Source organism: Electrophorus electricus, chromosome 26 (assembly GCF_041902795.1).
Source record: "Electrophorus electricus isolate QZ-2024a chromosome 26, ASM4190279v1, whole genome shotgun sequence".
In the NCBI taxonomy this organism is placed as follows: Eukaryota; Metazoa; Chordata; class Actinopteri; order Gymnotiformes; family Gymnotidae; genus Electrophorus; species Electrophorus electricus.
The window spans coordinates 4,235,150-4,307,238 of NC_137522.1; positions in this window are offsets into that span (position 1 = coordinate 4,235,150).

The window sequence follows — 72,089 nt, forward strand, 5'->3', positions numbered from 1 at the left end:
TTTAGAAGGAGGAGGTCCCAGACTCTACTGGACACAAAACCAAGGAGATTGAGGGAAGAGAGGAAGTCAAAAGAAGCAAGAGATGAAGACCCTATTTACTTTTGGTAATTGGCTCCACTTGAGCAAACAGCTCCTCCTGCCCATTGGACACTCTGATTCAGTTTGATGTCAACAATAAAAAGAAAAAACCCATATCCCTTGTTGGTCAATGCAGTGAAGGAAAGGAAAATTAATATAGCACCATTTGAAGACAACCTCCCTTTCCTGCTCCTCTCCTTGTGCACTCTGCTCATGTTAATAAGATTAGATATCATATTACAGCCTAGACCATGTTTCTGAAATTGCACTCACATTATAAAAATATTTCTAGGGAAATAATCTCACATTTTGCATAGCAGGATGTATCCCAAATGTCCAAAATGATGTCTGTATCCTTCACTAAACAGTGAAACAAATATCAAGCATGGTGTTCAGGAATCAACAGCATCTTCATTATATATATTCCCGGCATCATAGGTCTATGACTCCAATAGTCTACACAAAGATTTAAGCAAATAAACACATCAGGACAAATTATTGTTAAGGCCATACTTTTTTAAATGGGAGAAAACATATTGGGAAAGAGGGTCTTTCTTGCAGCATGTGGTCTTACAGTGGGGAGTTGCGATTCCTACTCTGACCCTCCAGCTCATAGCTCTTCATCATCCAATCAGTCTGACTGTCAAAGAGAAAAGAGAAACAGGAAAGAGAAAGCCATCTGAAACAATAGGGAGCAGCAGAGCTCAAAGACATGGTGATAACTGCAGAGGGTGCCTCAGAGCTGTCACACTATGCAGTTAGAGGGGGCACAATGCAGTCCCTGAAGGGGTGTTACTATCGGGTCAGAACACAGGCTTCTGGGTCAATACATGCTGATACTCAAAGAGTTTATAGGGAGTGGGGGTGCTGGTTGAGGCTCCTTTGGACATTCTGGGCAGTTAACAGTTCTGTTGCATTGGAATGTGTTGACAGAAGTATCAGAGACAGGTCATCAGCTGGTAGTTGGATGTTAGTTGGTGTCTTTCTGTGGGTCCTTCAGGATCAAGACTGTCCAGCATTCAGTTAAACATTCAGGGTGGGTTTCATCCATTAGCAGCTGGATCATTTGTGCTGCCATGAGGGCAGTTAACTTCTTCAGCCAGTATGCGTGGACCATGTTATGGCCTAGAGCTCATCAGCTCCAGGCCCTTTCTTGGACATCTGCTAGCATGATGGTGTTATGACCCTATTACCTACACCTTTAGGACCAAAAAAAATGGTGCAAAATCAAAACAAAACAAAACATGGAGACACACTCTGTATGGGGTTTTCAGTAATGTATTGTTTGTTTTCTTGTTATATACGGGAACAAAACACATACAAAATATATACACAACATAAACTGTCTAAACAGGAGTATTTCTTCAGGGTGGGCTTTATACCAACACAACAAATAAAAAGTCTACTAAAGTGAATCCAATCACTCTTACCTCAACTCCTTATCACAAAAACAGAAATACAACAATAAAGCAAAAAGAACATGTCACCCACCCCTACAACTCCAAACAATAAGAAAATAATCAAATATGACTCCCACTGGTCCTTTTGAAACTGGCTACTAATGAAGAAGCATTGCATGTAACTACTCGAGGCCCTGTGCATAAAGTATCTAAAGATCAAGTACACTCCTAAGGCTCTATCTAAGAATCTAGCTAGGCAGCAAGTATTAACTCATAAGGCCCTATTCAAAGAACCTGGAACAGAAAAAAAGGACAGTCAACCTCAACACCCCAATCTCAAAAAGAGTCTACCACAGGCAGTGATTGTGTCAAATCAGAGCCCTGCAGAGCAGCGTCTACCATGGCACACGTGGTGTCTACTGAGCAAGACACCAGGGGGCACTTACACATTCATGACACAGATATTTAACAGGGGGTTAATTATCCCTTTAACCAATCAGGTTGTCTGTTGTGGGACAATGTCATCTTGACAGCTCACTGGTTCTTTATGTGGGTAACCTGAAAAACAAATTCTAACATCACAGCACAAAGAAAGAACTCAAAAGGTCCTAAGGATGTGACAATGATTACTAAATCGGGTTCAGGAAGAGGTCTGCTCTTAGGTTCACTAACCACTGGGCATTGTTCTTGAGTGATGCCCCCCAGATGCCTCCCATATTCCATTCCAGTATTTTTCCATTTCCAGCTTTGGTGGGTCTGTTGGTGTGGGTAAGCTGACAAACAAATTCTAACACCACAGCACAATGAAACAACTAAAAAAGTCCCAAGGATGTAACAATGGTTATTAAATAGAGGTCCATCATCAGCTGTGCATGTAAAGTGCTTTCTGAATTTGTATTTGCTCCTACAAATTCACTAGCATTTTGTTTGCACATCTGATGAAGGACCTCCTGTCTCCCTGGAAGCTTTGTGTACTTCACTACAATTTTGAATATCTACATCTCTTATAACCATACATTGTGGTTACACACCTGGAGTCTTTTTCTGATTTTAATTGCTCAGTTTTTGCTTACTGTAAATGAAAACAGATTAATACATTACTGGCATATACAAATATGCGAACAGCAAGCATGTATCAAAATGCTGTTCTGCATTCCACTACAATAATTTGAGGATATCTCTTTTTGTTGTTGTAGCGATATTTTCAGCTACTTTATTTGTTGTCTTCCTTACTGATATTGATTTTGTGCAGCTTGCTGTTTTTTCTCTTTTATATTTTCATTTTTATTTTTTATGTAGTAAACTTAACAATAAACTAATTAGTAGTTTATTTGTTAAAGGTGCCATAGAATGGAAAACTGTATTTACTCTGGCATAATGAGTAAGGAGAGTTCTGTACATACCACGAACTTCAAACACCTGTCACCTTGTTCAAATGTAAATTCCACATAAGCAAAACTACAGGGGTAGTTTTTCAAATGGTATACAACATCACCTTGTTCTGTGTTTGACACTGAAAAGACATCACAACTCCAACCACAACCTGTAAGTAGCTAGCTATCTATACTATGTATCCATGTAGGTTGAAGCCAGATCATCTAACTAGCATGATAGCTTAGCTTATTTACATAGTTCATTTTATTTTCCTGCCTGTGTTCAAATGAATCACTTACTTTGTTAAAAATATTAATAAATCCATTCCATGACACTTTTTTATCAGTTTCTTGTTTGGTCACCTGTTCCCTTTGCTGTTTAGTATTTTCTGCATGTTCAATATGGACTACAATAAAAGCCACTCACACTTGTATCCTGTTTTTGTGTCTCACACTACCCACCTTGGGCTACTTAAGTGAATTTTTAGTGGGGTTTTTGTTTTAGAATTTTGGCTTTGTGCTTACCTGATCACTTGCATATTGTATTTCATATTTTTATTTATTTCATTAGCGTTTTTATCCTTACTACCCAAAACAGAAATTGGAGTGGTACAAAGTAACCTTGTGACAACCTTTTACATTCATTGATGCTGTTGGCTGTTATTGTTCGGTACAGAATTAAAACGTATCCAAAATTTCAATCATTAAATGCAGGCTGTTTTATGTTAACATCATAATGTAAAAGATGTATTGTTTATGTATGTGTTGGATCTAAAACTGCCTTTGAATTATTTTGGCAAAACCTTGTAGTTAGAATCAGTCATTGCATGAAATATAGTTTTAGCTGAAGCCAATATTTTTGTCTTCACCAGATGTGTGGTGCAATAGTAAGGCACTGGAGCTGCATGTACTCATCAGTATTTCATTACCTGCTAGATCTCTCTCTCTCTCTCTCTCTCTCTCTCTCTCTCTCTCTCTCTCTCTTTGAGTGCAGTATCAGCATGACTGTTTCATGGTCCTCAGTATCTTGTGTGAGTTAAATAGGTCCTCTGTGGTATTGCTCTACAGCAAAATAGGACAGAGCAATGTGGAACTCTGTGTTTGTGTTGGAGATGAAGTACACAGTCACATTAATTTCTTTATTGTTCTGCACAGTATTCACAACAGGCAGGAATATTCTGAGTACCTGTATGGCGGGGGGCGGCATAATCCATTCATCAAATATAATCAGACAGAAATATATTTGGAAATGGGTTACCGGTTTACCTAAGACAGGAAAGAACATTAGGGAGACTAGCGGCATAGTGAGAGATACTGAATTGTATTTATTTTTGTTTCAATAATTCATGTAGTTTTCAATTAAACACATCTTAAAGTCACAGAAACTAGTACCACTAACTGTATGTGCTAGTGAAAGAAATGGATCTGCTGGCTGTGTATTTATCACATCTTTCTGTCATGTTTCTGAACATTGACACACCAATTTATTTTTAAGCAACTGGTGTCTAAAAGGGGGACAGTGCACAATAGTGGCTGGTTTATATTCCGATCATAAAATAATGCAACTTGACCCATACACCCTCCATGCATGTTTGGTTATGATGGATAGCATTTATCCCCCTGGGATCTATAGCTTTCTAGTCCACTGATATCTGCACATCCTGGGGCTGGGCTCCAGGGCTGAATGTTGATGTGGGATGGCCTCCAGGTCACTGCCAGACACAGGGGCTCCTGCCTCCTGTCTCCAGCACCATTTTCTTTGGCAAGAAGATGAAGCATAGTGATGTCATTCCACTAATCTGAGAAGCAGCAAATTGAACTCCCACCTTCATTACACTGATCAGCCATAATCTAGAAGAAACCAAATCCATGAGACAAATATTTAGGGTGTCTTTTCCAAGACCCCTGAGTTGGCTTTTATGTAGTGACAGGATTAAGCTGCACAGTGGCTCATGCAGGGTTTTGCCTGGTAAGATCTCATGTTCTTAGTAAACAGCTGGTTGTTTAAGTGTTGGGCTCAGATTGACAGGGCTTTCATGCATTAAATGCATAGCACAGAACAGCTGCAAGTGATACACACTGCCTCTAAAACATCAACACACAGAGTAGTAAGTACTAAGTGTGGATAACCCTGCCTAGGGCTTACCTTACATACAACACTTCCAGTGACAGGTTGATTGCTTTTAGTAAAGCAATTAGCTGAAATGTTACAAGTTGTTTCATCCTGGATAGTGGCTCTGATGCTCACTAGTCCTCAGCCTCCTTCATGCATAGTCTCAGAGTGCACTGTGAGAAGTTTCCTTGTCTTGATGTCACTAGCTTCTATCTCCTCCTTTGGTGAGCTGATTATACCAGCATAAATTCTCATATATATATATATATATATATATATATATATATATATATATATATAGAGAGAGAGAGAGAGAGAGAGAGAGAGAGAGAGAGAGAGAGAGTATGCTGGTATAATGGGTGTGTGTGTGTATAATAGTTGTTTAAGCCAATGTGATTTAAAAAAACAATTAATTTTGTTTGATTTCTGACGGTAGGGTATTCCATATATGTATGGCTTTAACGGACACTCTACAATTTCCATTTACTCCTTCCTCGAGTTCTAACTCCATATGTGGTTCTCAACACTTTTTACCATTCATTCTCATTTCCTTTCCTTGCCTCATTTTCTCGTGTTGTAGCTTCTTCGTCAAGGAAATGATGCGCGGACGTAGGAATCGGTGCTAAACGGATTTACAAGTCGAGATGTCCTTGTTCACTCCATGCGACATCACTTGACGTTGCACGGCTGTATCATCTGTCACTGCTGATCTTCTGATACCCAAAAAGCGCTAATGTAATTACACCTATCAGAACAACAAAGTTTAAACACATTTACATAAATATTATATATACATATATCTACAGTATGCTTTTGATAAAATTGTGCATACACTTTTTTTGATGCAGCCATGTGGAAGCTAGCTTTAAATGTAAATGTTCTCTATGTAAATTGTTTACATGCTTTAAAATGAGACTACATAATAAATAAGATATGCATAACACTTCCGGTGTTAATGTTCTTGCTCTCAGTCCATGTTCCAACTCAGCAGTTGTGGGGAGAGCAGTTCCCCCTAAGTAATCCAGTGTATAGTGAAGCCACTTTTTTATACCGCATCAGCAAAGGTGTATTCTGAGACATTTCTCTCACCCATTTGCTGTTTCAAGATATCTAAAACAGAACAGCTTAAAACTGGTTAAGGTCATTGTAACACAATGAATATGTTTACATGGACTGCTTCAAGCCAATTACCATAAAAATATCTGAATGCAATTTGATAGTAATCTTTAATGCTGTATAATTTGGCTTAGTAATTCACTAAAAATATATGATAACACTGAAAATATAGACTATACATATTACATTTTTCATGGCATTATGTAACTTGTTCTTTGGTCTGCAAGAGTTAAAGGTTTACATTGGGGCACGGCAAAAAGTTTACATATATATAAAATTATCTTACTATCAACATGGCTATACAGTGCAAAAGTTTTGGTGGCGGTTGCGATTAAATGTGGTATTGCAGAGTTTTGCTAAATCATTGAGAAGAACAAAAAGTCACCAATACTCATCAGAACATTTCAAGAAAAGGCAATACAGTATCTCACACAGGGGTCACCAACCTTTTTTTGTACAGTGTGCTGATTTAAAAAAAAAAAACAAAAGAAGAGAAGATATTCTCACACAGATACACCGACCCAAAGATTGCATTGACAATGCAACAGGGCTTTCATGCATTAAATGCGTAGCACAGAACAGCTGCAAGTGATGCACACTGCCTCTAAAACATCAACACACAGAGTAGTAAGTACTAAGTGTGGATAACCCTGCCTAGGGCTTACCTTACATACAACACTTCCAGTGACAGGTTGATTGCTTTGACAATGCTGTCTTCTTCAAGCAGTTAAAATTCTCAGGAAGCGATGTCCAACACATGAAAAAACACTGATGTGTGCAGCTCACAAAACATTTTCCACAAAGATGAGCTCTGGAAATCAACCAGTGGCATTTCAAAATAATCATTGCCCAACCATTCAAAAACTGACCAGGCCTTTCATATTTAGCTGATGCTTTTATCCAAAGCAACTTATAATTGTGTCTGAATACAATATGAGAGTTAAGGGCCTTGCTCAGGAGCCCAACAGTGGTAGGGCTTGAACTGACAACCCTCTGAGTACTAGTCAAGTACCTTATCCACTAAGCTACCACTGGCCTAGCTGAGTTGTCACATTAGTCTTATCTGGATCTATGAGAAAAGAAAATATATATATATGGTCCATATCTCTAAAACATCTTGGAAACTCTAGGAAAATTCTCTCTCAAGCTCTCTCATGTAAATGGAAGTGTTAGCTGAGCTGAACAAATGAGTGGAAATTTCTCTCAACTGTGTGAAATACTAAAATTCCTCCTTTTCTATATCCTCTGCATAAACTTTACAGTTGTACATAAATGACTTCCATGTCTCAAACAGCCCCATGACTGTTTGTCAAGGTCCCTGTGTGCAGACACTGAGTTCATTCAAGTGTACTGTAATGTCCTTTTCAGCAAGAAAGGCTTTGATTGCATCAATGCAGTTCACAAAACTCTTAAGCACTTTTCCCCTACTCGGCTACCTGATACTGGAGTGGGATTGTTAAATGTTGTAAAGTGGAGCGATTGGGAGGCAGACACACATGCTGAGAAGAGTGAGATTTATCAAGGGCAAATCTATAAGAGTCATAGTCACAGTCCAGGGTCAATTTACCAACATGGAGAGTCTGGGAATACATCTTCACAAACAAACAAAAGCACACAAAGACAAACAGGGGATGTAGGCTATAACAAAAGAGGTTAGGAATCACACACAGAAGCGAGGATAAACAAATGGCTAGGAATCACAGAACACAGTGCAGTATTTCAGTCCAGGTACTTGCTGCTCCCTGATATTATTTACCATATCAGTGATACGGCACTTAACAATTCTTGCTGAAATGGGCATGTCTTTAATCCTAGTGATGATACTGTCCTTGTTTGGTAAACCCGTCATACAAATCACATGCTGGACAAAATGCATCTTTAATATATTCTTTGTGAATGGCTTTCCATGTTTAGCAATACACTGAGCTATCTTGCAACTTGCAAGTGTGGCATAACTTTTACCATGGCTTAAATTTTGAAGAACATGTACTTTGAAACTGCTCATTTGTTTCTGTTTTGTCAGCATCATCTTTAAATGAGCTTTGATACCTTGTCTCAAAATGGCGGCATACACACCTTGATTAGCTTGCCCATTTAACTAGCATAAATAACGTTAACCTAACCTAACTGGCTGGACATTACAAGGAAGGATCCAACAAAAAAGGGCTGCCCTGAAATTAAAATACCTTTATCTTTTTACTCACCAATCAGTGTGCTGACCCCGGTTATAATGTAAGGCCCGTTTAAACTTCTGTGAAGATCTACATCTGTGCGAACATGTGCGGGCCTTATACACAGACATTCGCAGAGATGTCAGCCAACAAACTTTAACGAAGCATCAAATTGTGTAGGTACTAGTGGTCAGCAAACCAGAATGTATAAACAAGTATCCAAGAAGAAAGTCTCGCACTCAGCAGCTAGTATCTTTCTCCAAGCTTTGTCCTCTCCAAGAATGAATGCTGATTTGTAATATTTTGAAGACGGGTCATAAAATTATGCTTAATGCCATACGTCATCTGACAGCCATTTCTCAAACTACCTCATTTGTCTTTTGTGCTAGTTCGTGTAGAGTATTGTATGGATCTCATGACCAGCATTCAACACTACCAAATAGCCAAGTGCATAGATATACAATGCATCTGCAAAGTATTCACAGTGCTTCGCTATTTCCACATTGTTATGTTACAGCCTTATTCCAAGATGGATTCAATTCATTTTTCTCTCAAAATTCTACACACACACAATACCGCATAATGACAAAGTGGAAAAAATTTGTTTGGAATTGTTGCAAATTTATAACAAAAAAAAAAAAAAAAATCACATGTACAAGTATTCACAGCGTTTGCTCAATACTTTGTTGAAGCACCCTTTTCAGCTTTTACAGCCTCAAGTCTTTTTGAGTATGATGCTACAAGTTTGGCACACAATTTAGGGATGTTTCTCCCATTCTTCTTTGCAGAACCTCTCAAGCGCCATCAGGTTGGATGGGGAGCGTCGGGACACAGCCATTTTTAGATCTCTGCAGAGTTGTTCAATTGGGTTCAAGTCTGGGCTCTGGCTGGGCCACTCAAGAACATTCACAGAGTTGTCCTGAAGCCACTCCTTTGTTATCTTAGCTGTGTGCTTAGGCTCGTTGTCCTGTTGGAAGATGAACCTTTGCCCCAGTCTGAGGTCTAGAGTGCTCGGGACCAGGTTTTCTTCAAGGATGTCTCTGTACATTGTTGCATTCATCTTTCCCTCGACCCTGACTAGTGTCCAAGTTCCTTGGTTTGTGCTCTGACATGTACTGTCAATTATGGGACCTTATATAGACAGGTGTGTGCCTTTCCAAATCATGTCCAATCAACTGGATTTACCACAGGTGGACTCCAATCAAGTTGTCAAAACAACTGAAGGATGATCAGTGGAAACAAGATGCACCTGAGCTCAATTTTGAGTGTCATGGCAAAGGCTGTGAATACTTATGTATATGTGATTTTTTTGGTTTTTTATTTTTAATAAATTTGCAACAATTCCAAACAAACCTTTTTCAATTTGTCATTATGGGGTATTGTGTGTAGAATTTTGAGGGAAAAAATGAATTTAATCAATTTTGGAATAAGGCTGTAAACCTAACAAAATTTTGAAAAAGTGAAGCGCTGTGAATACTTTCTGGATGCCCTTTATACACATAGGTACCAAACCGGTCACTGCTGTTCATTGGAATGATGCGTCTTCCCAGGCTCATATTGGTAAGGGAAGCTGCGCCTTTTAATATATGTACATCTATTGAGACATGGTGTATTCACAATTAATTCCATCATACTTCGCTGAAATTGTAAACAATTTTAAAATGGTTTGGTTTGTTAAAAAATGCAAGATGTATTTGTTATATGGGATACTTGATTAAATTAAAAATGTTCAGTTTCATACAGTGCATATTTATTGTTAGGCTAGGGCATTTTTTAAATTTTGTATTTTTTTTTAATTGTTAGCGCATTACACATGTATTGGTGAAAGATAAGGATTTTTATGACAAATTGTGATTATTTATATAGAAACAGTTTTCAATGACTATCTTTTTTTGGGAATGTACAAACTAGTCAAGTCAATCTGATCGACGCTATGCAGTTCTGAATGCTTTTGTAGCTACAATTAATTTTTAAATCTTTTTTATTCACCCAATATGAGTTAGCATTAGCTTAATTTAGCATCAGGACAGTCACTTTCATCATGTTTGTAACAGTAATGTATATTAAAACAACTTCTTACTTATAAAAAATTATTCCCTGTTGCTTAGTTTTGGCATTTCTTCCTTTGGAACTTCCAAAAGTTGCACAAATGTCTGGTATTTTCTACAGGTGTTGGTCACCCATTCTATGTCTAAACACCTAAGTAAGATTGTGGTGGCAGACATGTTTCTCACAAGGCCAGATGCAGTATTGTACCGGTGAGCGGTACGGTGGTGAACGCATGTGCAGAGAAGAGCGAGATTTATTAGGGGCAAACCCAGAGTCATAGTCGTTATAATGGTCCAGGGTCTTTGAGAGTACAAGGATACACGATGAACCAAAAACAAAAGTACACGAAGGCAAACAGGGGAAGCAGACTATAATGAAGAAGCTAGGAAAAAAACACACAGAGGTAAGGAAAAACAAACTATTAGAATCACAAAACAGGCTATCAAACGAAGGCTTTGAAATACAGACAAGCTTTCAAAAACTTTCAGACATACATCTAAACAACCAAACATTCAATCAGCCAGACAATGAACAGCAAAGACACAGACAACAAGACAGGGTCTAAATACAACTTAACAAGAGTAGAAACAAGGAACAGGTGAAAGCTATGATGGGCGTGGAAAACCAAACAAGGGTAGAGAAAACGAAACCAAAATATCACACGTGACAGGGAAACCATCAAAGCGAGGAGGGACAGTACAGCCCCCCCGCCCCAGCCCCGGCTCCACCAAGCATGCAACTCTGGGGCACGCAAAAACAAGAACCACCAAAACCAGAAAAAAAGGACTAGGACAAGACATGCCGGGAATGGGAACTGGATCAGGATGGGCGGCATCTCTTATGCCAGGAACTGTACCTGTGGCTATCCCGCAAGCCACCCAGTCTGTTCCTGTTCCTGGCATGACAGACACCATCCAGTCTGATCCAGTTCCTGTTTCTGGCCTGAGAGACGCCATCCAACCTGATTCAATTCACGTTCCCGGCTTGATATATGCCGGCCGTCCTGATTCAGTTCCTGGTATGAGAGATCCCACCCGTCCTGATCCAGTTCCCGGTGTAACACTGAAGTGGGTCTTTGGGTTGGTGGGCCTTTGAGGGTTTATGTCAGCTCCTCCAGCTTGCTCCTACAGCTGGCCCTTTCCTGTAAGTGTGCCCCATGTGCCACACATATAACAATGTCACTAAACACTTGGAAACCTGTGTAGTTTGCACCCACAAAGAAGAAAGCAGTGTTATGAGTCTTTTACTTGATAAAATCAGAAATCGTGTGCTTCCTCTCTAACACAGTATTTTATACTTTTCTATAAACAAACCTGAAGTGTGAAACATGCATCATTAGAGTCTGAGATCTGTTGTCTGTGCTTTGTGGCCTTTTGCTCCTGTGCCCATGGTCATCAAAAATGACTACTGTTTTCATACTTCAGAAGCAGCATTCCAAGATGAGTATCACATAGAGTCAGCCTTGTACTCACACCACGCATCTAGCTTCTTTTCAAACAAGTAAACTTGCAGCCTATGCTGATTTGGAATTTCCACATCCGTGTGTGATTGTGTCAAAGTTTTTCTTCTGGATGTGAGAAGGTCGAGTGGGACTGATGCCTCTCCTGAGGCTCCATGCTGATCAGGTCTGGCTTTCCTGCTGCCCCTCTCAGTCAGAATCTCAGCTTCTTCTCAGAGCTGCCTTTAAACACTTCCTGTGTGTAGATCAAAGCATTCTGCCACACTTGCCTTTTCCCAGGACCCTGGGACTTGTTGTTGGAGCCCTGTACCTTCCCTGCAGTGATCTAATCAGTGTGATTTGGGCATGAGGTTCTGGTGAGGTCTTTACCATTTCCTCTGAAGAATGCGGTGCCCCACAAATCTGCAATTCAACACTGCAAGCATGAGGGCTCAAACAAGGTGCTTGTGGGGAGTGGGAGGGAAAATCATGGAAATATCAGTAGCATTTTCTTTCAGGTGCCTACCCTGAAACACAAGAATGGGCTATCAAAGAAAGTGCAGTAGTTTAAAGTGGGTGAAGGAGGGTGAGCAATCTCCCTCAGCCTCAAAAGTAGAAGCTACACAAAGATGAAAAGACAACTTTAAGGTTAGAGTCTGACGCCAATGCTTCAGAACTGGAAAAAAAGGAATTTCCATGTATCTTTCTACAGGTTTGAATAATCTAGTTACCACAGCATTTTCACTCACAAATCAAATTTGCAAAGGTCATTCAATGCCAGAATGTGCTTGGGAAATGGAAAATTTTACCACATATTTTTAAGATTATGAAAGTTAAAAAAAAAAACTTTTTAAAACAGTACAAATGAGTTAAAAATTGTTGTTGTTGTTATTATTATTATTACTTCTGTAGTATAAACATATGTCGTGCAAGTTACTTATTAAGGTGGCTCCAATAAGGTGGAGCCACCTTAATCTTACTGTTGCTAACTCAAGATGAGTGTTACTTTTGCTGAAGTCTGGATCTGATCTGGAGCACTTTGCTCTTTTACAGACCTCTGGTCATTAGGGAGGATGGCCATCTGCACTGATGCTCCTTAATTTTCCTCAGATCAATGGATGAAGATCGAAGAGAAATGCTAGCAGCTTTTTTTCTTTTTTACATTTATTTGTACAATTTTACAAGTTGCTGACACACTTCAAAGGCGGAACCTGCAGGAGAGAGAGAGAGGACTGTTTTGTTTTGATATCTCCCAATAAACTGGTAATGATATGCTCTCACATCTGGTTCCTGTTGTCAGCTTACACTGAAGTTACAAAGTTCAAAGTTCAAAGAGGTTTTACTGTCATTTCAGCTATATACAAGTACACAACAAAAACGAGACAATGTTCCTCCAGGACCATGGTGCAACACAAAACAACAGTGCAACAGACAACATGCTACACAAGTGCAAACAGTCCAATATGGTGCAAACGTGTTACATATATATAGTACAAGTGTTCATTATTATTTTGGCCTAGTGATATTTTGTCCTGGGAAGATTAGAGGGGCTCAATTTTGTTTTAAATTCCCTCTCTGGTATGTCTGGCCCCTTGCAATACATTAACAACATTTAACACAGAACAGTTACATAATTCATCATTGATGCTGTCCTTTTTTAACCATTTTTAGAACATTCTTTAGTCATTGTTAATTGTTTTGTATTTTGTTGTGCCCAGAAACACTGGGAATGAATGACAAATAAATGATATAAAGCAAAATCCCAGCAGAATAAACAGATCAGCAAGACATTATCCTTACAGAAATGGAAAGGCTAGCATTCAGGCCAGTACATTGTGTCAGCTCTACAACCTGCTGATTGTTTCTAGATTTTACCCTCTCTTCAGCAGCTTTCTGTTGCTCTGAAGTATTTATGATTTACATTTTGGCAGATGCTGCCAAGAACTGCGTCACTCTAATAATTCTGTCTGACGGGGTGGAGAATGCTTTACTGTAGTGAGGGGACCTTGCAGTAATGACCACAAAATAATGTCTGATCAGCTGTAATTTTTAGAGGAGCAGGTCAAAAGCAGAGACAGACATTGTGTTTGTAAACACATATGAGGAGTCTCTTCACTGAATAGTCTAAATTCATTAGAAAGCATTTTAGGAAATTCGTATTTCAGCACAGTGCTGATGTCACAAAGAATTATAGAAGTTATGAGTGAGAATGAGTTCATATTTTTTTTTGTACATGAACGAGGCTGTAAGAAAAAATACAATCTGCCACTATCACTAAGCTCAACCATTCATGATTTTTCTAGAGAGCTGGATCATGTGAATTCCTTTGCAATCTTTAGATGTAGATAATGATCTGTACAACCTTTATTAAATGGTACATTGTAACATAAGTACTTCTACAGATCAAATGGATAAACTGTTTATTTAGGGGCTAGGGTGACACTGAGGGGGGGCTTTGGATTGGTGGGCTGGTCTCTGAGGGTTTATGTCAGCCCCTCCAGCTTGCTTGCCCCTCCCTGTTGTTTTTGTCTAGAGGTGTCAGTGTCTGGATGGTTGTTGGTTCAAATCCAATGACCAGAGCCCAATTACCATCTTGTTTTAAATTAAACTAAAACTATGGGCATCCTGTGAATTCCTACATACCTCCTAGAGCTACAGAGAGTGTACTGAGCCTAACTTCAGGTTCTCCCACTTCATCCAGTAGATCTCTGCATAAACTGTATAAAAATGAGTTTGAGACTGCAATGCTGACAGAGGGCTCTGTTTCCTGTATAGAGCACTTTACTGGAAACTTTGTGATGCATGTTAATTTTTTATGTTCTATGAATTGAACAAAATCTACAATTCTCCCTTTAAACATGAGCAAATTTTATGATGCAAATAAAATATTACCCATCCCCCTGACCACCAATCACATTACTTATCTGGGTATTAAAGTCTCTCCCCAGTTGTCAGAGTTATTCAAACTTAATATCAATCCAATTATTAAAACAATAAGTGACGAACCTCATCAATTGACAAATTTACCCCATACACTCTTTGTAAGAATAGCTACAATTAAAATGATAATATTACCTAAAATTATTAAAATTCAACCCACACCAACCTGGTTTAAATCTGAATGCATTGTAGGTTATTATTGCTGGTCATGTGGTAATCATTACTCACTTTAATCCAAAACATAGGGGGCTAGTAATAAATCTTCCTCCCATTGTCTCAATGGGAATGTAATTGTGCAGTTTGATTAAGCTATTATTTGGTTTTATTTTATATTATATCTTAGATACACACACACAAATTATGTTAAAGTGCCAATGGTTTTTGTTTTATTGCAGACCAAAGTAATATGAATTCATAGTAATCAGGGGGTAGGATTTCAGGAGTTCACTATTGCAAACAGCTGCGTTCTGCAGAGGTAAGGGCTTCATGGCTTGCTACTGTGCATCAGGTTTACAAGTTGTTCCTTTGATTGTGTTTTCATGGTCAGGAAGGCAGACAGAAACTGAGAAAAGAGAAATTTATACACAGTGCATCTAGAAAGTATTCACAGCGCTTCATTTTTTCCATATTTTGTTATGTTACAGCCTTATTCCAAAATGGATTCATCTCATTTTTCTCTCAAAATTCTACACACACACACACACACACACACACACAGCCCCATAATGACAAAGTGGAAAAAGTTTGTTTGGAATTGTTGCAAATGTATTAAAAATAAAAACAAACAAACAAACAAACAAACAAAAATCAAATGTACATAAGTATTCAAAACCTTTGCTCAATACTTTGTTGAAGCACCTTTTTCAGCTATTACAGCCTCAAGCCTTTTGAGTATGATGCTACAAGCTTGGCACACAATTTAGGGACGTTTCTCCCATTCTTTTTTGCAGAACCTCTCAAGCGCCAACAGGTTGGATGGGGAGCGTTGAGGCACAGCCATTTTCAGATCTCTGCAGAGATGATCAATTGGGTTCAAGTCTGAACTCTGGCTGGGCCACTCAAGAACATTCACAGAGTTGTCCTGAAGCCACTCCTTTGTTATCTTAGCTGTGTGCTTAGGCTCGTTGTCCTGTTAGAAGATAAACCTTTGCCCCAGTCTAAGGTCTAGAGTGCTCCGGACCAGGTTTTCTTTAAAGATGTTTCTGTACATTGCTGAATTCATCTTTCCCTCGACCCTGACTAGTGTCCAAGTTCCTGCTGCTGAAAAACAGCCCCACAGCATGATGCTGCCACTACTATGCTTCACTGTAGAGATGGTATTGGCCAGGTGATGAGCAGTGCCTGGTTTCCTCCAGACATGACACTTGGCATTCAGGTCAAAGAATTCAATCTATAATCAGACCAGAGAATTTTGTTTCTCATGGTCTGAGAGTCCTTCAGGTGCCTTTTGACAAACTCCAAGCAGGCTGTCTTGTGCCTTTTACTGAGGAGTGGCTCCTGTCTGGTCACTCTACCATGCAGGCCTGATTGGTAGAGTGCTGCAGAAATGGTTCTCCTTCTGGAAGGTTCTCCTCTCTCCACAGAGCAATGCTGAAGCTCAGTCAGAGTGACCCTTGGGTTCTTGGTCACCTCCCTGAGTAAGGCTGTTTTACCCAGATCACTCAGATTGGCTGGGCAGCCAGCTCTAGGAAGAGTCCTGGTGGTTCCAAAATTGCTTTTATCAAGTAAGTTACTGATCTTCTGAAGCATGTTTGGTGTATAACAGATAGCAGATAGGTACCTGCACATAAAGTTAAAGAAAAAAATGCTATTGTGAGGTTACATGTTCTATGAATGATTACATGTTCTTTAAATATATTTCATTGTCAGCACGATTATGAACATTTTTGATCTGCCATTGACAAATAACAGGTATATCGTGTAACAATAATGTCTTGTTAGGATATTTTAGTTCTGCTATCTTGTCTCTCAAATTGCCTTTCATTAAGCCAATGGAGGGCATATTAAATGTTTAAATGTCTTTTTCAATTTTCTGCTTTTATGTTTCTTTTCTTTGTGCTGGTCTTGCTCTGTTACAGTGGAGGACATGAGTGAAGGGAGCTGTTATTCTTCTTTCGGATGCAGATCAATGGGTTTCACTCATGCAGTGGTGCAAATCCAAATCTCACACATTCCACCACTGATGTCAAGCAGTTTGATCCCAGGTGCCACATGCTTGCATGGAGAGCTGGATTTGCGCTTTGCTCTTAAACACTTTAACTGAATCACCTTAAGTCATATGTTTCATATTCTCATGGTACGAATTTCAGTCGTTTTATTGCATCTTCAGCTTTCATTGGGGATTTGACTGTTTCTTATTTGAAAACAGTGTACTATCAAGCATTTAAAAATGGACCTGTGGATGAATCAATATGTGATTTGAGGAAGTGTAATGTTGATGTATGTCTCACAGTCAAGTACTTATATCCTCAGATGTGAAAACTTCATTCTATTCTATAAGTTTCAGTTTGACAACCCTACTACAGTAATCCTCATAAAGATTTTTTCTCTTGGCCACTTCATGCTCTCCGATGAACTATGGCAACATCTGTAGCACAGGACATGTGGAGAAGGAAGTCTCACTCAGAGGAGAGCTCATCGCAGTGTTGCAAGGTGCAAGGCAGTCAACTTCGTGGGCTTCAGGTATGCCTGCCACTCGCTCAGTGCCCACACCTGGAGTACAAAAGGGAGTTAGTGGTTAGCAGGGCATATCTGATCACCCAAGTGGTCCAACGGGAACTGGTCAGTCCCCTGTGGGCCCAGCCCTAGAGCATGCCTTTTCTTTCTGGTGGGGCTGACAGGGCATGCCAAGGTCTTTTACCAGGGACCCCGCAACCAGGGCGTCAGCAGGGGGAGGAAGGCATATGTCTGATTCTCCCTTCACCGGCTGGAGAATGTCCTCCAGAAGCTGACCTGCCTCGTATGTACCCAAGAGCACTGCCAAGTCCTCAGACAGCCAGGCCAAATATCTGCAGCCAGTGGAGTCCGTCCATGGGCTAGATGCGAAGTCAGTGGGATGTTACATGTTGTTTAATGCATCTAAGAAAATGTCCTGATCCTGCATGTAAATGAGCCAATGCTGCCAATAGATGACCCGATGCTGCCAGTAGATAAACTGAAGCTGCCATATGCCAGAACGTCCCACCCTAGATTCAGTGGAGTAACTGAGACTCCACCCTTGTCCCATTGGAGTAAATGAGTCTTCTGCATCTACACTGAAGTGGCTACTCCCAATTTTTGTCCTCCCATGCTTCTTCCTCATTTTAGCCTAGGGAGTTTTCCTTGCCACTGTTGCCTCTGGCTTGCTCATTAGTAAAGCCACACATTTGTAAAGCTTCTTTGATGACGGTTGTTGTAAAAACTGCTATATAAATACATTTAAAAAATGTTTTGAGCAACAGCAACAACAATAATAATTTTATATGTAGAGGTTTTCAGCTATATCAGATTCCAGCAAGTAACTACAGTGAGCTGTAGTTAAAGATGTAGCAGTAGTAAAGAAACTGGACATTTCGTACAGAGGTCTTTCATCTTTTTATATCACATAAAACATTGGGCAAATGAGAATATGCTATTTGAAAAGGGTTGTGAGCTCAGAAAGGTCTGTAATGAATAAGTGTCAGGGTGCTCTAGGCACCCAGTCCACGGGACACGCCCACACCACACCCTCTCATTCCCAATCTGTCCCTTGTTTGCCTTTTTGTTCCTCCCTTATTTAAGCCCATAGGAATGTTTGCCCGGAGCTGTGCATTGTTCCTTTCCACTGTGTTCGGAAGATGAGTACTACTGCCACTCTGCTGTATCTTAAATGCTCAGTACTGTTTCTTTCAGCTGGCTCACCACTGTGCTCCTTCATTTATCTAACCAATGGAGCATAAAAACGCTTAAAACTTGCACGTGTCTCTTTCCCTGCACTCATTACATTAAGAAAAATCTGAAATTTTGAAACAGGAGACATGCAGTGTTATGTGAGAAAAGGCTAAACATATTTTGGATTTTAGCCATGGTCTTCACTCATAAACAAAATTTAAATATTAGACTCATGAAACATATTGCATTGAAAAATTCTGGTATTATTATTATAATGGCATTTATCAGATATTATGTAAAACTCAATGGAAGACATCGTAGGAATCCCAGAGCATGATAGATTTTTCTAGGTCCATAAAGTCATCTCAATGATTTGAGATATTTGTAAAATCATATTCATGATTTGTAAAATCATATTCATATTTCCTAGGAAGGGCTTTGTGTATTTAATGCCCAACAACAGCATGTAACGTGATAAAGGTAATAAGTAGGTTTTGCCCAGGTTCATTAAGCTGATGACAGAGACTGATGGACAGGGCTGTACTGGGCCTCAGTGCATTGAGTTGCAATGGATACAAGGGGTAATCAAAACATCCAGAGAAAGCTAATCACTGCCATGTGAGAGAATTTTCATCCAGCACTGACCTCTGTGGTGACTATTTTACAGTCTTTCACCATATTGTTGTGCAGGAAACATGTGCGCAGCCTCTGATGAGCACACACAAGATGCTTTACAGTGCTCCAGTGATGTAACTATACATTCATGAGTCTTTTCCATGGAAAGGTCTTCACTTGCGCTTTACATTTTTTTTTGTGATATTCTTTATTATATCCTTAATAAAAATTTTCTGTTAATTTTTTTAGGAATTCAGAGGTAATACAGTCTCTGCTTGTTATCATACTACATCTGCTTTTTTATACCAAATGATTGTCTCTTCTTCCCTTGATGAAAAAACATGAAAACACACATGTCCTCAAACGCTTGCAGAAGAGGGGACATGATTCCAGTAGGAATTATATATGACAGCACTTGTTGAAAAGAGAGACATTTTGAAGCAGAAGACACCATAATATACCAATAATGATCACCAACAGTGGTGTGGTGAGCCCAGTATTATTCAGAAAGATTTCAGAGATGACCTCATTCCTTCAATTATGGTTGTTCTGGTCCTGGTTATTCAATAAGTTCCTTCAATAAGTTCCTTCTTCCAGATCACCCAACCATCATAAAACACACAGCCAGCAGGACAAGCCACTATCAGGACACACCACTACCGTGACACTCAACCATCAAGACATACAGAATTCAGCAGTACACACCATTAGAAATACATACCACCATCAAGGCACACAGGGTGCAAAAAAAAACAAAAAAACAGCCATCATGAAACCAAGCCAGCACAACACACATCCATCAGGACACATAATCATCAGCACACAGAGTCAGCAGGACACCCAGCCAACAGTACACACAGGTCACAAATCCATCAGGACACATGTGGAAGTGCCTGGCTCCAAAGCAGTATGAGGAAATCAATGAAACGAAAATAGCTTATCACAGAGAACATGTTCCTGAGAGGAAACGAGAGGCAAGAGAAAGGGAACAGCACAATTCCACAGCTTTCTCTCTCTCTCTCTCTCTCTCTCTCTCTCTCTCTCTCTCTCTCTGACACACACACACACACACACACACACACACACACACACACACACACACACACACACACACACACACACACACACACACACACACACACACACAGGATAGACAGCTCAGCATCCGATAAGTGATTCCCTCACTGAGACATCTTGTTTTGCATCTTGTCCTATTGTCTTGTGTCCCATGTGCTTTCTGTGTGAGAGTGATAAACTCCTTCAAGATTTAATAAATCAAATATGAGAGAAAAAAGGAGAGAAATGTGAATAACAACACAGGAGCACTAATAAACACTACAGGTGTGGCGCCGATAACCTTAATATATTTTCATATTCAAAATAAGATGATAAAAATTAAACAAACAAGTAATTTAACTCAAATCTCAGAACCTGAGGAGAGGTGGGCAACCTGCACAAATATGAACCTATAATGTGGTTTTCTTCTTCAGTGAAACTGCTTTTACCGAATCTGTGTAGGAATATATTCACACAAAGAGCGCTCGTGAAGGCATAAGTGAATTCTTTCAGCCAGGAATGGCTTATGTGTAAAAAGAAATATTAGTCATGCTCTGAGAGAAAAAAAATATTTCCCATTTAGAAACTATGCAAACATTTACAGACTATTTATTTTAAATGCTCCTGCTTTCCTGAAGGCCAGGTTGGGTATATTCTCTGATGTATGTCTCTGCTGGCAGACATCCTATACTGAGTAAGTCTTCCTCCATCTGCTGGAGCAGAGCAGTATGTGATAGGCTTACTTCTATCACTCCCCAGTCCACCCAGCGACACACCAAAGAACACTGAAATAATTCTACTTGTTCCTGTTAAAGTTATGTATGAACACTGGCTAAGAGCCGGAGGCATTTCTTAGGACGGATATAGGGGTGGGATTTGTCTCTGTAAGGGCTCAGCGAGGACAGGGAGGAAAACAGCTAGATGCAGTGAAAGTTAACACATCAGACACTGTGGACACAAATTTGAATACAGCATCTAAGACATTAGGAGGGAGACGTTAACTTGGCTTTCACTGACTATATTAAATATCAGTGTGGGGACAGAGGATGCGCTCAAGTAATGATTCAAAGAAAGCGTAGCACTTGGCCTATATGTGAGAGCACACATAAAATAAGGTTAAATTAATGTTTCTTCCACATGCATGTGTTCAGTATGTACTGTAAATGAAATATTGACTGTGTTAGAAAAATACAATATAATATTTGACCAGTAACCAAGCAAACAAAATCCTTAGTATTTGTTTACTGTGGGTTAAAAATACAGTGACATGAAGCCTGACAAGAGGAAACAATGTTTTCCACTAAGGAAAGAAAAGAAAGGAAAAAGGGGGTGAAAAGGGCCATTGATAGAAATCAATGAATAATTCTGTGTATGAAATAATATTTTTATATAAAACCTTATTCAGGAAATGGTTTACAGAGAGCCTTCAGCAAGTCCTGCTATGCTGTAGATTTGGAAGATGCAATTTATCAGGCAAGATCTCAGGAAAAAAAACTGTGTAACACACACACACACACACACACACACACACACTCTGGAGTGCTGATCTTTTATGCAGGGTCCTGGTGACTCTCTTCACGTTCCTGCCCTCTAATAGAAGGGTTAGAAACAAGCTTTAAGAGCTAATAGCCACCCTGTTAAAACATTTGGACTACCTGAAGCTCTGCTGTAGCCATACTGGCAACAACCTAAAGCTTACATTTCTTAATTAACTTTTTTTCTGTACTTTTTATAACCCCAAGAGTACTCCTTATTCAGTAGTCCAGAATTAATCAAAATTCTTTGAGGCATAATATTAGGAATGTGTTTTAGACAAATAGATAAAGACTATTTGCCTAGAATATGAGTGACATATGTAAAGGCTTTCTGATAAAGACTTTCTGATCAGCAAAGGCACCTAACATGCTGAGTGCTTAAAGACTAAAGTGATATGTAACCCTATTGTTTTATTTATTTATTGAAAATGTATTTCAGCCAGTGTAGCCAGAATACCCCAAAAGGTGTCAGAGGGAGACGTTCCCAGACTAGGAACCATAGCTGATGAGAAGCAAGCAATAAGGACAGAAGTTGGAAACCTATTTAAATGCAGGATGTTTTATTTCTGCCCATTTCTGTGGCTGTGAGGATGGGAGTCTAGATTTAGCAAACATGGTGACCGCAGGACTGCGGCAGGGGTAGCAAGCATGACCCTCAGGACCCATTGTTCTGGAATGTTCTGGCAGCAAAAAGAAACAATGGCACTATGGGGGAGGGTAGAATGAAAGTATAAGAAACTTTCATTTATGTGCCCTTGGCTTGCTCATTAGTGATCTTGACATCTGTAAAGCTGCTTTGTGACAATGTGTGCTGTAAAAAGCATTACTTAAATAAATAAAAGAAAGAAACACATGTTATAGTTAAACTAACATCCATGAACATGGAAGAGTTATTACAGCATGTAACAAATGATATTGGATAATATGATTTTGGGCTACAAATGGATGTTGGGATTGAGCCATCTATCTATGACATTGATTATTTGCTTTTCCTCCCTTTCAGTAGCCATCCCATATGCATTCTAATAAGGGCCCTGTTTGCTTAGCTGTGTTCAGTTATACTTTTACTGGTTAGATTAATCACTGCTGTCCTTGTCTAAGGATGCTGCTCATGGAGAAAGCTATATTTATTAATCAGGCAATAACCTATTAATTTGAAAGACCCAGTAAATCTTAGTTAGCATTATTTTTCTATGGTGTTCAGGTTGTAGGAATCCTTAGACTTTATGAAATCTGGGTAGTACCAAGGCAATTATTTTGAGGATGTTTACCTTAATGAAGCTGAAATGATGACATTACAATTCAAGGTTATCATAATGATTCCTTTCTGCTGATTTTAAAGCTCACAAAATAAATTTTTCCAGCCTCCCATACAGGGTCCTTACCTTCTTTTTTATCTGCAGGGAGACGTGAGCAGTGGTACCAGCCTGCATATTCATTGTCACACCTGTGGGGCTTTGTTATCAGTTTTGAAATGATCTAATTGAACATTCTCATGACTGTCAGTGTAAAGGTCCTACTGGGCTACTTTTATCTCATTATATGCAGTGGTGTTTCTGCAAATAACTGGGTGATGTAACACAAAAAGAGCAGACTAAACACTCAGAAAAAAAAAAAAGTCACCAATCAGCACACCTGTATTATCTTTACTATGTCATGAAATAAAAAGTAATAAAGATCAACATGATTGCATGCCTTCATATAACTAATCACCAGTCACTGGTACTCTGCTATAATGATCACACGCTAAAACTTCAAGATTTATTTATAGAGCTGCACAGCCAGCTGCACCATCCTATAAATGTGTTTTTTTCCCCATAATACAGATTTCTTTACAAATAGACTGTATGAATAGAGGAACCATACCTTTTGCTAGACACATTATATGACTATGGAATCATTTGAATTTTGACTGCAGGAATTTAACATCCATTTTAAAACATACATGCCCTAGTTGGCATGGCTGTCTGCAATGAAGGTATTTCTGCCACTAGAGGGCACAGTACCCAGGGCAGAGAATCTGTCTGCTGTCTGGCTTAGGTTTATTGTTCATTACAGGAGAATAGTGCCTCACGTTCCCTACCAAGGAACTATCAAGATTTCATTTAATTTAGATTTCAGCGTTTAAATCTCATCTGTTTTATTACCTTATCATATATTTTTTTTTACACATTTTGTCCTTGTTCTTTAGGTACTGACGTACGGGTTTAGTCAAGCATCCTCTTAGTTGTAATAAAGGTGAGTCACTATGGCAATGTTGAGTAATTAAACATTATGTTGGGTGACTTTTAATAATGTAATTAATGAAGCGATATCTCCTCAGTTTGGAGGACAACTGTAGATTACTGAACTGGAAAAAATAGCAAATGTACTGAATTTTGTATTTCCTCTTATTTGTAGTAAGTTAATTATTTTTGTGAAAGGTTTTATTTTGTATCTGTGTACAGTTTTAGTATTTGTGATAGAGACTGCTAGAGTATATTTATCATGATTTATGCTTTTATCATTTTCATGAAAGTTAATTATTTATTTAGAAAAAAGTGACATTTCTCATAGTAGGTCAGAGACAGTGTTTGTGAAACTGCAACCAGAGTGGTGCAGCAGAGATGGAACACTCTGTTCAAATGGACACGTGTACAGTGTACAGACTTCACACACATACTGTATACACTCACATGCTCTATTAATATTCTCTATAAACATTTTATTGGGTTTGCAACTGAACTTCTAGGCAATATTAGTGGACATGAATGCTTAGATTAATAAACAGTAGTTTGCAGTAACATTAAATTACAGTTAAGATTAACAATATATCTGTGACAGACCTGTTAGGGTAACAACTGCACAATGGTACAATGAAAAAATGTCAGAGAAATAGTAGGAGAAGAAGAGGCAAAGGCTAGATGGAGGAAAGTTAGGACCATGGCTTCAGCCAAGGAGAGTTTGAAATGAAATCTGGACTACACAAACTGAAAATGGTACTGGTACAGTAACTGGAGTCTCTATTTTGCCTTTTAGGATGTGTTTATCATGTGTTATACTCACTGTGACAAATAGAGGCCTCTCTCAATTTCAAGGGAAATTCTGTCTACCCTTAAAGCCACAATAGTCTCTGCACAGGCGACATGTCAAAGTGTGCAGTCCTTTAGAAATTAAAACAGGAACAGTAACTGGTGCTTTTGTTCTACTCTTGTACATGTATAATGTTTTTATGCAATAGCGTTGAAAAGTCTATGACTGCAGTCTTGGTGCACAACCTTTCTTCAAGTAAATAAATACAGTTATAAGCAAGTCATAAAATAACTGAATCTTTTATATTTATTGTAAAATTTAAGAATGCAACAAACATAACTTGTATATTGTGATTAAGGCATTCCTAATTTATTAATGCTTATGAAAAACGGGTTTGTTGTGGAAATTCAATTAATAAGTAAATTCTGGTGTGAATAATTTTGAGACAAGAATGTTCAAGAGTGTTTCACCTACAATATATTAGAATTTGTAATCTGTGTCTTAGGTTTTGATAAACATGTCAGATATTGCAGAGCTACTGTTTCCTGAAATATGTATAAACAACTGAAAAAATTGTAATAGCAAAGAATGTCATGTAAAAAGTTGAAGTATATGGCTCCTTCTGCAGAAACATGATGCTTATCCATCACACACACATGTTCAGTATCCTTGGTGTGTCTGCACACTGCTCGGCGTTCCTCACCCTATAATTGCACACCATTCACACTGATCCTAATGTTATTAAAGAGCAATTGCCAAAGAGCAGTCCCATGGTTCACATCACTGTAGAATGATTCCTATGGCTCTCTAAATATCAGTTATTTTGAACTCTATCAAGCTCCATTATATATGATTCATGAATTGGTCCCAAGTACATCTTTGTCTCACTGAGGCTAATAATCCATTTATTAGTTCAGTGTTTTATATTTTGTTACCTATCACTAAGGATTTTTTTCAATGGTTTGTGAGGATTTGTAAAGAATTAGTCTTTACTCTTTTTTTCATTAAATTTTCTTACAATTTTTGAAACTGTTACTGATACAGAGAGAAAATCAGTTTGCTGGTCATTAATTTTCATTCTGATAATATTATTATGTTTAATGAACCAAGATACCCAATATGTTTAGCTTCAATAAATTATTGTAGCATGGCATTAGCACACAAGTATCAGTAACAAAAAAAGTCAGGTGTCTTTTACATTTGTCACTGGTTCACAACATTTTTCACAACAAGTTGGCTCTCATTAACAACCCTTTTACCACTTTTTGTAGGACACTTTATATAATCTCTGAGCTCACATTTCATGATAAACCTTCAGTTTTTTTGGTAAGATATTTAGTAAGACAGAAAATACATTAATATGGGACTCACTGATAGAACTCAATGCACAAACAAGCTATGTCTGTGCTATGTAAAATGAAAAATTTAAATCCTTATTTTCTGTGTAGAATACAATGTAAAGAGGCAGACACAAAATGATTTGACTAAAATGTATAGAGCATTTATTAATGTTTTTATTTTTATGTAGAAATGCCACACATGGCTAGATGCACCTTTTTTTTTTTTGTAAAGAATGAACTGACTATTATTGGCAGCCAATACTCATCTAGTCACACTGGACATGAACATGCATACTCAGACATACACAAAGAGTAACTAACAGTAAAGGCTACTATAAAGCCTGTGTTCAGGGACAAGCATAGACATTTTGAGTGGCTGTTGCTCTAACTTAAAAAAACTCAGATGATAAAAAGTTAATATTGTATACATCATCTAAAGAAGACCATTTAAAAGCTGATTTAGCTAAATTGAGTCATAGGAAATGAAATATATCTCACTCTATCACCCAAAACCAAGTATTTGATTGCACTCATATTTCATATCTCCACCAATGAATATCACAGAATGTCCTGATTACAATAAACATTTCTGTCATTTTCCAGAGACATTTACATTTTACATTTATGGCTTTTAGAAGAGGCTCTTATCCAGAGCGACTTACAAAGTCAACTTACAAAAGAATACATCCTAGCCAGTAGAGTAGAGTCCCATGGAGTCCAATATACCAATGAACTAGAATACTGTAGATTACAGTAACTGTAGATTACTGTAGATTTACAGGGATCAATCATATTCTTCAACTCCTGACTTCCAGCAATCTAACTACATGTCCACTGGAGCCAATTCCTTCCACTCTATTCCAGACAATCACAAGAGATCTGCTTCCTTTCATCTTTGTCATCATCAACAACTCCTTATTTTCTGGATATGTGCTTACTGCATTCAAAACTGCCAGGGTGGTACCAATCCTCAAGAAGGCCACACTTGACAGCTCCAACGTTACCAACTACAGACTGGTATCTCTTCTCTCTTTCCTCTCAAAAGCCCTCAACTGAGCAGTTTATAATCAATTGTCTCTTTTTCTCACCCAGAACCAGCTGCATGATTCCAATCAGTCCGGCTACAAACCTCATAGCAGTGACTGAGAAACGTCATGCTTCTAAAGCTGCCAAACTGTCATCTGTTTTGATTCTTCTAGCCCTGTCAGCAGCCTTTGACACAGTGAACCACAACATTCTTCTCTCTGTTCTCTCCAGGCTTGGTGTGACTGGCTCTACTTGGAGATGGTTTCAGTCCTATCTGGAGGGACGGTCCTATCAGGTGACATGGAGAGGATCCACATCCAAACAGTGGGGACTCTCCACTGGTGTTCCATGAGGCTTAGTATTAGGCCCCCTTCTCTTCTCTTTGTATACTCATTCTCTTGGTGATGTAATATCTTCTCATGGTTCCTCCTACCACTGCTATGCCGATGACACTCAATTATTTCTTTCTTTTCCACCCCCTGAAACACAGGTCTCCAGATGTATCTCAGCATGCTTGACTGACATCGCGTCATGGATGACAGCCCACCACTTGAAGCTCAGCCCCAGTAAAACCATGTTTCTGTTCATCACAGGTATTCCCAACCCTTACCATTACCTCACTGTTTCCTTTGAGAACTCCCTTTTATCAACATCCGAAGCTGCCCATAGGCTGGGCATAACTTTGGACAACCAGTTGTCATTCTCAACTCATGTTTCTAATCTAACCCGGTCTTGCAGATTCCTCCTTTGTAACATAAGAAGGATTCAACCCTTTCTCTCGCAGGAAGCTACCCAGGTGCTTGTGCAGTCTGTTGTGATCTCATAACTAGACTACTGCAACTCACTACTTGCTGGTCTTCTTCTAAGAGCCATCAAACCTCTACAACATGTCCAGAATTCAGCAGCATGACTGGTCTTTAATTTTCCAAAGTTCACACATTACTCCACTGCTGTGCTCCCTTCATTTGTTCACTGTAGCTGCACAAATCAGATTTAAAACCTTGATGCTGGCCTACAAAGCCAAAAATGTACCAGCCCCTTCATACATGAGATCAATGGTCAAAGCCCGATCCATACCTCAAGTACTTTGAACCTCAAGTATAGCTCGGCTTGAAATACCATGCTTCAGGCCTCATGGAAGACAAGCATCGACACTATTTTCTGTCCTGGCTCCAAGATGCAGAGTATTTAAAGGATAACTGACACTGCTCCCACATTTGCTGAATAAATTAGTACTTATTGTAGGGTATTGTTTATTTTGTTTAACAAACTCTAGCACTTATTGTTTATAGCACTTATCATTGTTTAAGATAGACCTTATGTATTTTGTACTTCTAGGTATCAGCATTCATCCCTGTATTCTACAGTATTCTAGTTCATTGGTATGTTCGATTCTAACTTACTGTACTGTATTAGGATATATTCTATGAGTAAATGACAAAGCACTTTTGTAAGTTGCTCTGGATAAGAGTGTCTGCTAAATGCCGTAAATGTAAATGTAAATCAATGCTGATGCCTAGAAGTACAAAATACATAAGATCTATCTTAGACACAGTCATTTAAATATTCAGTGGTCATTTAAATATTCCACGAATAGATGGGTTTTCAGTCTGCATTTGAACAATAATATAAAGAGAGTATTAGGCAAAATGCTATCATTCTTTTCAATCAAACTCCATTTTATTTCTATTGCACTTTAACAGGCATACATGCAATTTACATACAGACATAAAAATTAGAGAAAGATAAGGAAAGGCATCTGTTTTGGAGTGTCAACAAATTAGCTCCAACAACAGCAAGAGTATAAGAACTAGGCTTATTAATATTACTTGTATATGACAAATTATGAGAGGTTTTTGTGTGTGGTTTCCTACCATCTTCATGTATTCCAGCCTGCAAACCCTATTTGTCGCCATACATTTGTGGTACTGCTTGCACCTGTGGGATGGGGCCAGGAACAGGTTTGTGTTTGCTTTTATTTTGCTGGAAGGATTGGAGAAATCAGTCACAGGGCTCACATGAGACAAACTGGCCTTTTGCTTTGATAAAAATACAATGGTTGTGCTACATAGTATTTTGCATAACAGGATTTATGCAATGAATCATGTAAGTGTGAAATGTATATACCCAATTAACAAGACTGGAATTTGTTATGACTGACATTTCATAAGTAAACCACTAAGGTATGTGTTTAGCCAAAAGCACTTTTGCATGTCCATTTTATATGAAAACAATGACAAATGAAATAGTATCATGGCCAACTACATTAATGCTGTGGAGTTTTGAGGCATGATTCTGCAAATGAGGTTAAAGTTTTGGAGGTTCATATAAAAAATTGAGCCCTTGCAAAGAAAAACCACACATCTATTTACTGTTCTTCCACATTCTACAAGTAAAAACAATAATATAAAGCATTAATTCTAAGTTTTATTTTTAAATGCCCACTTGAAGGTAAGATTAAATAAAGCATTAAATAAAGCATAACTGATTACAGAAAAAAGAGGAAACGGATGATATTTTTTTGTTGTTGCAAGGGCTCAGTTAAGAAAAATGGTAAACTAAAAAGCTTTATTTTTAAGAGTAGTCAAATATCATAAAGTATTCTTTCATTCCTTCATTCCACTGTATTCCCTTTATTGGGAAGTGCCCTTATGGACCAGGACATATATCACATAAATAAGAATAAATGTAAATCTAGATCTAGATGGGAATAAATCTAGATGGAACTTCTGTGTTTGCTACTTCTGTTCTAAAAGCTTGTTTGCACCTCTATATTGTTACACTGAGAAGGAGGACGCTATGCCCGAATGCATAAAAGGACTTTTTATTCTCTATTTTCAGAATAAAGGGAAAGCATGTAAATGAAAACCAAACATACTGTCAATAAATACTCAAGGTGTGGAGATGCAGGAGAGAGAAACTCGAGCCATGTTCCATAGCGATGCACAGGCTACCATTACACAGCAGCTGTGTGTGTGTGTGTGTGTGTGTGTGTGTGTGTGTGTGTGTGTGTGTGCGTGTGCATGTGTGTGTGTGTGTGTGTGTGTTCGTTCGCGCATGTGTGTGTGCGTGTATGTATGTGTGTGCGTGCATGTGCGTGCGTGCTTGTATGCGTGTGTGTGTGTATGCATGCGTGTGTGTGTGTGTGTGTGTGTGTGCGTGTGCATGTGTGTGTGTGTGTGTGTGTGTTCGTTCGCGCATGTGTGTGTGCGTGTATGTATGTGTGTGCGTGCATGTGCGTGCGTGCTTGTATGCGTGTGTGTGTGTGTATGCATGCGTGTGTGTGTGTGTATGTGTGTGTGTGTGTGCATGTCCTGGTGCACCGTGACACATACATACTGCATTGATTTTATTCTGCATAGATACTTATGCACACATTCTTTGCATGGATTTATAAACAAGCTTATACATATAAATATATATATTTTTCTCTTGTGCAATTGTTACTGGTTCATTAAGATAAATCTGTTTTTAACTGTCTGCACTAGTGTCTAGTTGATTGTCCATATTAACTATGCATTTGATTCATTTATGTTTTGAAGGCAAAATTTCATAATGAGCAAAGTTAACCGTTTTTAAGTCAATAGCTTGCTTCTACCACACAAAGATGCATTGTGTTGAGCTGCATTATAATGTCTGGATTTTGGTTTAAGGTTTATATAAAAAAATGGATATAAAAGAAATCTATTTTGGTAGTATAATGGGACAACATAATTCAATTTTACAGCTTTGTGCGCTTCTTGAAAAAGCTTTATTTGGTACAAAACAAATTGAATGTATTTGTGGTAAACAGGTAAACTAAAAAGAATCAAACTGGGTGCTCTGTCGGCTTATTAGTTCATTATTCATTGTTTGATGTACTATACAGGGAAAGTATAAACTGAGAAGTTTGAAAGCTCCTCTGTGACGATTGCTAAATGGTTAAGGGTTTTGTGAGGGATGCTGAGTCTTAGTGATCAGACATTCATAACAGCCATGCACTCTGGGCATGGTGTGGGTCCATTAATTATAGTAAGGACCTCCTGGTGCACAGTCTTGGGTCAGAAAATGATTCAAGAGATCAAAGGATTAAAAAAAAAACAAACCAAAAAAACCTCCCCATTGGATCATGAAAAATGTGTTCTGTGCAAAACACAGTAGAAACTATGATTCAAGTCTGGCTTCTTTCTTTTTCCTTTCTTTTAATTACGTGCATTTTCTTCTAACCACTCCTAAAATGAATCACTGGCTCTCTCTGTAAATAGTGTGGGTCTATGTCTGTGAATATGATAGCCCTGAAGTTCCCAGTGTTTTTACCAGATGTAAAGCACTGTGAATCAGCAAATTGTCTGTTCTCTCCTAATACATAACAAAGAAAATACATCCTCAATATGTGGACAGTGTTGATACTCATAACCTCATCTAAAGGAATGATTCTGATTTCTTAAAATGTACTGTCTTGTGGATGAAACAAAGCACACTTTGGAAAGTCCCTGCATTCTCTCTTGGCCCACTTAGTGTTGTGTGAATGGTTCTAGCCTTCACTGAGGAATCCAGGGATTTGTCTGTCACTGCTACTCTAGCCCCAGTCTGACATGAGAAACAGGATGGGTCTGACATGCCCCAATCCACTGACATTGCTGTGATTGTTAAAACACCTGATTTCCTCAGGTTTTTGGGAGCCTTAGAAAAGTGGAAGATTTGCAAGTAGGAGTGTTATATGTTTTATCTACATCCTTCAAATCCTTTTATATATTTTCTTTTGGAGATTTTATGAAACTAATGATGCACTGTGTGCAAGGAACTGTGTGCAGAAGTGACTTTTCCTTTGCCGAGTAGCATTCATATTAAGGGTCTAATTGGGTCTAGGTTTACAGATCCAAAGCTGTACAAATAAATTCAACAGTTCTCTCTGAGGAGCAGTGTTGTGTTGCTGTGGTCCAGAGGGAATTACTTTCTGTGGTCCAGCATCAACCTCAAATCCCCTGCGCGCTTTCTCTAGCACACTCGCTTTATTTTCTCTAAACTGTTCTGGGCTTTGGGATTACTCAACCATCTCAACCATCATCTCCACCTGGGATTATCTGCTTTCTCTCCAGCCTTATTGTTAATTTGCATAACTCCTACTCCAAGAAGTTTTAGTAGGAGAAGGAAGTGAAAGACAAGCATTTATCTTTTGGCCCCTGTGAGAGTTACAAGGGTCCAAACCACACTGAAAATAGGAAGCAATGAGATTTGAGTTAGAAGTGAAATGGTCCATTGGTGTAATTTTATTGTCTTGACGGTTTCTTTGCACATAGTTTGTTATTTATGTCTGCCCATTTGTCTGACAAAAATGTTTAAAGCTGGTTGTCATTTTAGTCATGTTATTCTCTGGGGGCCAATAGAAACTCTATTTAAAGCATATATCAAACAATACATATCAAACTCAACATGAAAATGGGTGATGTTGAGAAGTCTGTCAAAAACTGGAAAATGTGGCAGTAACATAAATAAGTATTCTTTCTCTCGCTTTCTGTGCATCTATCACTGAGCTCTCTCAGCACAGTGTTCAGCATGAGATAGAGGTGTGATTCCAGATGTGCCACTTGTGATTCTGTAGAGAGGGAGTAAATCGAATAACAGGCAGCCTGTATAGCTATGCTTGGAAGGTGAAGTATAGTGTTCACATAAGAAGTCTCATGTAAATCTTCTTAAGCTCAAGGTTAGCGAGTAGATGGTCAACTATACAGTAATGCAGGCCAGGCCACCCTGTTAAATTCAATTACAGGGTGTAAAAACAAAGTCTGCAGACTTCTTCCCAAGAGTGCTCCAACTGTGTTTTCATGTTTACAAAACCTTCCTTTTCCCTGCCTTTTATGTTTTTCATAAAGCCTTAAAAGACCTTATTTTCTATTGCCTTTTAAGAGGTAGAAAGAACAGCTTTTCTAGATTAAGGTTAATTGAGAAAACAATGTTACAAAGCCTGATCTTAGTAATTAGTCTCAGATCCCTAAAAAGCATCATATTCCATTCTGGCTCTAGAGAAAACACTGGTGAATCCTTAAGTTAATTTTAAAAGTTTTGTCTCTGCACCGGAGATCTAATATTTGTTCATTCCACATTGATGGATTTACTGAAATCTGTCTCCAGCTTTATGTGCTTCAAGTTTGGGTGTCACTGAGGGGCTCCTGTGCCTGGAAGGTGGGACTGATTTGGTGCTCCAGAGGTCAGCATCACATCCACAAACAAAACAAACATAGTCCCTAGGCTGAAGCTGGAGCCTTTTAGTTCCACCTCCAGTTGAATTCCATTAGGTGTTTGCAGGAAGAGTGTCTCTGACTTACACTGCCTACACACATTACTCTCCAGATTAAAGGTTCCATGTGGTATGTATTACCAGCAGGTTTAGAATTAGGTTTAGAATTTCTTAACCTCTTCAACTGCAATTCTATTGACTGAATTTTTCTATTCAATAAAAAAATGTATAAATGAAAGCATATTATTTATTATATAAATGTTTAAATGATCACATTATGTATATATGTCTATATACTTACCTGCAAAAAAAAAATAATAATAAAAAAAAAAAAAAAAAATAATAAAAAAAAAAAAAAAAAAAATTATATATATATATATATATATATATATATATATATATATCTCCTACAAATAAAACAGTGGCTAATATTATACTTAAACACTTCAAAATTCATCCCTTTTAAGTATCCTCCACTAATCTCATACAGATGAGACCAAACATCAAAGACATGCTTGTCAAGAGAAAGATAAACGATTATTCAAATAATGACTGTGGTACAGTAGCCTGCAACTGCTCTTGATGTTGTGCTACATGTAAATTTATTAACACAGCCACTAAAATCTTGACACAAAAGGATCAATTGTCAATAATTTATCTCTTTGCATTGTTAGTTGTTGCTATGGCAGCAATTAAATTAGTTTTCAAAGAAAAAAACACTCAATTACAGTGGAATGAATATTATGATTTAAATATCTACTTTTTCAGATATAAACTGGTTTCTAAACGTAGTAATTCAGAAGCACTTTGCACAGCTTATGAAAGACCTTTGTCCAAAATATCCTGTTTCCATTGTTTTAGGCAGGTGTGAAAAAATGCTGTAAAATAACAATCCTTTCAAACAAACAAATAATAATTGTTTTTGTTTAAAAATCAATTTACAAAATGCAAAGTGACCGAACAAAAGAAAAATCTAAATCAAAATTTAGTATTACTACCCTTTGCCTTCAAACCAGCATCAATTTTTATAGGTACACTTGCACAAAGTCAGGGATTTTGTAAGATTATGGTCAGGTGTATGATCAACCAATTATACCAAACAGGTGCTAATGATCATCAATTTTACATGTCGGTTGAAACACTGAAACATAAACAGCTGTGTAGGAGGCTTAAACCTGGGTGAGGAACAGCCAAACTCTGCTACCAAGGTGAGGTTGTGGAAGACAGTTTCATGTCACAGGTCATACACTATGGCAAGACTGAGCACAGCAACAAGACACAAGGTAGTTATACTGCATCAGCAAAGGCTCTCCAGGACAAAGATTTCAAAAGAGACTGGTGTTTCAAAATGTGCTGTTCAAGTGCTTTTGAAGAAGCACAAAGAAACAGGTAATGTTGAGGATGGTAGATGCAGCGGTTGGCCAAGGAAACTTAATGCAGCAGATGAAAAACACATCAAGCTTATTTCCCTTGGAAATTGGAAGATATCCAGCAATACCATCAGCTCAGAACTGGTAGAAACCAGTGGGACCCAGGTACACCCATCTACTGTCTGAAGAAGTCTGGTCAGAAGTGGCCTTCATGGAAGAGTTTCAGCTAAAAAGCCGAAGCTCCGACTTGGAAACAAGGTCAAGCAACTCAACTTTGCACAAAAACACAGGATCTGGGGTGCAGAAAAATGGCAGCAGGTGCTCTGGACTGATTACTCAAAATATGAAATATTTGGCTGTAGCAGAAGGCACTTTGTTCACCGAAGGGCTGGTGAGCGGTACAATGAGTGTCTGCAGACAACAATGAAGCATGGAGGTGGAGTTTGGGGCTGCATTTTTGCAAATGGATTTGGAGGTTTGGTCAGGATTAATGGTGTCCTCAATACTGAGAAATACAGGCAGATATTTATCCATCATGCAATACCATAAGGGAGGTGTATCATTGGCCCCAAATTTATTCTGCAGCAGGACAATGACCCCAAACATACAACCAATGTCATTTAAGAACTATCTTCAGCATGAAGAACAAGAAGTCCTTGCAGTGATGGTATGGCCCCCAGAGAGCCCTGATCTCAATATCATCGAATATGTCTGGGATTACATGAAGAGACAGAAGGATTTGAGGAAACCTACAGCCACAGAAGATCTGTGGTTAGTTCTCCAAAATGTTTGGAACAACCTACCAGCCGAGTTCCTTCAAAAACTGTGTGCAAGTGCACCTAGAAGAATTGATGCTCTTTTGAAGGCAAAGGGTGGTCACACCAAATATTGATTTTGATTTAGATTTCTCTTCTGTTTGTTCACTGCATTTTGTTAATTGATGAAAATAAACTTTGAATACTTCCATTTTTGAAAGGATTCTTAGTTTACAGCATTCCTTCACACCTGCCGAAAACATTTACGTGTGTGTGCGTGTGTGATTCTAGCCAGGGCTTTATCTTGATAGTATTCTTAATACTGTATATATTGTCACATGATAATATGTATTCGAAAGACAACAAAGCACTTCTGCAGTAAAAGTGAATGTAAATGTAAGTAATAATTGAGTAACAGTGCCCAAATATCCTAAATAGACTTTTATCTAGCTCACTTGTATATTTTAGTTAACATAAAATACCATGAAAGACTCTGTGAGCCTGGCTCTGAACAGAAGCAACATGGCATTGATAAAGAGAGAATTTCTCCAGAGCCTTGTTTAGACTTTGAAGACTTTAAAGTGTATTTATTTGAGGCATAGTGCTCTGGTTTACTGTAGAGGCTATTTTTAACCTGCATCAGGTCTTAGGCATGGCATGTTATCATCTACCAGGACAGCCTTGAACAACCCTGAGTTATCACTGGTTGGAAGAGTGAGAGAGAGAAAAACACCTCTACAAACCTGTGGGGTGTGGCATATATTGCTGAAAATGAAGCTTCATAACAAAAGGAAATCATGCAAATAATCTAAATAAAACAACAGAATATAACAGAATGCAAAAATGTTTCCAGGAAGACCTGGCCACATGCAGAAGTGTGACCACTCAGCTACTGCAGTGAAAAAGAAGGAAAACATGGGAATGATCTTCTTTTCCGTTTTCCTCTCTCCTTGTCTTTCAGTCCTCCGCCTTTTCATCTTCAAAAGGATTCTTGGCTTCAACAGCACACACACGCACACACACACACACTCACACCTTTCTCTCTCTCTCTCTCTCTCTCTCTCTCTCCCCCTGTGGTTTAATTGTTGCATATCTGTGGAGATCATGTGGGAAAATTCACTCAAACACTGGAGAAACATGGATGGACTATCATAGGTGTAGTGGTGTCTACATACAATCATAAACTCCTGATTAGTAATGCAATAATCAAGGAATGTAACAAAAGGGTCTCTTACCATAAACAAACTTGAATCAGTAAGAAAGCAAAAGAGAGATAGAGGGAGACAGTGGGAGAGGGAGAGCTCATTAACCTTTGCATCCTGAAAGTCATGTCTGTTATATAAATGGGCAGTGAGCAGTGAAAAGATGTAGGAGAGCAATTAGGATCACGTGGGGTCTGATAGTAGACACTGAGTGCAGTGTTCCTCAAGGGAACAGCAAAGCCCACACAAAACAAACAATATATGCTTAGATAATCTGTGTGTACCTGAACATATGGGTATTGGTCTGTGAGTGTGAATGTGAATACATGTGTCATGGCCAGTGTGTGACACTATCTGTAATTCCATTATCATATATACCTGGTCGTTCTTTCAGCACAGATGCTTTGAAGTGCAAATATACTTATTCTACAACGTGAAGGGTTTGTATATTTCAGACCCGAGGCTTTCCAGTTGCCGTAGGTGGTGCTGTGAGAACTGCATTTACTTAAATCTTTTAAGTGTGCTTCCAATTCTTTCCACAAGATGGCAATGTTCAGGGTAACCTCTTCTGGAACACAGCTAAAATAAAAGCAGTCAACTTTACCAGTGAAGGCAGTGGTCTCCTAAGACTTTCCAAACTGAATGTTGTTTTCTGTGATGATTTCCCAAGTTCTGCTGAAGTTCTGCCTGACTGACTGGGACCCAGAACTGTGCTAGACAGATGAAGTGTTTGTTACTCTGCTGTGTCCTTGCACAGATCATACCCACCACAAGTCAACCTTGACGCTGACATATCTCTTACCATCTCATTATTCCCTGACAAACTGTGGGGTCGGCTCTATCTATTGGAGTGCTCTTATAAGAGAAATTAAATGTTCCACTGAGGCAAGTCTGGCCACTGATGGACAAAGAAAACACACAGCCACTCAGATCACTATGCTCACAGAGGCCTGGGAGCTGGTTTGGTGGAAGAGGTTGCTGACAGAATTAAACATGAGCTCCAGACCAGCACAAGTGTTGGGCCGTCAATCTCTCTCTCACTCACTCACTCACTCTTAGTTTCTATTTTTCAGAGTGCTTTCTTATGTAGGATGGACCTGTCATGTGTTGGAGTGGATATGCTTGGCTGGTCTGGAACAATTCGAATTGCAGATGGAGAGAAAGAAAAAGGACAATGCAGTTTGACAGACAGAAATTTAGAAATTCAAGCAAAGTTCTCTTGCAACAATCTATAAATGCCCAAATAGTGAAAGACACTCTCTAGCAACTGCTGCTGCACATTATTGATTTCCATCCAGTTATTACAAATTAGGAAACCAAAGCCACTTACTGTTTTATGTTTCTTCCACCCATAACCTTTTAGCTGACAAGTCAAAATGTTTACCTTAATAAGCTAGTCAATATTACTTTCCCTATATTTCATTAGAAACATGGGAAATGATCTAGCCTCTTTCTAAAAGCTGAAAACATAACTCTTCTAGATTTTTTCTCTGACTGTGCTCTGCAACTATATTGCACAGCAGCATCAATACTATCATTGATGTGCTTTTAATTATCTTTATTATATTTCAAACTATTTGTTTGTTTCTTTAATGCTTTAATTCTTTGCATTGCATTTAAATTGTATTTTCTTGTACATTGATCTTGGATACCATGAAAGGTGCTTATAAATAAAATTAATATTATTATTATGGCTTTAATAACCATAGATTAAGGGTGGCTGTGAAGGAGTTTTCAGAAGTAGCAGAATGGCATAGTCAATGACTGTGCATAAGGAGAGCTCAGACTATTTGGGGTAATGCACCATAAAGGTTGATGGGCTGAGGTTGTAGTGTCATTGTGTAATTGTCATTGTGATCTAGATGGAACTGGTGGCACTGAGCATGCATTAATGGTGCCAGTGGCTTTAGACACCATGGAAGCCAGGATGGATCTGCGGTGTTGGGGAATGCTTGCTGATATAATAGGTAAAATACATATGTTGGCACTGAGTACACATTCACAGTGCCAGTGGGGCTGGGTACAGCCTTAGTCACTGGGGAGAACAATAAGCATGGGTTGTGTGTTAATGGCATTGTGCATAAAGCCCATATGGAACTGGTAGCACTGAGCATGCATTAATCGTGTCAGTGGGGCTGGGTACAGCATTGATCAGCAGGGAGGCCAGCTTGGCTTTACGTATACAGAGGTGTGGCTTGGTTTAAAAGTGAGTTTGGAGGGAGGTAGTGCTGGGACTACAGACCTCATAATTGAGTCTCCTGGAGGTTGTGGGTCTAATTAAGTGAAACATGGACAAGAGGAGGTGCCTAGCTTGTAACCCCTGAGAAGAGCGCACAAAGTTGTGATTGCTGAAATGAAGAGAGTAAGCAGTGCCCCATATGAAGGTCAAATGGATTGGCATAAGATATTTTTATATCTTCTTCCAATTCATTAGATTGGCATAAAATCTAAAATTATTCTGTGTATAATTAAATTATTATTATTATTATTATTATTATTATTATTAGTAGTAGTAGTAGTAGTAGTAGTAGTAGTAGTAGTAGTAGTAGTAGTAGTTTTTATTTATTTATTTATTTTAATTATTATTACCAACACATATTTGAAAAAGATTTGTGGAAACCGTTATTTATCTCAATATGGATCATATTTGAGATGACCTTCTTTTTATTTTCCTGGGTTTTGAACTTCGAGACATGCTTGTCTCAACTGTGTCTCTGCTGAAGGAACAGAAGTAAATAAGTGACTGAATAAAATATTGAAAAAAGATGCTTATTGACCATATGACCACAGGGTCATGTGTGAACTTTTGAATGGCATTTGAATAGGTACTCGACTAGTAATCAGAAGGTTACCAGTTCCAGCCCCACCACTGCCAAGTTGACACTGTTGGGCCCCTGATCAAGGTCCTTAACCCTCAAGTTGTATTCAGTCATAATTGTAAGGTGTTTTTTTTTTGGGGGGGTGGGGGGGTGGATAAAAATGTCAGCTAAATGCTGTAAAATGTAAATGTATTTCACAAGGAATCAATACAACACATAAATCTTTGTGTAAAGATCACCTAATATATGCTTTAGAGCTAAACCAAACCTGGTCTAATGCGATCTCCATGTTCTGATTAAGCTAGGTACAAGGCAAAATGCACTTTGTACAGAGCCCGCACTAGCTGACTAAGTGAAAAGCAATTTGTTAAAAGAGCTAAACCCATTTAGCCTCTGGAGAAATGGGTTATGTGCTTTAATTGAAATCTTCTGCACCATTTAAAAGGGGCAAATCATTTTCATTTTCACTGGCTGTTTGGAACTTTGTCAATCACCTTTGAGGCTGCTTCATAATAGAAGAGACATCAGGGCTTTAAATTTGATTTTAATGTTGCCAGTCAAAAAAAAACAAACTGATTTTGACCCAGTAACAATGAATATTATATTGTAATATTTGCCAGTTAGACTCTAAGCAGTTTTACAATTCCAAAAAGTGCATAATTTTGGAAGTAGCATGTGTAAATTGTACACAGAAACAGCTGAAGAAATGATCACTTTCTGGAACAGTCACATTAATCACCTGACCCACAAGCATGTTACTTCTATCCACAGCCAGTGGTAGCAAAGTGAGGCAAATCCTTTTATTAGTCTGTAACTTTTATTTAAGTCACTTAGTGGGTGTTAGAATAGTTGTCTGTTTTTATGAATTGTGGCCCCATTATGAGTTGTTTATTGTGTCACTGGCTTGCTGTGTTTCCATTGTGGTGTTAATGTTCATTGGGTTTTTTTCGTTTTTTTAATGCATCTACGTGTAAAGCAATTTGGTGCTTGGCGCCTCAGCTCAGATCTGCCATGAAGTCATGATTGCAGTATTTCAGCCCTTTCCTCTTCTCTGCCAGTAAATGTTTCAATTTGTTTCAAGTTTTAGGTTTTTTCAAACACCACTGCACTAGATTGGCCAGGAGATAACACACAGATTAAAAGGCTATTTAAAACCATGACTCTGTAATTCTGACATACTGATAAGGGCTGAAAAATCATCCAAAATTTATGCATAAATTTAAATTATGTATTAATTTGTTGGGGTACACATATCTAACTGTAATATCTTTGCCTTGTAGCCATACATGTGGACCAAATTCTTTGATTTATTTATGTAAAAAGTGCCTTGTGGTTTGGTTCATGCATGTGGAAAAAATGTTAAAAGCCAGTACAATAGTCATACCTGGTGGCTGTTTTCAGGGAATATAACAGAACACCGTTCACTGTTACATAACGGCACACTAAACATTTGAACAAGAAATGTTGGACTTACAAGTTCCTGAATTATTTGTGGCATGAAAGCCCCCACTAATCATGGCAAATATTGATGTATAAATAAACATACCTACTATTCATTAATATACCTAGGTATTTTATTTATTTTTCTAAAGTTCCTCTCAGAAGAATGTATCCAGTGGACATTACTCTCTGCCTCTGAGAGATGTTGAGGGGTGGGGGTAACCATAGCAACACAAAATATGTGAAAGGTGTTCTAAGCAGACCAAAAAGAGACTTGCTGTCCCTTACAAATAAAATATATATTATTTTTAAAAAATAATGTATAAAAATGTTGTAGGTATTTTATATTCATAAAATATGATATATATTACAAATATTTATATGCAATTGTTAAATATGATAATCATACAGTATATCCTGAAATTTAATATTTTATCATGTGTGGGATCCTAAGATTTTGTTGTCACAGTATTGTGTGATTCTGGTAGTTGCGAGTGTTGAATTTCATGATCTTAGCTTTTCAAAGTATTGACGTAGTGTGTACAATGAGTGTACAATTACTGTGCTATATATAAAATACCTTCTGTTTTCCATTATATATATTATTGAAAACACTTGAAAATGAAAACATGAGGCAGGGTACATACAAAAAATAAAATTAAATAAATATAAAAGAAGCAATTAAAAGAAGTGAAAATTGTGTTTACATTTTGAGTTTCTTCAAAATGGCCTACTGTTACTTGAACAAGTAAACCATTTAGTGGTTTAGGCAAAGAATTTCCCCAAATTTGTACCTATTTATATACATACAGATGACAAATATGCAAGATAAATGGTAGAGATGGTTCATCTAGCACTCGAGGCAGCGGCACAGCCTGGAATCTCTCTGTTATTGACAGTATGTCAGACTTTAAGGGTTTATTTGAAATGAGGGAACATAGTGGGAAGACAAATATTGTAATTTAAACACTTAAGAAATGTATTTTTACTAAGGAAACTTGAAAAAGTTCAGAGCAGTCTGAGCCAGTTCTGTACTGCACAAAAATATATTTTGTATCTTTAAACATTGTCTTCATTGATCTTTCTATTGTACATAAAGATCAAAGAACAATACACATAGTAATGCATTTTGTACACACAGTCATGTTTTATGAGTGGGGCCGTATGGGATTGTTTGAGTTATGCGGCGCTTTCTGAGCTCCTGTGTTAGCATGCGAGGCAACATCAGGCAGTGTGGGGTGGTGTGGGGCAGAATGGGAATATAAGTGCCTCTGTGGTCTATGAGAGCTGTGTCTGGTGGTTTTTTGGGTTGTATGAGGCAGTGTCAGATTTGTGTAACTGTGATCTTCTGGACTCTGATGCAATAAGAAATCAGTGGGCCCCCTATATACATAGGTTCAAGCTGATACAAAGGCAACAGTAACTCAAATAACCACTCATTACAATTGAAGTATGCAGAAGAGCATCTCTGAATGCACATGTCAATCCTTGAAGCAGATGGGCAGAAGACCACCCCAGGTGCCACTCCTATTCAGCTTATAACAGTCAACTGAGGCTACAATTTTCATGGGCTCACCAAAATTGAACAATAGAAGATTGGAAAAACATTGCCTGGTCTGACGAGTCTTGATTTCTTTTGTGATGTTTGGATGGTAGGGTCAGAATTTTGTTTGTTGTTTAGGTGGGTGGTGGTGGTGTTTTGGTGAGAGGGATCTTTTCTTGGCAGACCTTGGGCCAATTGAGCATTGTTTAAATGCCACAGGCTACCTGAGTATATGCTCAGTATATGGTGACTATGTCCATCCCTTCATGACCAGTGTTCCCATCTCCTGATGGCTATTTCCAGCAGGATAATGCACAATGTCACAAAGCTCAAATAATTTAAAACTGGTATACTGAACATTTCAGTGAGCTCATTATACTCCGATGGCCTCCACAGTCACCAGATGGCCTCCACAGTCACCAGATCACAGTCACCAATCCAATAGAGCACCTTAAAATTCATTATATAGATAATGAATAATAAAAAAAAACTATGCAATTTGCTTGTTTGCTTACTATTTTATTTTTATGCAACATTTATGTCAATGCTCTTACGGAATGTACTCACTCAGGTGAAATTTGTGTGTCATGCCTTAAACTTAAATGCAAAATCATCTACAATAAATGTTAAGTACACATTCTAGTCTCTCGCATTTTCAATAGATAGAACAGTCAAACCATTAAGTCTCTCCGGTTTTCTGAAATAAGCATCCAGTTCAGAAAGGTTGTTTCCATCACACATGCCTCGTGTTTTTCTTTTCACTTTTGAGCTTTTGTACTTGAATCATCTTCACAGGTACCACCAGTACAGGATACATAAAAACTCAAAGCCTCCTTTAATGATAACCTAAACATTTATACAAGGCTCCCTATTTAGTCGTAATAAATATGTGTCATATTTAGCCAACACACTACTGATCAAATAAGGATTTTTCATGAGAAATATGCAACATGCATATTTGATAAAATACATATTTTAATGGAATTAGTTTCATGTTTTAGGATTTTAGAGCTATAAACAATGATCATATCATGAAATATTAGTTTAAGGAACCATGTTTTCATTTGTCTATCATGGATGAGACACATTATTAATAAGAGGAGCATAAATGAATGTTAGAATGTGTAAAGAAGGTTATGCTGAGGCTGATTCATTATGAATTATAGATGCAATGTGTAAACCCCAACTGAGGACCCACAAGAACCCTACTGGTATTGTAGGGGGCATAATTCTTTAATTATTTTATAAAATATTTTGGAGTCTACAGAGAAGTCTATTATTATGTCCATTAATAATTATTTCCAGTATTTAATCTGAGCAACATTGTTTTGTGAATCTTGATTATTTGATTTGATAACAAATAGGAACATGTAAGGAACCCAGAAATATCACTTACCAAAATTTGTGTATAAGTAAGCAGCAATATCATGACACTAGTCTCTCACTGTAGCTACAGACTAAATGCTGACCTCACCACTTTAAATTACTCAGTAGTCTTATCTCAGATCATTTTCTTCCTCAGATTTTTCACACAAGAAGAACTGATCCTAACTCAGTATTCTTATTTTGGGTTGCTGTTTCATCAGAGTTTTGGCTTTGCCACCCAGTTTGTCTCTGTGCTGCATGAATTGCTATTACTTTGAACACCAGCAAAAAGTTTTACTGCTGTGTGTCTGCCTACAGCAGGCACAACTGTGCAGTTCCTGTAACTCATCAGTGGCTTTGCAGTGTTGCCATCTTGTCAGGTGCTAGCATGCTCCACATAACAGCGGCTGCTCCATCAAAGACTGGCAACGCCCCGCTGGACTGTGCTCACAGAGCTTATTACAGGCACTATGGGTGATCACATGCATACCACTCAACATGCTGGGTCATGACCCATGTGCCAGAGACCCTTCCTGCTTTGTGCTCAACTTGGGTGAAGGACAGAATTGCATGTCCAGCTCAGTGCTACATTTATTAACAGGATATGCTGTGAACATCCAGCTCTGTGTGTATATAAAGGCAATTACAGTATTTCTCTACATATGTCTCACGTCCCCTTAATCAATAAGAGCAGATATCATTATTAAGTAATTAAATTTAAGAATAGACTGTACTTATCCATACTCAACTGAACTCCCACAGCTGAGTGAGAGAGAGAAAGAGAACGAGAGAGAGAGAAAGAGAGAGAGAGAGAGAGAGAGAGAGAGAGAGAGAGAGAGAGAGAGAGAGAGAGAGAAACAAAATGCTCTTTAGTCCTGTTTGCCATGCTTTGATGGAACCAAACTCTGTACATACAACTGATTGTCCAATTGGCCTCAATTTTGGTATTTAGTTATCCATGAAAATGAGAGCTATTAGACTGCAATTTCTGTAAGTTAGATTAAACATTTGCCTTTGGCATCGTGGTCACTAATGCCAGGCAGTAATTAAGATACATGCGGTTTGCATTACGTTAATGTCATTCCAAGGACAATACCGGCGCCAGAGACATTCCTTAAATGCGTAACAGCTCAGTGTGCTATGCTTGCTGTACGAAATACTTTAGCCGAGTGACACAGTCAGCATCTAATGGACATTATATGCAGTTACTGGTTTCTTTTCCTGTGCATAGAATATTTTTCATCACGGCATAGTTTTATCTTTGCTAGCAGATTCCTTAGCCAGGACAGTAAAGTTTAATTAGTAACTGTACTGCTTTGAGTCAACACCAATAGCAGAACCAGCAGACTCCTTCAACTCTCCTCACCATCTTCTTTTGCTCTTTTTCTCTTTGGCTTTGTCTGTGTCTATAGATGCTTGTCCTTCTCTTGCTGAAAGCAAAATAATAAAAATAAATAAATAAAAAATGTGTGTGTGTGTATATATATATATATATATATATATATATAATGTGTGTGTGTGTGTGTGTGTGTTTTTTTTAAGATTATTTATTTTAAAATATGTACTGAGTCTGACAGTCTTATAGCCATGGGAAGATTATTCTTCCAAATGGTAACATTTGTACTCCTAATATACAGCACTAGTTGTCATCACCTAAAGACTAACATCGAACATTGAGTCAATTAGTATGGCTCTCTGTGTTATCTTTGCTGCTGGTGCCATAACTTTTAATCAGCTATTCTGTTGAAAATATATTTTCCAGTTGTCTGCAACAATGTCAGAGGAGTTTAGTGAAACAATCTGAGGTCAAATTGTTCTGACGAGTGCTGGAAAAATATCTCACTGCATCTGGAGTGTAGTAGACTCTTATTGTGTGTGTGTGTGTGTGTGTGTGTGGTAGAACTCTGCTTTAAAGTAAAGGAGCTGTCACTAAATCTGATAACATCCATGCAGAGGTATTCACTGAGCTGAGTGGGCAGGTGGCCCTTGGGATTCTTATAGTCACTTTCAATAGGTCCTGGTTTAGGGGTTAGGGGAGATCTGCAGGTATGGAGCAATCATGTGGTATATTGTAGTCCCCATTTTTGGAAAATAACATATGACTCTTCCAATCCTGACTGACCTCTCCCACTATAACCTCACCCTGTTTGTTATCTATAGACTGATTAACACCTCTTACATTCCTCTCTGTTTGTTAAACTGTTGCACAGTAATGGTGTAATTTATAGTGGTTGTTCCTGCCTAGCTGATTTTTGTTTCCTTGTTTCTAGTAGTCTTATCTGGTGTTTGAGCCTGTTGCTCTGTGTTTTCTGATTGTTGTTGTGAATTTGCATATGGTTCACCTGCCTGGCTGTGCTGACCTCTCTTATCTATGTGGGCTAATCAAGATGCCTCACACACACTTTTATTCGCGGATCTTCTGCGGCTGTTTGTGTCTTCTTCCTGCACTTAAAGTTGTCCTCAGCCCCCTCCTCCTTATCAACTCTGGATCACTGGTCTCTTGGGTTCAACTAGATGTAATTTATACTGAGGTGTTTGCTTTGGTTACGGAGATATTGGCTTTGTTTACTTTTTAATAAAATGTTTGCTTTGTCTGCTGTTTGTTTACTGAGCTTCTGAATTTACAAACTGTTCAGTTTGTGTACTTCACCTAAAATCACTTTTCTGTGGCTGGTCGGTGGTGGAACCTTTAGAACCTTTAAATAGAGCAGAGAAGCTTGTGCTAGTAGTACAAAACATTTAGAGCGTTCAGTGGTGTGTACCCAAACATGCAGCTGTAAAAGAAAAGCAGGGAGGCAGAGTTCTGTGCACCCATGGCGGGGGAAGCTGACCTGCACGCTAATGTTTACTGCTTAGGAGAGGGCACCTATTAACAGCTGTTCAGTTTCCTTGGAAACAGTACATTACTCTGAGGCAGAAGACAATGTAACTATGTGCACAGCAGTCATCATAAAAATGTTGCTTAGTGGAAAACTTTTATTTTATGTTACATGGGCCAAGTGTGTGTGTCTTATCTGCATTTTTTGGTGCCTGTCTTTGTTTTTCTAAATGTGTTAATCATACATTGGTTTTAGTGTCAATCAGAGATCGCTGGAACTGGCAGACCAAAAGAGAGAAAGAAAGAAGCAATAGAAATGACTTCCATTTCTCCACTGTGCTCATCTAAGGTGGCACTTCTCTTGAGGAGCATTTTTGCAAAGGCTGAAAGTACTGAGTGATTGCCACTGTGATTGACTCTTTAAAATGTAATTTTGGGGCGGAATTTAATTAGACAGTTCATTGTCTATGTATGCTTACTTTCTCTAGCCATGGAAGAACCACTATGTATACTCTCTCAAGAGGCAAGAGGACTGTAGATGATCACACCTCAAAAGCCCGTGTCTTACTTTTGTGTATTTCTCTGTGCTATTTGTAGAAACCGAAGAACAGCCATAACAGAGAGGATGATCTCTATGATGACATTCTGGATTTCAAATCTATTTAGCCATAGCAGGTTCTTAGTCAGCCTTCATTACTGTGAAGCTCATTAATGCCTTGTTGGTATTGAGGGAGATCTGTACTTTATCTTTGTCTCTGAGTGAAATGCTGGGCTTCTGAGTCCTCTACCACTCTCCATCTCTGTTTAATGACAAATTAGTAACAATCTGCTGACTCACTGCCACTGCATCAGAACACAAAATAAACTAACATCTTATTTTCTCTGCCAGCATCTACTGATGTATTCAGATCATTGTGATTAGACATTTGGGTATTTTTAATTCTTGGAAAATCAGACATATTGATTTTTTTTTTAGAAGTTTTTAAAATAACTTTTGCAACATTAAACATTAAAACCAAGTAACAACCTTGCTTGACTTGAGAAACTGTCCCAGTGGTTATTACCAGTGGTTATTATGAGAAGGGACAAAATATTCAAAACTCCACGTTTACATTTATTTGTGCTCTATCTGTTTTAATCTATATTTCCTGAGAATGGAAATGAAATTAGTGTTTATTGTCATAGATGTATTGCATATAATGCTGAAAAATGATTGAGGTTATCCAGGCTTACTCACTTCCTGATCTTCACCATGTAAAATATACATACCATGTATGGGGCCCTCAAACTAAAAGTGCCTCAGATCTTTTTCTGTTTTACTTGGCAAGTAGAGTGTCAGGGACCTCTTCTCATTCTGCTCTTGCTACATTTGGAGCCAGGGCCTGGTCGGCAGGATCTGATCAGCATATTTGCTGTTCATTGCTTCCTCACCACATCTATCTGCATTTCCACAAGCTTGCCTTATTTATCAATTCCTTCAGGATAAACTCCCTGGAGATGGGAGACATCTGCTTGAGCTCTCTGAAGCTGCCTCTCTCGGCTCAATTATTAACCGTCCGAGGCCTCATTTGCATTTGGTGGCATGGAGAGTGCATTGCTAACAAGTGAATGGGAAACTACATACTCGCTTGGCTATTTGATAAATAAAATATATTATGATAATATACCTTATATGGGATATAAATTAAAGGCCTGTACAATAATAGTATTAGAATAGAAGTATAATGTATGTGTGTGTGTGTGTGTGTGTGTGTCTGGTCAGAGGACTCAGTAATTGTTGGAGTTTATGATATTTTGTGAGTTCTGGGTGATTTATCATGTTTTGATCTCTTACAACACAGTAGTATACACTCAGACATACCACCACTATCCTTAGACATAACTCCATATTTTAGATGAGCTTACCTCACCCCTACAGAGCCCCATAACTGTCCAAGTTCTCTCAAAGATTCAGGGAGCTCTAGCCATGGTGAGGTTTCTCATTTTCTCAGCCTTGGAGCTGCCAATCATGAGCCCAGTGATAGAAGCAGGGGACTTGGGTTAATGAAGGACAAACAAACAATCAGGCAAGAATTCTCTCTCGCATGGATATCTGCTGCCACTGCAGGAATCAAGGCCAGATGTATGTATGTATGTGTGTGTATGTATGTGTGTGTGTGTGTGTGTGTGTGTGTGTGTGTGTGTGTGTGTGTGTGTGTGTGTGTGTGTGTGTGTGTGTGTTTTGGGTTGTGGGATTTTAGGGATGCACTGGAACTAAGGGCCAGTGGATTCTCTCTTCATTCTGACCTTTGAACAAACCTTGTTGTTGCACTCTTTAAGAACATGTGCTTCTGAAGGTTTTCTGATTTCCTGCTGTTTGCTTTCTATATGGCTGATCCAGCTGTGCACAGACTCCTTACTGACTGAACAACACCACCCCAGCTGTGTGAGTACCTGGGCTCTTGTTTGAGGTACATGTGTATTTTGTGATGTGATAATTGATGGTTTATTAGCGCTCTTTTACATTTGTGCTGAGCACAGGTCCTCAGGCTGAATGCTTTTCTTCAGTGCATATGCACTGAAGAGTGAAGCACAGAAAAACATCTGCATTTTCCTGCCTAAATGAATTCCTGAGTCCTTTAACTCTATATTATGGCAGAAATGTTACTGTTTAACATAGATTCAGTGCAGTGATTTTCTACCAAATCGCATAAGCGAGAGAAGAAGTAACAAATATGTAACTGTCTGCAGTGTCATTTTTATATAAATATAAAGCTATGCTCCTATTAGGGTTACATATCTGCCATTATTGGGTTGTTCTTCCTCACTATGGTGTGGTAAACTATCACAGAACAGAGTTCAGAATGCGCCAGCTTTCTTGCCCTTACTTATATTATATAAATACAAGTCACAATTTTGCAAAAGGTAAAAAAAAGATCCACCAGGTCTACTCTATTCTGTCTACCCATGGAAGCCTAGATTAACCTCCACCGCCTTTCTTTAGGATTCTACTGTGTGGCCTGAAATTAAACTCCATTCTCAACAACCATAGACATTTCTGTACCATGGTTCTATGGGTTAATTCCCATAGATGTGGAAAATGTTAAAAGAGAAGATTAATGGGACAGCTTTTTGTCCGACGACATTGATAGAATAGTAAGCACGTGACTGTGTGTGATGGAATATTAGACAGGGTGACCTTGTATGAGTGCTTCATGAGAATGAGCATATGTGACTACCCCTTTAGCCCTCTAGTAATGGACAGAGGTGGATTTGGGGTGCCAGAAATGATGGATGGTGTCTGTAGTGTGGATGAGGTGAGACTTGAGATGCTCTTCATCTGTTTTTCTTCTCTTTTCATTAAGATGGAGATGGAAGGTAAGAATACCCTGTTTATGTTACATTTTTCATGCTATAGATGTCCATGCCAAAGCCTTAGGAATTAAGGTGTTGGAGAGATAGAGAGTCAAGCCCTTCTCTGCTGTGAGTATAGGCAGCAGAATGAAAGCATTAGTGTTTAAAAGTTCTCAGGTCTCTAGTCATTTGCTTGTTAGAATCAGTATCCTTCATGTTGGTGCAGTGCAGGCTTCTCTGTGAGGTCATCAGCCATTTAATCATCCATTTTTCTGGTTAAGTTTTGAATACACATATTTCAGACATCTTCAGTTAAGACAATTTTCATGGGGTACAGTCAGATATGAGATTTTTTAAACACTGTCATGTGCAGACTGTTTCATAATACACAGTTTTGAGCAGTTAATGAAATAATGTGACTCAAACCAGTCACTTCTAATAAGATAGAAAGCAAAGAAACAAACAAATATCTCAGACAGTAGATTAGTGCCAATACTGGTGATCTTATCTTGTAAGGCAGAGGGAGACAGAATGAGGAAACATGCTTTGTGAATCTGAAAGTTTAACCTGCCCACAAAGACGGACATGCACAACTTTTCACACTTATTATAAGTGCAGAAAGTTTTACACGTAACAGCTACAGTGTTACAGTGCATAGGTGTTATAAACTAGCACTACTGGGTATTACAGTTGCACAGCTGGTATAATCCAGCACAGCTACATTGCTGCTTTTGTCTGCTTTGCTCCATCTCCCTGATGAAAAGAGAAGGAAGCTCAAAAAGACATCAAAGAGAAAGAGAGAGAGAGAGAGAGAGAGAGAGAGAGAGAGAGAGAGAGAGAGAGAGAGAGAGAGAGAGAGAGCGATTCCTATACGTGTTGACATGGCATGCCAGCATCTGTGCTGCTAACATAAACAAGTGATTTTAATTCTCTTTCAAATATACACATAGTATAATGTGTTTGACCTGGCAAGGAAAATCTTTGTTTCTGGCAAGGAAAATCATTATTCTGTGTGTCTATAATTTTATTAAGAAAGGTTATTAAAGCCACATGGATATTTATGTTTAACTTAGATACACCACAGAAATGTAAAAAATGGAAACAGGCACTGTTATGTGATATGCTTAATTAATTGCTGGTGATATGTTTAATTAATTTGTATTCTTCAAACACAAATTGTGTTTAACAACATATGACAGTAAACCACTGCATGAAAAGACTAAAAATAATCTACTCCTGACATTGCATTTCTCAGGAAGTATCTCGGAAGCTTTGGCTATAATGCCTGAAATACTGATTTATTGCCTTCACTTTCAGTGGATGTGCTGTAATTCTTAAATACTACACCAAGGTCCATCCCTCAGTGGCTTTATAATGCCTGGTGTTTAGTGCTGCTCATGCAGACCATCCAAAAACAAAAGAAACAATATAAACTGAGCACAGATATGCCTCAATTTAATTGGATATGGTCATTTTGTTTCACTCACACTGTTGGGCCACATAAATAACATCAGAATTGGTCCACAAATATAGACAAACTTAATGCAGCTGTTGGGCATCTAGCACTGTTCTGACCCACATGCATAAAATCTGCCTGGTAGTCAATCAACGTTAGCAGATAAAAGCCTGATTCGGCTATCTGAGAATGTGGAGCAATATGTCTGAAAGGTTGAAGTGAGAATACACTACCCTTGGAAAATAACTTTAGTTAAATTATTTGGATATTCTTTTTATAACTTTCTGAATGGAGACCTTTGAAAGATGAAAGGACAATATAAAACTGCAGTAAATATACTTTGTGCATATTTGTAAGTGCATTGTTAATATTGATTTTTGAATTCTGATTTAAATTTATTAGGCTTATTTGTGCAAATGGTCAGTTTTGTTTTTTCTGTTTGCAGCTGACAAATTTATGAATCAGGAATGTTAAAAATGTTACATTTTTGACTATAGGATCTATGGAAATAGCATCAATATGTAAGAAAACTTTGCAGTTGTACTTATTTTAGGCTTTAAATGATTTGCAAAACACAAATAAAGTTTAATATATTTGATAACTTAATTCCCCCCACAGACATGGAAATAATAAGGTATTACACTTTGTTATTAATTGCAGTGTTATTAATAGAGTATAACACCGAAACATCAAAACATGCATAAGTGAGGAGTTTCAGTATATTGTGGTTCTATTGCTTTTGGCAGAAATGTGAAATGGGATGAAAAAAACTTCCAACTTACTTTTAATTGTCCAATCACACATTCACACATTAATTTTGCACTACAGCACTTTTTGCTTCATCATGTGAAAATCCAATCATAAAAGCAGAGCAGCAATTGTAACATTTCCCTGTTCAGGGAGTGCTAGGAAAAAGGATTCAGGAGGCAATAGTGGAATGTAAAGTTCCAGTTTTTAATTTTTAAAATTCACAAAGCAAGCACTTTTCAGCAGACTTCTCACTGCTGTGTTGTTTTTCTCTCTCATTCCAGCAACATACTGGAAACAAAAGTTTGAATACAAGTAGACAAGCACAAACCATGCACAGATGCATCTAATTTTATGCAGAAATAATCCCAGATTACTATTCAATACAATATCTAAACTAAGAACCAATCAGCCACTGAATCTCAAATACCAGAAGCCTGCAGCAATCATGATTTCATTAACCTTTTCAATTATAAACTTGAAACTAATAGGCAAAAAACTGAAGCATCCCATTTAACCCTGACAAATAACCCTGACATCTACCTTACACACCCAGTGAAGATACTGAGCCTGGTGTACCTATAGCAGAGTGGTTGGAATTTATTTTCTCCACTTCAGCAGATGGCACTAGTTAAAATTATTTCCTCCTTTAAATCTCCTAGACTCGTTGGGCCCATTCCTAAAAGGTTACTTAAAGAAATATTACCAGATTTAAACCAAGGCTTTGTTACCTCCTCAATCTTCAGTCTCGACCTCTTTGAGTTGTCCAATTATAGCCCTAATTAAAAACCGCCATTTATATTTAAGATTTTTAGGAAAGCTGTGGCACAACGGCTAAGCTTGCACTTACATAAGAATCATGAAAATATTTAGGCCATATATTTAGGTCCCTGTAGGCTGTACAGGGACAGCTTGAGTAAATATTACAAACAGTCCTTGGCTAATCACTGATAAAGATGGTGTATCTACGCTGGTTTTACTTCGTCTCAGTGCAGCAGCTGACAAAATAGATCACACTATCCTACTAGACAGACTAGAGAATGTTATTAGCATAACAGGAAAAGCCCTGGTTCCAGTTCTACATAACTGACCACTACTGATTTGTAAATGTAAGTGATGAAACATCCATCAAAACAAAAGTAAAAGGTGGCTTCCCTCAAGAGTATTTGCTTGGACCTCTACTTTTCACACTATAGTGTCACATTAATTCTGAGCTGAAGCATATATACATACAAAGGTAGCCTTAATTCATCTTCAAAATATTGCAAAATTAAGAAATGCACTATCCATACATGACACTGGAACACTAGTTCATGCCTTTGTTATCTCAAGACTTGACTACCATAATGCCTTGTTACCTGGATGTTCTAGGAAATGTTTTAACAAGCATCAGTTCGTCCAGAATGTGTTAAGAGTCCAGACCATGTGATCATACTAGCCCAAAATTATTAAAACAGGATGTCTGTCAAATTCTGTATTGATTACAAAATTCTGATATACAAAGATCCACATAACCTTGATCCGTGGTATCTAAGTGAACTTATTTCCAATTATGAACCATCATGCCTATTTAGATCACAAAATGCTGGTTTTCTGTTAGGACCCAAAATTATGAAAGTTACAGCAGGAGGAAGAATATTTCTATACAAATCTACCCAGCTTTGGAGTAACTTTTTAGTCAGCGTCTGGAACCCAGACATAGTCTCTATTTCTGGGCTTGTTTAGTCAACTTTTGGAAATTACTTTTCATGTTAGATAAATGATGCAGTTCTTGAGGTTCGTTGACATAGATAATTAAGTTAAACTGTGACATCGGTACTGTTTTCCTGCCTCTGTCATACATTCACACAGCTTGTTGAGAGTGAAGCAAAGGGGTGCTTAAGTATCAGGGAGCCCTCATGCCTGAGCTAAATTCTGGTTTTCCCTTTTTATCTAACCTGCTACAGCAAGTTCTGCTGGAGTCTCTGTTATACTCATGTTGTTAAGGTTGTTAATATATAACTCTTCAGTGCATTCCAAACAGACCTAACTATCTGTGTTAGTTTTCACTGCTGATCTTCCCTTCATGTCTCTTCTGATGTTGATGTAAGTTTGACCCTGAAGGTGAGTTCCTGCTTGTGTCTCTTCAAATTAGCCTGACCATCATAGACCCTTCTGCTGTACTTGGCTAATCATCATGTTCCACCTACTCACCTTAAGAGACCACAAACTGTTCCTGGGTGCTATGGAGACTTTAGTGAATAACCCATCACCACCACATTACCTCTTCTGCTACACTGTGTGAGTACCTCTGCCAATTTGTGAATATTTTCTTAAGGCTTATAGACCACTCTTATACATTTCAGACCAAGATAATGTTAAAGAAACATTATTTATTATGTGTTCTTAGTTGTATATCTGGTGTCAGTCATGGGCTCCCCTTCTGAGACTTGGTACCTCTCAAGGATTCTTTTTCTTGCTCTTGAGTTTTTCCTTGCCACTCTAGATCACACTTGACCATACTATCACAGCAGTTCTCAGATTTCATATTACATTCTGCAAAGTACTAACATCAGAATGCTGGAATTAAATAAAGTGACACATAAATTAATAAACAGGTCACAAGTACCTACAATAGCAATTATTTCAGTGGCAGAACAATTGTGTGCGTGTGACAGAAGGAATAGTCCTTCTTCAGAAACTAATCCGATAGGTAATTGGACATTCTAACCGAATGGCAGCAGTAAAAGACTTGAACTGGGAATGTAAATCAGGCCAATCAGAAAAGATGATGCAGGAGTTTGAAAGGTAAGTGGATGGGGATGTTGAGGGTAGGCTAAATCACCAGTTAATGTAGTCAGGTCTAGGAGAAGACCACAGAGGTACACCACAGAGTGTTCTGTGTTAATGATCAGATAAAGGGGAGGTATGAAGTCTTAGGTGATTATAATGAATAAACTGAGATTTATCAGAATGGTTCAATAGATAACATATCCTGTATTATACTCCAGGATTGTTGTCATCAAATCCAAGGTACTGCGGGAACCTTACTAGTGCCATGCAAGGTTTTCACGGTAATCACACAAGCTCTTTAGGATTAAACAGTGTTTGTCATAATGCTATTTTTTTGCAAAAACTACAAGGAAGTCTGGTATAGAAGTAGATGGTGTGCCATTAAGAGCAGTAAGTTAGTAAATATTCTCACCTCCCACCCATGCATAAGGAAAAAAGGGCTGAGACCTGTTAGAGAATGAGGGCAGATGTGGTAAGCTTGAGGGAGTCTCATTCCCTTCTCATCCCATGTTTCTAACATGATCAGTAAGGCTGATATTGCATTTCTCCACTATGCCATTACAATGGAGTTAATATGGATTTGTTTTTGATTAGCAACTGAGAAAGGTCACTTAGCAGACTTGACCCAAACTGGCATCCCTTATCATTGTAGAATTTCTCTGATGCCATGTTCTCAATTGTAGTTTTCAAAGAATGATGTGGGTACAGCTGGCCATAAAGATGAACATATTTGTTCAAATATCTTTCTAACACCATTTGTGAATGGACATAAATGACCAGTAGCAGGTTTTTGGGCATGTTTTAAAACTTTATCTGAAGAAAGACAAGAAGCCGTTTAAGTATATTTTCTTGCAAAGCATGAGGTACAGTAAGCTGGTAAAGCACTAACCTGCATGATGGTCTGTAGACTTTGAGCTTTTAAGCTTTTGTCTTTGGCTTTACAACTCATAACAGGGATAGGTCTTATCTTGCAAGTCAACTTCCAGGAGCTGAAGTACAAATGTAGATGAGGCAAAATCAGAAGCACATTGTGAGTTAAAGTTAACTAGACTGGTCCAAGTGCTAACACTGCTATTACCTTAAACTGACTTAGGATTGGTACTACCACTACAGCTGCAATGATGATAGAGCTGGAATGATTAACAGGGATGGATTTTCTCAGATTGCTTTTGGACTGTGTTAGAACCGATCTGCTCTGTGGGTCTGTTTACATCTATATGATGTGATAAAGTATCAGCATTAGGTTGTGTGCTACTTGATAACAGTGTCCATTCAAAAGAATCAAGTTCAAAGCACAGCACGTGTGTCAGACAGTTCTGTCATTTTAATGGGAATTTTCCAGAGTCCAATAAGGCATTCATTGTCAGAAACTATTATAATTGGCTGCTTATAAAGATAATGGCAAAAATGTCTTTCTAACATGACAACGGTTCAGAGTTCTCTTAACATATCTTGATTTCCTTTCTGCCTTGGTGAAAACATAACTATCATAAGCATCAACAGTCTCACAGCTTGTGTTTGAACCAGTAGAGCTCCAATAGCATAGCAAGAAGCATGTATATAAAGATAAAATGCCATTGGAAAAAAATAGGGAATGAAACTATCACTTGCATGCTTCAAATAAGTGAAGGCATCCTCACACTAAGTCCACTGAAATGGCCTTAAAATTGAAGTCTTTGGCTAGACTGCCCTATGCAGGCTAGACAGCCTATAAGGCCATTGGCTTGAAATCAAGAGAAAATGTCTTTCAGGTGTTAAAAAGGTACAAAAAATGACAAATGAGAACTTAATTCAAGTAGTAGAGGCATATTTTCCATGGCAGTCCAGCATGCACCATTGAATGTTGAAATGTTGATATGGAATTAGTGAATCTTATAGGCATCACTTTCAAATGACAGAGCCCAGTACCTGTTGTAAATGATGTTTTCTTGCAGTCTTCCAGTGCAACTGGCAAATAACCCTTTGAAGGGCCATGGTCAAGAACGAAAAAGATCCTGAAAGTGCTTCAAATGCTTTATCAACCTATAGTAAATTATGGGGATATTTGAATCTTACATCTTTCTGCAGTCTAGAAAGAAATGGAATGTGTCGTTCTTCTTATGAACTAACAACTGGAACAGTGCAAGGACTATGAGGCCTCGTACACACCTACATGGGTATTTTTAATGTAGCTTTTTCTATGCATTTTGGCCTTTCATCCACATGCAAACTGCACTGTAGGCTACTGAAAATAGACCTTTTGCAATTTCCTTCCAGGGTAAAGGATAAAGATGATCAGAAACTCCTTTTACAGCATTGTTATATTGTAATGCTGAGGCAAGATGTAAACACTGAGAAGACTAACATTTATTACAGGCAAATCCATAATTGCAAATATGGGGGCGGTCCAGGATTGAAAAGCCAGCAGGGTCCAACAGAAAACAAAACTGGAATACATAACTAAAAACATGAACATGAAGAGTAACAAATACAAATAGGGTAGAAATGAAATTGGCAATAAACTAGAATAACAAGTAACCAGACAAACAAACGAGGAAAACAAGAACAGGTAACCAGAACATAGGAACATGGTACGTAGAATGGGGTACAATTACTAGTGACTCAAACTAGGAAACACATGGACAGACTACCAAAGGGACAGATGTGAACAATCAAGTTGGGACAACACATGACGTAAATGAGAACAAAAGCAGGAACAAAGCAGAAAAAAAGAACACATGGCCATGCCTGTGTGAACTGTAACGCCAGAGGAGGGCCAATCATGACACATATAGACAGTTTTAGGCTTATAACTTTTTGCGTGTTCCGTTATCCCTTTTGGGTAACATCAGAGTGTGTCATTATCTCCTTTGTTTACATGATGTGATTTTGTATAGTGGCAGATATAGCCAAAGTAGTGCTGGTTTTAACATCGCTAAAAGGACTTGCTACATGTTAAATGTACATTTACTTTATTCTAGTGTGATACTGAGGAAAAACTCCACTTCATTATAAGTCCACACATATGATCACCCCCTTGATACACCATTGTTGTTGGCCTACCAGTAATAACTGTTTTAAGGCTTCTGATTGGCCAATGTACTTTTGTGTATGGAGAACTTCCTTAGTAATCATTTCTTGAGACAAAATGAACTTGAGAATGTGTCAGCTGCATCTACTTGCACAGGGCACGTGTTATCATCTACAAGTACAGCTAGTAGCAAGAATTGATGCTGACCCAGATAAATAAAACTCACCGAATTTTGACCATGTTGCAGTTCAACATTTTCATCAGTTGTGTTTAGGATACAAACAACAATCAAACCATTCCGACCTTCACTGGCAGACAAGATCAATTGCTCCTGATCAACATTAGTCAAGATCTACTTACTCAGTTGGCAAAAGAGAAGCAGCTCTGGAGACTTGAGCTTGATGGTTTCACTTATAACTGGGAATATAGTGGGCAATTGCACAGCAAGATTACAACAGGCAGTGACGACGTGAAAATTTGGCAACAGGGGGAGCTTCAGGTTCCACAACTGCAATATTTTGTTACTGATATTGAAAAGGGTATTTTTCACACCAGTACATCTGGGTGATGGGCCCCTCAGACAGTATGAAAGTCATGCTTCCACAGCTCTTTCCTAATGCCGAGAGTCAAGATACCTAAAGTGTACATGCACTCTAACTGTTTGAGCACAAAGGAGACCTTCAGTATAAGCTGAATCCATCACCTTGATCCCATTCATGTTATGAGTGAACAGGAGTGACATTACAATGTTCACAGCAGAGTTCAGAGACACAGGCATAATGACAATCAAATAAGTCATAGTGCTTGAATAAGTTCTGAAGAAGTTCATTTTGAGCTACCTGACCTGATAATTGAGGAAACACTGGGCAAGCATAAATAAATTGCAGTATGAGCGTGTCCTTTTGCAGTGATTGGAGATGACAACTGTTTCTTCCAAACATAATGCTTCCATTTTATGTTGCACACATTTCATAAAACATCTGTTATTTATGTTGGTATAGCTCATGCTAACACTCTGGATAAGTTTGTAAGAGGATTGTCCCACAGCAATATTCAAATATGTTAGTGAATTCTATATGTCACTAACTTCAGTTGGAATTACACACACACGCACACACACACACACACACACACACACACACACACACACACACACACACACACACACACACACACACACACAGTGTGTTTAATTCCATTATTATTTTTGGTAAAAGCATAATATAGTACACTCCAACAGAGCATGAGCATATAAAAACATGCATGTAAGAACATACATATAACAGCGTACACAAACATAAACACTTTTCATCAATATTAAGAACTATAAAGGAACTATTCACAAAATAAGTGAATAACTGTCTTTTTGAAATTGATACATAATAAACAATGTGTATCAATGTTATATTTAAATTTTATGAAGTAATTTTAGATGGATAGATTTCATGTCTAAGTTTATATGATACTTCTTTAACTTTATTAGTAAATATTGGTTTGGTATTATACAGATCTTCTTCCAGTGAATGTCTTTGAGAAAAGTATTCCAATATGAAATAACGAGGTGGTGTATTTTTGGTGACCTCATAGCCAATGATTGCTATAAATTACTATGCCCCTCTTTCCTGTTCCGCCACCCAATCACTAGATTAATCCAAACACCCAATCACTAGATTAACCCAAACAATTGTGCCTCTTTCCCTTCTCTTAACCCTTAGTTATAATTTGGATGTTTTCACTGCTGTGTGTCCAGTTACCTGTTTTCATAAATGTGTGATATGAAAGCTTCTGTTTTGCTGTTCTTCTAGTTGTTTACTATTTTTAGTTATAATTGCATACAATTGTGTAACAAAGGCTGAGGGCAACCACCCTACCCAGGACTCAAACCCAAGTCTGACAGGAGGTAAACATGAGCTCTGACCAGGAGACAAAAGAGCAGCTCACTGGCATACCAGCCAGCGCACCCATTTAAGCTTCCTAAGTGATGGTCTCCATCACACCAATTACAACAACAAGATCATAGATTATATTTCATATCATAGATTATATTTCATCTGATTTTTTTTTTTCCATGCTTTGTGTGTAAATACTCTAAGCAGCCGGCAAAGCCACGTAAGTATCAGTCTTGCAGTATGGGAGACCGTGAGCTTTTATTTTTTTCTCAGTGCAAAATGTTTAGCTGTTCCTCTTACATTACTAGGGATAGTGATAACTTCATCTGTGAGAAATGCAGACTAGTCTTTTGTTTGAGCAAGAAAATAAAAATGATTAGGGTGTGAATCTGGACATTAAAATAGGACAGAGTTAGTGTGTAAGATTTAGACTTGCTGTCCGATGCTTAGGTATCATTGCAAAGCAACTTTACAGAAATTAGCTTTACAGCATATCTGGTTTCAGGCCCCTAATGAGAAGCAAGCCAAAAACAACAGTGGCAAGGAAAAACTCCCTCTAAGCATGAGGAAGAAACCTTGAGAGGAAGCAAGACTCTGAAGGGTAACTCCTCCTCTGGTTAACCCCAAATGGCAAACCAACAACACAAAAATTATTAAAATTATTAAAATAAAATTATAAGAATAGTAAATTAAGAAATGACTAATGAAACACAGAATAATAGATAAAAAAGCTAAATACGCATAATCATGAGTCCACACAGGACACTTCTAAACATAGCAGGAGCGCAGAGAGAAATAGTGATAGCCTATTCACTAAAGTCTCTATGACACCCAGCTACAGTTTGTAATCTCATCAGAAGGGTAAGTGTCATATGCAGATGAGCCGATGAATTACAACTGCAGGGTCATGGCACCTGCTGCTCACTCCCCAGTAGTTACACTTGTATGGAGGGCAGAGCATCAGAAATTCTTTTACAGGGTGGCATTGGCATTAGACCAGACAGGAGGAGCAATTGTACAGCATGGCAAAAAACAAAAATCACCCCACATACCGTTAGCTGTGTTTAGAATACACTGAACATATAGCTGAAAAGGGGAAGTCAGAAGGTAGCAGAGATATGAGGGCTCGCTAAGACATCAGCATACCTCCACAGAGGGATGACAGCAACAACATCTCAGTTCACCTTCATTTGTGAAGTCTGTACCTTTTATCCAGACCCAATACGAATTTGTAAAAAAAAAAAAAAAAAAAAAAAATCTTCTAATCTAGACTTTAAAACTTACACTGTGTCTGAGTCCCAAATACTGACTGGAAGGTTATTCTAATGCTGGGACCTTTGTGTAAATATGCTTTCCCTCCCCTGCTGGAACCTTTATAAGGTACAAATAGATAACCACCAGATACGTAGTTGCCAGAGTTTATAATAGGAAAAGAGTTAACTGAGATACAGAGGCACAAGGTCATTTAGAGTTTTATATGCAAGAAACTAAACTTCATAATTATCACTTATTTTGACAGGCAGCTAAAGTATTAATAATACCGGACTAATGTGGTCACACTTTTTGGCTCTTGTAAGCAGTCTAGATGCCACTTTCTGAAATAACTGAAACTGGACTCTTATTGGAAAATCAAGTTATAGTTTAGCAGGGCATTACAATTGTCTAAACTTGAGGGAATAAAAACATGAACTAGTTTTTTGACACCATTTACGTGTACTTATACAGTATTTATAAAGGAAGATGAAGGAAGGATATCTAAGTAATATAGTCTATAAAGGTTTGTTAAGTTTATTATTTATATTAGCTAATATATAAATGTGTGTCATCAGCATCGTGGTTACAAATAAAAATTGCGTATCGTGGTTACAAATAACAATACCCAGGACCAGCATATATGGTGTAAAAAGTAAAGCACAAATTCTTGAAGGAGACTATATTTTACTTTTGTCTGAATGGATCTTTTATGCTTTACATTTACAAACTGATAATATGTTAAGTAGGATCTGAACAAGAAAGGACTTTTCCAGTGACCCCTACAAGTTTTAGGTTTTCTAGCCTGTCTAGTAGGATAGTGTGACCTATTGTGTGAAATGGTGAACTTAGATCAAAACAGAACCAGTAAAAATATGGAATCTTGACATTGTTTGTTATATTCACTAATACTGTCTTTGTATTGTGATAGCACCTAAATACCGACTTAAATTTTTTGTCTAGCACTGGCTGATTTAGCTGAACTACTGCCCTGCCCAAACACTTAGGTCATCTGGTACAATTATTTTGTGTGTACCAAAATTCATATTGTTCACCACTGGAGGCACATCTTTCATTGTCATGACTCCCAAATTATGGAAAACATTACCACAATCTTTTTGTGACTGTTTCTCACTTTCCTTTTTCAAAACTCAATTCAAAACCTACCTTTTTAATGCCCAATGTATTTAGCTTTGATATTTTTTAAAACATGTAATTTATGGTGAACATGATTAAAAATACATGATGTCAGTGTCCTGGCAGATGCCCAAAAACATGACAAGAGATATCCCCAGACACCGCTACTTTTTGTTCTTTTTTTTTTATCATGGCACTGTCTGTTCTTCTGGGTTGTACTGCAGTCAGAGATTGACAAGTCTTTTTGTGGTTATTTTGTGGATGATGGCTACGTGTAATCTTTGGGAATCATGAAGTTAGGTAAGTGTTTATTTTTGGTCTTTACCAAATTTCTTTACCATGTTAATTCCATTTTTCCTCTGTCTACTTCTAGAACACCTAGTATTGTTCAGAGAATGGTGTTTTTGTCAGTGTGCTGCTTCCTTACTCTCACAAACTGTTTAGTTTTGACTTATATTATAAGGCCCATCCAGCCAGGCAGAACTCTATCTTTTCCACTCTCCCCCTGCCAAAATATGTTCCTTGCATCTGGATGAACTGCTCTTGGAATTTACATTCTAGTAAGAGACAATGCAGGTTATCTCAAGTGTCACAAGTCTGCTCACATGCTCTTTTTGTGTTTGCTCTTTTTAAAGTCAAGGATGATAAGAATGAAAGCAGATTGTCTCATTATAGACACACCCTGGTGATTGATATAGTCAGTGCTTTGCGGGGTGTCCAAGAAACATACTGTAGACATTGTACAGGCAAATATTTTTAAATATGACATGATATTTCTAAAAAGAAGCCTCAAAAACATTCCTGTGATGTTCAAAGGTAGCTCATTAATTTTGCTGTTGGCCTACAATTTATATAAGACTGTGCTCTTTCTTTCCGATAAAATGTAAGAGATAGTGTCACTGTTAGCTTTGTGTTTGGGAAGCAGCATGTCTTTCCTTTCAGTGCTTTCTCATTGTCTACTTTTTACTGTATGAATCAGTAAAATGAATGCATTTCACAGAATGAAAAGTTTCACATTAAAGTGGCACATTATTTTTGCATGAATTTAATTCTTGGTCTCTACTCATTGAGCAACTGCAGGTAGTCCAGATTCTAGTCTGGTAGAACTGTGAGTGGGATCTTTCATAAAGGTATATGTGATCATCAGCATATGCAGTCCTGAGCACAGGGGATTGGGGTCACGCTGGGTCTGTGGCAGGAACAAGAGTTAAAGGTCACAACTCTAGGGGTGATTCCCTGGGGTGTCCCCCATATGTCAGGAGGCCCTATGAACCCACTTCACATACATAATTGTTTAAGAGATGCTGAATAGCTGACTGACAGATCAGTTTTCTTGGATGACATCTTTCCTCATCACATTGGTGACCCAGTATGATGGAAAGCCAATGAAAAGAGGAAGGAGAATGGTGTTTTGATACGGAGTTCACCTTCCTGTTAAACTCCAGTGACAGAGTAATGTCACAATGCATGAGCAGTGACAGGTTGGACAAACAGGGTAGGAAGTGTGTCATGTTGACACACATGCTGAGTCAGGCAGAGTTATAAGCTTGTGCCCTGTGTTTCACAGAGCCCTAGTTCAGTTTGGCTGTCTCGTCAGACCGGCTGCGCTGGGAGATCTCTATCACTGCTGGCAGTCAAGCAGACAGTTCCAAACTCTACCTTACACAGATCCTCCACACAATTACACCACGTAATCAGGTTGGAAAAAGGAATGAGGAGAGATTGTTCTGGCTAAGGCTGACTAAATGCCGTCTGCTGCTTTAAGCAGCCTGTACAAAATAAGCAATGCCTGTTAAACTACAGTGAACTTTAAAGAGGAAAAAAGCCAGATAAGCTGTTTACATTCTTGTTTTGCCTTTAATCACGTTCATGATGTTTCATCATCTTGGGTCGAACTAGGCACTAACAAAAATAATGAACTGTAAATAGCACTGGAAACTATCAAGCTTAATTTTATGCATCAACACCATAACCCTAGTTTCACAGGTAGGGACCATATATAGACAAAGAAATGGTTCCCACACCACTGAATCCACACACAACCATACCCATTTAAAACCCTTTATGAAACCACTTCCACTTACAGAAATGCCTGAGCAGAATTTAATGTTCCAAAAATCCAAGACTGCCACTGTTTCTGAAATAAACCCATTTCTATGAATGTGAGATTGAGTGTACTAGATGGTTGGAATTACATGGAATATAACTAAAACACATTGAACACATTTGCTTTTCATGGTTTGTTCAACAGCCTTGGTCCAAATGGCCTGTGTTTAGTTTTATTCACATTTAATGTGAGAGATACAGAAGAAACTCTGAGGTAGCTTGGGTCAAAGGTGAGTCAGCACAATGAAGACCAGCTTTACAGGAAGTGGCTCTTTCAGATGACCTTGAGGCGCAGGGTGAAATAATTTGCTGTTGCAAGATAGTAAAATGAATTAGGGTTGGAGGAGGAGGTGACACGACCCTCGACACCATCCTGACAACATGCAGAAACAATTACACTTGGTTACTTACAACCAAAGACTATGAAAACTGACGCAGGACCAGACCATGCTTAACAACGGGTCTGTATTCATTAAAGTTTCAAAGACAAATACTGATCCCAGATCAACATTCCCTAAACTACAGAGTGACTTGCTGAGCTAATAAAAGAGGAGGTAGACTGCATTCCGTGCTATCTGATTTATTTCTTGTCTGTTTCACCCATTAAGGCCAAGCCACTGATTTACTACATTAGACTATGTCACCTGGCTTGCAGTCCAGCGTGTATGTGTGTGTGTGTGTGTGTGTGTGTGCATGTGTGTGTGTCTGTGTGTGTGTGTGTGCGTGTGTGTGCGTGTGTGTGTGTGTGTGTGTGTTGGTGTAGGGAGGAGTGGTGATGGAAGGCCTGCTGTCAGGCTCATAGATACACTCTCAGCCAACAGGTGCTGGCCCCAGCTGACGAGCAATCAGCAGGGCAGATCAAAGCTCCCGGTGGCTGTGGTTCATCCCACAGCACCCTGCAGCAGCCTGTGACCACTACTGAGCAGGCCTGCACACACACAATCTCTAAGATAGAAACTCTCTGTCCATCTGTGTGCAGAAAATAAAGAAGCAAAGAAAGAAGAAGCCAAAAGCCAAAAGCAAGAAAAAACAACCAAACAAACAAACTTGCCATATTAAAAATTATAATAATGGATTTATTTCAAACACAGAGGAGCAGCACTGCCAGCAGCAGTTTGTGTAGCCATAGTGCACTAGCAGCCTCGGCAGAGCCCATACTCAGCCCACAGGCCTAGTGGGTGGATCATGTCCTCAGGATCAACAGGCCCAATCCTGAACTCAAAGAGCCTGGTGCTGGTACCCCTTACACATCAGTACATCGAGACACTGAGTCAATAAATTGCCATGTTGAAAACCGTGAGTATGATCTTATGGCGTACATATGGCATTAGTCATTAATTTTCTCCAGTGGTGTACATGATGTAATACATTTCTATGTAAATGTGGTTAGGGCCGTTTTATGAGTGGAGTTGATAAGCTCATTCACATGTGCACATTTTTAGGGAAATAAGTGATTAATGTACAGGTGACATGTAAGAAGAAGACTTGTGAAGTCCTGGGTTCAGAATTAGGGTGAATTTTAAACTTGATTGTAAATTAAGCCCCAAGTGCCTCTGCCTTTCCCATTTAATTTTAGCTAAAATAAAAAAAATTCATTAATCAAATTCAAAAAAATTATTAATTCCCTTACTAAGAACTCATTCCCTTACAAATGCCTTTTTGTGCCTCCATACAGAGCTTTTTCGGAGATATGCTGTGTTGATTAGAGATGACTTTTCTCTCATCTAACCTTTTGAGGACACACTATGATTCAAATAAAAAGCTTATTCAGTGTCTACAAAAAGAATGACACAACCAATGTTAAGCCCCTCTGGATTGCATATTTCTACATGAGCTGAGTTCTCTGAGAAAAGTAAAAAGACAAAACAATAAAATGCGGTTTGCTCCATGGAATTAGATAATTCCAGCAATTAACTTTTGGATAAGTGTTTGAGGATGGCTTGTCCATCAGAATAGTGTGCAGTGCATGAGTACATGTGTTTAGGGACCGACGAATGTGAGGTTTTTGAATAAACAGCCCAGGCCACATGCATGAGTGTACTGTGTGTGAGTGTACTGACAGAACAGACGGAAGATGATAAATGAAGATGTACGACTGGAGATAGAGAGACAGATTAGCAGTGAGTCTATGTGACGCTACATTGTAATCAATCCTTCTCTCTATGTCCATGTCTCTCTGGCTCCGGAGCTGTGAGACGCCTCCACCCCACCACCCCCAGCCAGGACTCTTGATATGATATGCTGAGCATGTTTTATTCCCAACCTCACCTGCTTTTCTTTTTGCCCAGACTTCAAGCAAACCTACAACAGAAATGCAGCTCTACCTTCAGAGGTTTGGACATCTTTGGGTAAATACTTTCTGTTTTTTCTTCAAGTGATATGATATTTTGTAGTCAGAGGAGGTATGTTTTTGGCATGCTCTCTCAGCTAGTACACAGGGTGTGGTGCACAGAGCCAAAGAGAGAAAGAAACAGCCAGGCATCAAACTACCACATATAGGGATAAAACATTCAGATAACTGCAAAGTTATTCAAGAGCTTTGAAAGCCTAAATGATACTGTGGTCCTGTTTGGTTCCCACACTTCACTACAAAATCAGCCAAGGACTGAAACAATGAAGGAAACTGGAGGCTGTGAAAAATAAACTCATCAAGTTGAGATGATTTTATGAAACATATTCCTGCTGCCTGACATCCTATGTTTGGCAGGCCCATATGTGATAGACACGTGTCAGCTATTGCAGTTATTATGTGTATTCCAGTTCAGTGCTCATTGTTTGTAGGTCTGAACTCTGCAGCAAAATGGCAGCATTCCACATTGGATTCCTGCTGATACCTTTTTATGACTGTAGTTACTGTTAAGCGTTCAGCCCTTGTCTCATCTCTGTGCATGCAGAGAACCCTTGGATCAGTCGCAGAGGAAAAAGGTTAAAAGTGAAGTCTTCATACGGAGCTGGAAGGGACCCAGTTAGCAGCGTGAGTCTCAGTCGTCTGGCAGTGTGCATCGGGCCTGTCAGCTCTGCTGCTCAGCGCAGACATGGTGAGCACGCTCTCTCCAGCTGTGCAAGGGGCAGTGCAGATCTGGCAGCTGTGACAGGTAAAGAAGAATAAAGTGTTGGGGTATACTCAGCACTAATGGAAATAAATGCCTCACCTGAGCCCCTCGGCAGTGCACTGCTTCCTGTCTATCTCACAGGAAACAGAACAGTTACCTCAGTGAGGTTTGGCCCAGACTGAACCTTTCAACAAGACAAGAGACTCAAAGAGCCCATGAGATGTTTATGGCTTCTCTACTGAGTCTGCAGAAACCAAAAAAGAGGAAAGAGTCTGGTTGTGTGTGTGTGTGTGTGTGTGAGTGTGTGTGAATGTGTGTGAGTGTGTGAGTGTGTGAATGTGTGTGAGTGTGTGTGTGTGTGTGTGTGTGTGTGTGTGTGTGTGAGTGATTTTCTTTTTTACTTTTTTACAGGGCAAAGTGTGAAAGAAACATACATCGAAGTGAGTGAGAGTGGCGCCATTCAAATCCTGGCAGAAACAGGCAAACATGGAAGAAAAAAGGAACTTTGAATGTCAATCGGCTAAAAATAAAATTAGCACAAGTTGTGCTACTAATTAGTTACACATGGGGAAATGAAAAACTGGGTGTGAGAGAAACTCAACTGAAAAGGTGATGACATTTCCAACATCTTGTAGTGTTTTGTGGTATGGGAAAACTCACTGCAAACAATTCAGTACAGGATATACACGCTGTGGCAAGCTCTTCCTCTACAGACTCCACCCAAGCACACAAGAACAAAGGCAGCCTGCCTCTGGCTTAATAGCAGTGATGGAGAAGCATTCGCATGATACTGCCTTAAACTAGCTCTCCGTTTATGTGTCCCTGGAAACGTTTTTCCTCCTCCATAACTGCTCCTGTCTATGTTCTTCTGGCTCAGTGCTTTCAGAAAAGCTGAGGGAGCGGAATAAGATTTGGACCGCGATTAATATTTGTCTGGCAGCTTTCCAGGCCTCTGTAGGTGATCTGAGCTTACTATTCTCAGTCAATGCAATTAATGTTCTTTATTCTTACTGTATTCACCACACTTGAGATAATAATACCAGAAACTTTATTTTTAAATTAAGTTGCTAAATCTTTTTCATAATTCTGTAATTTCTTCACTTATGGGGAAAAGAGAGACTGACACAAATGTTTACCTATGACTGAAGAAATTATAAAGAAGATTACTGAATTAATGAATTAATGATGTAAAACATTTTCCTTTGTGCACATACTTTCTTCACTCATATGACATAACATCTGTAAAACATTTTTATAGCACATATTGTATACATAACACATAGATATAACATATGTATTCACTTACATTTACATTTACAGCATTTAGCAGACGCTCTTATCCAGAGCAACTTACAAAAGTGCTTTGTCATTTACTCATATAATATCCTGGTATAGTAAATTAGGTTACAGCCCAACATACCAATGACCTAGAATACTGCAGAATACAGTGATCAATGCTGATACCTAGAAGTCCAAAATCCATAAGGTCTATCTTAAACAATGATCAGTGTAATAAACAATAAGTGCTAGAGTTTATTAAACAACATAAAGAATACCCTACAATAAGTATTAAATTAGTCAGTCAATATGGGAGCAGTGTCTCTGTCATATTCTGCAAATAGATGTGTCTTCAGTCTGCGTTTGAAGACTGCAAGGGACTCTGCTGTCCGGACAGCAAGTGGGAGTTCATTCCATCATCTTGGAGCCAGGACAGAAAATAATGTTGATGCTTGTTGTCCATGATACCTGAAGCAAGGTATTTCAAGCCAAGCCATACTTGAGATTCAAAGCACTCAAGGTACGGATTGCGCTTTGTCCATTGCATTCAGTATATGAATTGTATATTCAGTATACAATATGCCCTGATTTTTTATTAACAAATACTTTTAAGAGTATTTAGAGGGAAACTCAATCATTTATTAGAATCAAATTCCTACAGATCACATCAGCATACAGCCATTTTGCCCCAGATACTTCAGGATCTGAGTCTATTTTGAGTTAGTGGGTCTTTCACTAAGTCTATTTTCAGTTAATTAATTTACCTTGGTAATAAACATTCTCTGTGAGATTACTTTGAAACAATGAAATAGCACAAGTTTCCACATGCAATCATTCAGAGGGTGCAGATGGTCATTTATTGCAAATGCTTCCATTTAAAGGTGCATTAGTCAAGTTTTAAGAAACACCACCTCTAGTGGTTAAGTAGGTGAACACAACAACACAAGAATACAATTTTACTCTTTGGATCTGCATTCCACTTCTGCCCATAAACACAAAGCACATCCACTACAAAACTTAACTTCTCAATACTGAAGTTGTAAACCTATATAAACCCACAGAATTTGGTTCATAACCATTTGTGACTGTGAGTGTGTTCACTCAGTGCATTACTTTACTTAATTCCCTAAGTCTTAAAGATTTACTCTACTCGACTCATTATATAATGTCTGTCACTCAGTTCAACACATTATCCAGATTGTGTTTACAACCTGTCCAGTTGAAATATTGCTAATTCTGCATCTGATTTCATCCCTTTTTCATGTAATAACTATGAAAATTTGGAAAAGCACTTCCATTGTTAACACTTGTTTTAGCACATTTCTTGTTGTGAATTTTTTTGGCAGCAAAGCATGTTTTTTTGCCCACAGTACAAGTACCTGGTACAAGTACCTGCAGGGTGCTTACTGGATTCTATATATATATATATATATATATATATATATATATATATATATATATATATATATATATATATATATATATATATATATATATTTGCCAAACAAACAGAGTTGGGGGTGTAGTTATGGGGTGTTGAGGAACGTCTCATAAGGTGATTGACGGGAGGTCAGTGTAAATTCAGACAAGCCACGAAGGACAGTTTTTGAAACAGGTTGCCTCAGGCCCTTAATACACATATGCTGATGCCATGCCTAAAATAATAATTTGAAAATTATTTTCCACATACTTCACAATTTATTTAAATTAGAAGGGGGGGGGGGGGGAATCGATTACCGCACCTTTAATGTAAAGTACATGTTATAGCCTTGTCACGTTTAGTCCCTCCCAGCTTCCATGTTTTCCATGTTTTATGTATTTTAGTTCCATGCCATAGTTTAGTTTTCTCCACCTCTCGTTTGATTGCTCACACTTGTCCTCATTTCTACCTTGTTGAGTTCATGTATTTAAACCCTGTCTGATGCTCTGTGTTTTTACTGTTCATTGCGTTTATGTGGTTGTACTGAATGTGGATATATTGGACATATGTACTTTTTGATAGCCTGTTTTGTTATCCTAGCCTTTGTTCTTCCTAATGTCTTTGTTATAGCCTACTTCCCATGTTTGCCTTCGTGTACTTTTGTTTGGCAATACTAGCCTTCGTTTGTCCCCAAAATCTCCGTGTGGGCTCTATGACCCTGGACTACCCTCACGACTACGACTCTGGATTTGCCCCTAATAAATCTCAATCTTCTCCGCACTTGCGCCCGCCTCCTTACCACTCACCATTACAAGCCTGTACCCTGTATACCTATAAACACTTTAATAAATGAATAGAAATGAACAAGCAAAAAAACCTTTCAGAGATATTTGCAGTTAGAAAATTTCCACAAATTCTCTATCATATTTTAGTTATTTGTCAGCCTACCTGGTCCTAATTAGTCTGCTTATCATTGTCCCTGGCCACTGTCTGGCTTGCTGAACTGTCACTCTGCAGTAGTGGGCCAGCTGATGCGCTCTGACAGTGAGTGACCTTAATCACCCAGAGTGGACACCAGTCAGCACTGCTTGAATGACCATAAGGCTTCAATAATTGTTTGCAGCCTCTGTATCTGTCAAGACAATTTGCTGAAATCTTGAAAAGGAAAAAAAAACAAAAAAAAACTGAAAACAATGGCTAACAGTGTCCAGGCCTGAACTCTCTCTTTGCATGTATGGATTTATGTAGTTACAGTTTTGTAGCTTTTGTAGCACTATAGAAAGAATAATATTTAGAATGCACAATGTTAATAACATTTAGAATACACAATGTTAATAATATTTAGAATAAACAATGTTAATAATTTTTTAGAATACATGTTAATAACATTTAGAATACCCAGTGTTAACATTTAGAATACACAATGTTAATAATATTTTGAATACATGTTAACATTTAGAATACACAATGTTAAAAACATTGAAAGAGCTGAGTGACCCTTATATGTTTAATATGTAGAAAGAGGTGGTTCCTTAAACAGAGGGAGTGAATGCAGCTTTGTTCCATATAATGTGAGCTTTGCTCACATTAGAATAAGAGATTAGATTCCATTTGGGAGTTAAATGTACACTAATATTGGAATATCTGATATTATAATTTATTATAGTGTTAGGAAATCACAGTCATTTATAACCACTGTCCCATAGGGATAATTTCCTTTACCAGAAACTGAAACTGTCCATTCAAAATGGACAAATGAAAGAGTTATTTATTTTAAGATAACAGGGTGATCTCTTATCCTGTTCTTCCTTAAGAACACTAATGGTCATGTGGGATGAGATTACCCTTAGAATGAGTCTGGAGATATGGCCTTAAAAGCATATATAGCAAACATGACAGCAGACAGCTGGCTCAGAAACTCACAATTTGTCAGAGATAGAGTTTCTATTTCCCTTATTCAGAATGTCACTGATAATATTATGTGCTATGCTTTGGCA